The 69,721-nt window shown below is 42.3% G+C and overlaps 2 protein-coding genes and 1 pseudogene across 3 annotated transcripts; 1 reads left to right on the forward strand and 2 right to left on the reverse strand.

The window, feature by feature from the left end:
- Nucleotides 1-24,388: 24,388 nt before the first annotated feature.
- LOC106563325 (intracellular hyaluronan-binding protein 4) lies at nt 24,389-32,235 on the reverse strand. Of its 2 annotated transcripts, none has more exons than XM_014128837.2 (8): nt 31,763-32,235; nt 30,345-30,453; nt 29,881-30,027; nt 29,725-29,796; nt 26,052-26,123; nt 25,620-25,800; nt 24,875-25,066; nt 24,389-24,684 (listed from the first exon to the last, which is right to left on the reverse strand). In XM_014128837.2, exons 1-8 carry the CDS (start codon nt 32,031-32,033, stop codon nt 24,619-24,621), a joined length of 1,110 nt encoding a protein of 369 aa, XP_013984312.1. In that variant the 5' UTR covers nt 32,034-32,235; the 3' UTR covers nt 24,389-24,618. The 2 variants fall into 2 exon arrangements, with proteins under 2 accessions (XP_013984312.1, XP_013984311.1); XM_014128836.2 differs by having other exon boundaries at nt 24,875-25,069; nt 31,763-32,234.
- Nucleotides 32,236-40,122: 7,887 nt separating this feature from the next.
- Nucleotides 40,123-43,752, reverse strand: LOC106563350 (zinc finger protein 273-like; annotated as a pseudogene).
- A 16,723-nt stretch (nt 43,753-60,475) lies between these two features.
- Nucleotides 60,476-63,647, forward strand: LOC106563368 (uncharacterized). Its single transcript, XM_014128869.2, has 3 exons — nt 60,476-61,832; nt 62,050-62,160; nt 62,528-63,647. The coding sequence occupies exons 1-3, from the start codon at nt 61,494-61,496 to the stop codon at nt 62,579-62,581; spliced, it is 504 nt and encodes a 167-aa protein (XP_013984344.2). The 5' UTR covers nt 60,476-61,493; the 3' UTR covers nt 62,582-63,647.
- Nucleotides 63,648-69,721: the final 6,074 nt, after the last annotated feature.

Below are 69,721 nucleotides of genomic sequence, written 5' to 3' on the forward strand. Positions count from 1 at the left end.
ATGGTCAAGGAAACGCTGGAATTATCATTATATCATTCAACAAAATCTTAACATTTTTAACACTTTTCTGTGAATTTAACCTCATTGAAGTGAAAAGGTACTGTTTGTGCAGAAGAAAATATGCCTCAGACTTTTTGTTCTTGGCTATGTTAAATCTCTGGCCAGCCGTAATCAAATACATGACTGTTAACTTTGATAAATCCTACTTTCAATCATAGTGAATGGAATCCAAGTGTGTCGCTTGCCACAGCCAAGGCTTAGGCACAGTAGTGATTTTTCAGTTTACAAATGGAAGTGAGAGAACCACGCTAAGTTGTTCTGTTTCACTGAAACAGGTCCCTGAAAGAGATTTCTCTACATACTAATTAAATTATAAATTCAATATATTTTATCCATTCAAGCTGTTTCTGAGTTATTCCTGAGTACGTGCAGAATCAGTTGGTTTTGGCCGGATATCCAGAGTGAAGCATGCTGGGATAGATGCAGCACAGCTGCGTCTCTGACTGGAGATTGATAAAGAGCTTATAGACCTCCTGGTCCTGACCTCCAACAAAGGTCATGCAGGTCAAATACATATTCTCTACCTTTATATGACATACAGTCACTGTAGCCTACAACAAGTATTGTCGAATCATTCTTCTTTCACATCAAGAATACAACATTCTCTCTCTCTCTCTCTCTCTCTCTCTCTCTGTGTGTGTGTGTGTAGAAAGAATGTTATTGTTGAATGCTCCTGGAAAGCTGGTTACCATGGTTTGATTGAATAGTGGCCAAGGACAAGTAATAAAACCATTTGAATGATCTCTATGGGCCCGATTCCGACTTGAGTTAAGCGTGCATAAATGGAATGGAATTCCTTTTTTATACACTTTTCTCACTGTGTATTCTGAGCTAGAACTTTAGTATGAGAATAGCATGCTATTCACCCGCTATTGGTTTTGGGTGGTGATCAAATAAATGAAGGTATGGCGAAGGTGTGTCTACAGATACTCCATATTCTGACCTTGACTTAATTCCCTAATAATTCCATCCCCTTTATGCGCGAGGAAACGTTTACCTAGCGTTTCTAAGTAGAAAAGGCATCTACTTTAATTTTCAGATAGAAATAACACCATTCTCCATGAGCTGTAATTCACAGATTGATACGAGCTATTGATAAGAGCTAGGTAAATGAGTAATCTGTTTGGATGAGGGGATCCAATTATTAATTATTAAAGTGGCTAGAGATTGAGTCTGTTGGCAGCAGCCACTATATGTTAGTGATGGCTATTTAACAGTCTGATGGCCTTGAGATAAAAGCTGTTTTTCAGTCTCTCGGTCCCAGCTTTGATTCACCTGTACTGACCTCGCCTTCTGGATGATAGCGGGGTGAACAGGCAGTGGCTCGGGTGGTTGTTGTCCTTGATGATCTTTTTGGCCTTCCTGTGACATCGGGTGCTGTAGATGTCCTGGAGGGCAGGTAGTTTGCCCCCGGTGATGCGTTGTGCAGACCTCACTACCCTCTGGAGAGCCTTACAGTTGAGGGCGGAGCAGTTGCCGTACCAGGCGGTGATACAGCCCGACAGGATGCTCTCGGTTGTGCATCTGTAAAGGTTTGTGAGTGTTTTGGGTGACAAGCAACATTTATTCAGCCTCCTCCTGCATATCAACATATCAACTTTCCCAGAGTAAAGTTTCTGAAATGCTGTGCCATTATGCGGAATTTAAATTGTACGTACTTTTAACTTGCAGGGATGGGTACTCTCAAATGTCCAAATTATAGGTTACCCTCGATTTTCTCTGTCTCCTATTTCTATCATGTTAAATATTAGCCACTATAAGTACGGACCGTCAGCAGGCCTAATAACAACACATATTGAACTGCCAATTTACTGTTAGTGCCCTTCAGTTGGTATAGCCTACATTATTATTCCATGTAATTACATTGTTTAGTTTACCTTTACTTGCTTCCTCTGTAAATGCTGTAACTGCCGTGTGGTTGTTGCTGAGGATCATTAGTAACAGTTGATAATATAAAGAAAAACATACATCCAGGCTAATTAAATAATTATGGAGCAGAGCACAGACTAGAAGGTGCACCGTATTCTTTTTGAGTGATGGCTTAAGATAATGGCTTAAGATAAATGCACTAAAAACCCGATTGAATGAAAACTCCACAGGAAAATCTGTTGGCCAGCAAGTGGGAGGGTTTTTAGCAGTTGAATGAAATGTATTCGGAGCGCGTAAGTTAGCCACACCTGCAGAGCGCGTTACGTGGCTGAATAAGCTAAGTCTGGATACCAAATACTGAGAGGTGCGTAAGAAAGGCGGTCCTAAGTCAGAATCGGCCCCCTGAAGCATGTTTGATTTACTCGGACTTCTGGTCCATTATGTTCCAGTACTCTTCGAGCCATCCCTCAGTTACAGTGTATTACCAGTAATCAAAGTGAGGTCTTCATTTCTGCAGCATGCTATACAGTGGGCATATTGCCTCACAATGCATGCATCTACATATGGCCTTGGTACGTCAGTACACAGGAGATGGAAAGCAGCTAAATGAGCCAGATGAGCTGACAAGCACGTTTCAACCTAACAAGTCAATGAATAAGAAAGTGAACTGGCTGTTTTTAGCTGTTAGATTGTATACAGATGTAGGATCTTAATTTGAGCCAGTCTGCCACAGCAGGAAAATAATCCTGCAGCAAAAGGAAATGTGAATTATTATGTGGCTTAGAATACATTGTTGTAGGGGGTGATACATTTTTCAAAGTGAAAGTTACAAACTTAGGAAGCCTTTTTAAACCTGAAATACACTACAAGTTTTACATTTGCTGAACTGCAAGAAAGTTCTTCTGCAACAGGGTGACCAAATTAAGATCCTACACCTGTACGTGATGCTGATTTAGTTCAAGTGCATCTCTGGGTTCTAACCTCCATGGTCCAACCGTCGTCGGAAATGTCATCATAAACCAAACAGTTAAAGCCGCACACGGAAAAAGAGACTGTCATTCATCAAAAGTCCTTCTCATCCATTGTTTAAAAGTCGGATGTGATTGTGTCCTCATTGAAATTCATGAGGTGCCTGTGTGCATGAGAATGCTTTATTGCCACTCGGGGTGAAATCACTCTGTGATGAGGGTGTGTAGCCTGTAGTCATGTTCCTGGAGTAATTTGCCTGAGTGTTATTTCAATGGGATGGAATAGCCTGTTCTCTCCCAATATGATGCTGTACCACTGCGGCGAGACACATCCCACACAGAATTATGATGAGGTGGCCATTTAACACCCAGAATTTCACAGTGCTCAGGCAAGCGCAGCACAGCAGAAGGTGGGCAGATTAGCCAAACTATGCCTGTTTCCTTCCACCCCGCTAACTCATGTGGTAAAGTATCTTGTGCCTGTGTGCTTGTTTTAGCTGTAGTTCTGGTGAAATCACCAGTGACATTTATGCTAATTTAGAGGATTAAATCCAAAGGGTATTCTCAAGGTTAATTATATGATTTGAAACCAATAAATACAGTGAAATCAATTAGTTTCTTTTAAATGGACCAATAATTCATGATCCTATGCCCTCTCTCTACTCTGACACACCACCCTGTTCCATTAAAAGAGAGAGAGAGAGAGAGGAGCATATCTATGCGATGGCAGCATAATTGAGGCGCAAGGATTTTTAATCAATTAGAAAAGGAGGGCTAATTAAAGGCGGCATTGTGTTTACTGATTCAGAGCCACCGGCTAGGAGAAGAGCAGAGGGGGGAATGTAGCCGCACGCAACAGGCAGCAGACAGCCGTCAGGGCCCAACACAACCTGCCATGTGTCGGATTCTATTCACCACTACAGTACAGCCGCATCATTATCTGAGAGGAAAGGAGAGCCCAGCTGACCCACTGTAGCTATAGGGCTGAGACTGACTGGTAATGTCCAAAAGTGTCCACATGGAGTCTGTTACAGTTTTGAGGAGGTCGTATAGGCCTATTATCAAGTGGTGTTAATGAAAGAAAAATGTCAGCAATAAAGTGCTGACCCGATGAAAGCTAGGCAAGAACGTTGTTATGAAATGTAAATGAATGTATTTGCCACATACATAATAAAGGCCATTTTCCTGACAACCTCGAAAAGTGAAGGTAATTTCATTACCCGCACCCAAACTCTACATGCTTGACTGGTCCAGGGAAGAAAAAATCAATAGACACCATTACCATGGTTTTCAGTTAAGATGTCATGGATATGCCTGGTGTGTGTGCGTGTGCGTTCTCGTGCAAGTGCAAACAAACCTCATTTGCCACTGACTAATGAAGATTTAAGAACCTCCTGTTTGTCTTTTAGCAGAGGGTTGTCAGGGGTTGATTACATATTAAAATCAGTATGAGAGCTGAGATGAGATGAGATGAGCTGCAGCGTCTTGTGTTTCATCCTGTGACTGTGTCGAGGCTCAGGCTGAGGAATGGCACCTCACCTGACCTCGCGACCTCCCAGGTTAACCAGTGGGAGGAGGAGGAGAGCTGAAGGAGTCAGACGAGTCACTGGACTGAATCGTGCCCTTGCAGCCAGACTTTTCCATCTGCTATATGCAGTCTGCTGTCTGCTTCATAATTAAAATGAATTACGGATTATTAAGCGCAGGCCGGGCCTTTTCTCTGAACACACACACACATTGTCCAACCACACATGTCTTAACCATGCCCTGAAACCTCTTTCAGTTAGGACACTGGTAAATCAACATTAGGCCTTCCCTCTTTTATTAAACAGATGATTTCCATCTGGAATACATAGAGCTGCTATTGTTTTGACATTGCTGTCCTATTTGGGATTTTCATCCCATTCTCGCTGGGTCAATAGGCTTATCTAGCTCCTGCTAAGGGGCTTCAGATTTGGCTTTCATTTCGCAACGAGGGCACTTTGCATCTCTCATTTCAGGAACACCAGGAGGCAGCTTTTCCCACTCCTCCTGGTGCTGAGAGCCATCGTGTCCCACTGTGATCTATAGATCAGCACAAACCGCCCTGATGGACTGCATAACCAATGGTAAAACCTGTCTAAATCTACAGTACTATCTGGGTCTCTCTCTGCAGCCTCTCAGATCAAATAATAAATACTTGCCAATGTCCCACTGTCCGGTTGAGTTTTGCTAATGAAAGACTTGACTGTATGTGTTCGGTAAAGGCTTACAATGACCAAGGCTGGGAAGTTTGGGGGGTTTTCAGTAGTGCTGTATCTGTTTCTCGGGTAACTAAGTTATGTCAAATGTGTCACTGTGCCATTGAAGCAAATAAATGAGCTTATGTTTACAGTGTGTGTGGTGTTATGCCAGGTTCCAATCAGCCCGAATGGAGATCTCGACATCTCTGATATTTGTTAGTGGTGTTAATATCTTGAAGGCATCTCCTCGTTATGGAAGTCTCTGCAATTACACACTCTAATGCACAGGTGTATACAAACAACAGTTACTGTATATGAGGTATGGTTTAAACATAGATACAGTTGAAGTCGGAAGTTTACATACACTTAGGTTGGAGTCATTAAAACTCGTTTTTCAACCACTCCACAAATTTCTTGGTAACAAACTATAGTTTTGGCAAGTCGGTTAGGACATCTACTTTGTGCACAAGTCATTTTTCTAACAATTGTTTACAGACAGATTATGTCACTTATAATTCACTGTATCACAATTCCAGTGGGTCAGATGTTTACATATACTAAGTTGACTGTGCCTTTAAACAGCTTGGAAAATTCCAGAAAATGATGTCATGGCTTTAGAAGCTTCTGATAGGCTAATTGACATCCTTTAGTCAATTGGAGGTGTACCTGTTTGAAGGCCTACGTTCAAACTCAGTGCCTCTTTGCTTGACATTGTGGGAAAATCAAAAGAAATCAGCCAAGACCTCAGGAAAAGAATTGTAGACCTCCACAAGTCTGGTTCATCCTTGGGAGCAATTTCCAAACGCCTGAAGGTACCACGTTCATCTGTACAAACAATAGTACGCGAGTATAAACACCATGGGACCACGCAGCCGTCACATCACTCAGGAAGGAGACTCATTCTGTCATCTAGAGATGAACATACTTTGGTGCGAAAAGTGCAAATCAATCCCAGAACAACAGCAAAGGACCTTGTGAAGATGCTGGAGGAAACAGATACAAAAGTATCTATATCCACAGTAAAACAAGTCCTATATCGACATAACCTGAAAGGCCGCTCAGCAAGGAAGAAGCCACTGCTCCAAAACCGCCATAAAAAAACAGACTACGGTTTGCAACTGCACATGGGGACAAAGATCGTACTTCTTGGAGAAATGTCCTCTGGTCTGATGAAACAAAAATAGAACTGTTTGGCCATAATTACCATCGTTATGTTTAGAGGAAAAAGCGGGATGTTTGCAAGCCGAAGAACACCATCCCAAACGTGAAGCATGGGGGTGGCAGCATCATGTTGTGGGGGTGCTTTGCTGCAAGAGGGACTGGTGCACTTCACAAAATAGATGGCGTCATGAGGTAGGAAAATTATGTGGATATATTGAAGCAACATCTCAAGACATCAGTCAGGTAGTTAAAGCTTGGTCGCAAATGGGTCTTCCAAATGGACAATGACCCCAAGCATACTTCCAAAGTTGTGGCAAAATGGCTTAAGGACAACAAAGTCAAGGTATTGGAGTGGCCATCACAAAGCCCTCAGTCCCATAGAAAATTGGTGGGCAGAACTGAAAAAGCATGCACGAGCAAGGAGGCCTACAAACTTGACTCAGTTACACCAGCTCAGTCACGAGGAATGGGCCAAAATTCACCCAACTTATTGTGGGAAGCTTGTGGAAGCCTGCCTGAAACGTTTGACCCAAGTTAAACAATTTAAAGCCAATGCTACCAAATACTAATTGAGTGTATGTAAACTTCTGACCCACTGGGAATGTGATGAAAGAAATAAAAGCTGAAAGAAATCATTCTCTCTACTATTATTCTGACATTTCACATTCTTAAAGTAAAGTAGTGATCCAAACTGACCTAAGACAGGGAATTTTTAATAGGATTAAATGTCAGGAATTGTGAAAAACTGAGTTTAAATGTATTTGGCCAAGGTGTTTGTAAACTTCCGACTTCAACTGTATCCATGAATCTACGAATCAAGACCTCTAAAATTCCCTCACACCAAACTATATAATGCCAGTTAAGTAACCCACATTAGCAATATGGTATAAATTCAAGAATCTATGTTCTTTGCCTGTGGGTCTCTCGTCTCCATTGTCTGTTCCTCAGGATTCAAGGCTGCTGACATCATCAACCCACTACTCTAAATCAATACAGCAGGTTATTTGAGGTTCACATACACCTGCAGTGAAGGATAACCTCAAGACACATCCCACAATGGAGAAAAGAAGAACAGCCTGGTCTCATAGACTAGACGTAACATAGTAAATGTAAATCCGGAACTCTCAAATGAGTATAATATGTTACGTTGGGTATGGTTACATAAGACAGACAGTTACTTAAAGCAAAAATGAAAGTAGGGTGGTTGGTCAAGGTAAATGGGTAGGGGTATAATGCGAATGTCTAGCAACCCAAAGGTTGCGAGATCAAATCTCATCCCAGACAACTTTATCATTTTATCTAATTAGCAACTTTTCAACTACTTACTACTTTTAGCTACTTCGCAACTACTTAGCATGCTAGCTAACCCTAACCTTAACCCTTTTAGCTAACCCTTCCCCTAACCTTAAGCTTTTTAGCAAACCCTTCCCTAACTCTAACCTTAACCCTTTAACCTAACTCCTAAACTTAACCCTAACCTCTAGCCTAGATAACGTTAGCAAGATAGCTAATGTTAGCCACCTAGCTAGAATTTTAACATATAATACGTATTGCAAATTCACAACATACACTATGTTTTACAAATTCGTAACATATTGTAAGATTTGCAAATTCGTAACACATAATACGAATTGTAATTCATAACATATCATGGGGACATTATAAATGAATACATACCATACGAAACATAACATATCATACTGAATGGAGTGTCTCGGATTAAAGTACAGAGTAATACAAAATGCTCTGAGGAGGGAGAGAGAGAAATTGAGAAAATGAGAGAGAGAGAGACAATGCCAGAGAGCTAACCAGTGTGACTTCTCTCCAGACAACAAAAGCCTCTTTTAAAAACAGCTTGTAAATTCTGGCCGTGGAGAAGCCTACAGAAACTGATGAACCAGAGGAAAGTATCGTCTAACCCAGGGGCGCAGGAAAACACACACAACTGGTAGCCTCTGCGCGTGAAAAGCAGAAAGCAAAACAAACGCTCAGAAGTGCACATACACAAGGCTAAGCAGGCTAAATGTTCCTTGACATTGTGAGAGTATGTGAGAACATTTGTTCTCTGCTGAATGTAAGGGTGGTGGTGCCACTCCATGAAGAGAGAGACCTAATTGTTTTCTTTGAGACAGGCAGAGTGCTCACGGTTCACAGCTCCATACTCCAAGTTTAACTCACTAATAAAACACCTGACTGCCAGGAAATAGCCCTCTAGGCTGGGATACTCTGTTGGTACTGGATTATCTGATAAAGCCAAACTGTGTTGAATTGGGTCTACAGTTCTTTACTGTCTCTTTACGTACAACTACTCAAAACTGTTTACCTACACCTCCACAAGTCTGGTTTAATTCTGTGGGTAGTTTTTAGGTGTAGTTCTGCCGGTAAATATAAACTAGCCAGTGAAATGAGAGGGCTCTTAAATTAAACGTGCACTGTGCTAAACAGTCATGGGGATTATTTAGCTGACGCTATTAAAGCAAGAGCAAAGTAATATTCTCCCTTCAAAGACTCTCACAGGGGGTATCAAGTCACTATCAAGCAGAAGGCTTTAAGATTTAGCAGGGAACAATAAAACAAGCAGCAGTGAGCTTCAATTTTAACTGAGGCCCTGCCGCTTGCGAAGTCAAACTGACTTCAAAATCAGCAGTACTGGTTATCTTTTATTGGGGAGAACCATTAGCAACGTTACGGTTTGTGGACTTGTTCATTGTTCCATCTTTGTTAACGAAAATAAACATCCCACGTGAGCTCAATCTTGATATTCCTTAGAAGCCTGGGTCTGCTCTTCCTATACTCTGGATCACAGGAGGCTGCTGAGGGGAGGACGGCTCATAATAATATCTGGAACGGAGCAAATGGAATGGCCTTAACCACATGGAAACCATGTTTTTATTCTGGTGGAGGAGATCTTCGTGGGCTATACTCAGCCTTGTCTCAGGGTAGTAAGTTGGTGGTCTGTTGACATCCCTCTAGTGGTGTGGGGGCTGTGCTTTGGCAAAGTGGGTGGGGTTATATCTTGCCTGGTTGGCCTTGTCTGGGGGTATCGTCGGACGGGGCCACAGTGTCCCCCGACCCACCCCTGACTCAGTCTCCGGTATCTATGATGCAATAGTCTATGTGCTGGGGGGCTAGGGTCAGTCTGTTATATCTGGAGTAATTCTCCTGTCTTATCGGTTGTCCTGTGTGAATTTAAGTATGCTCTCTCTAATTCTCTCTCCCTCCCCTCACAGAGGTCCTCAGCCCCAGGATCATGCCTCAGGACTACCTGGCCTGATGACTGAGGACTGGCCACCCCTCAAACCTCCTCTCTAGGTTTCTTCCTAGGTTCCTGCCTTTCTAAGGAGTTTTTCCTAGCCACCGTACTTCTACATCTGCATTTCTTGCCGTTTTGGATTTTAGGCTGGGTTTCTGTATAGCACTTTGTGACATCTGTTGATGTAAAAAGGGCATTACAATATTTTGATTCATTGATTGATTTGATAAGATTCCACCTAATCCGCTCCAGCCATTACCATGAGCCCGTCCTCCTTAATTAAGGTGCCACTAACCTCCTGTGCTCTGTATACCAGCTATGTGGCCATGGCAACATTGCAATTTAGTGGGCCTATTGATTTTACCATTAGAGATCGTATTATTCACAGAGCAAAATGTTGCTCGTCATCTTCTGTCCCAAAGTCCTAGCCTGGTAGGGCAGTAACATGCTCTCCATTATGAGTAGGTATCAGCCTGGCACGTTTTTGCAAAAAGGGCAAATGTCACAGTAGCTGATGTTTTTCTCAATACATTGCAGTCAATGAGAAAGGATGAGTGTCACAGGGTTGATACTTTTCTCAATTTATTGCCATCAATGCGAAAAGATGAGTGTCACAGGGTTGACGTTTATCTCAATACATTGCAGTCAATGGGAAAAGATGAATGTCACATGGTTGACACTTTTCTCATTTATCTCATGTATGTCTCTCTCTCACTCTCTACCTACCTCCTCTTTGTCCCCCCTCATTCTCTTCTCTCCCTCTCCCTTCTTTCACAATCTCCCCCCTCCTCATCTCTCTCTCCCTCCTACTTTGCCTCCCTACCCCTCCTCTCATCTCTCTCTCCCTCCTCTCTCCCTCCTCTCGCCCTGTCCCTCTTTCACCCTCTCCCTCTTTCTCTCCTTCTCCCTCACTCTCCCCCTTCTCTTTCTCCCTCCTCCCTTCTCTTTCCCTCCCTTTTCCTGCCTCCCTTCCTCTCATCTCTCTCTCCCTCTCCTCTCTCCCTCCTCTCTCCCTCCTCTGTCAGTCAGTCAGTCAGTCAGTCAGTCAGTCAGTCAGTCAGTCAGTCAGTCAGTCAGTCAGTCAGTCAGTCAGTCAGTCAGTCAGACAGACAGACAGACAGACAGACAGACAGACAGACAGACAGACAGACAGACAGACAGACAGACAGACAGACAGACAGACAGACAGACAGACAGACAGACAGACAGACAGACAGACAGACAGACAGACAGACAGACAGACAGACAGACAGACAGACAGACAGACAGACAGACGCCACTAACCTCCTGTGCTCTGTATACCAACTATGTGGCCATGGCAACATTTCAATTTAGTGGGCCTATTGATTTTACCATTAGAGATCGTATTATTCACAGTGCAAAATGTTGCTCGTCATCTTCTGTCCCAAAGTCCTAGCCTGGTAGGGCAGTAACATGCTCTCCATTATGAGTAGGTATCAGCCTGGCACGTTTTTGCAAAAAGGGCAAATGTCACAGTAGCTGATGTTTTTCTCAATACATTGCAGTCAATGGGAAAAGATGAGTGTCACAGGGTTGACGTTTATCTCAATACATTGCAGTCAATGGGAAAAGATGAATGTCACAGGGTTGACACTTTTCTCATTTATCTCATGTGTCTCTCTCACTCTCTACCTACCTCCTCTTTGTCCCTCCTCATTCTCTTCTCTCCCTCCCCATTCTTTCACACTCTCCCACCTCTCCATCTCTCTCTCTCTCTCCCTCCCTCACTCTCCCCTTCTCACTCTATCCCTCCTCCCCACCTCATCTCTCTCTCCCTCCTACTTTGCCTCCCCCCCTCCTCTCATCTCTCTCTCCCTCCTCTCTCTCCCTGTCCCTCTTTCACCCTCTCCCTCTTTCTCTCCTTCTCCCTCACTCTCCCCCTTCTCTTTCTCCCTCCTCCCCCTCCATTCTCTTTCCCTCCTTATTTCCTGCCTCGCCTTCCTCTCATCTCTCTTTCCCTCTCCTCTCTTCCACCTCTCTGTCTGTCTGTCTGTCTGTCTGTCTGTCTGTCTGTCTGTCTGTCTGTCTGTCTGTCTGTCTGTCTGTCTGTCTGTCTGTCTGTCTGTCTGTCTGTCTGTCTGTCTGTCTGTCTGTCTGTCTGTCTGTCTGTCTGTCTGTCTGTCTGTCTGTCTGTCTGTGTATTTTGTTTAATTCCAGTGGCAGGCAGGCAGGCAGGCAGGCAGGCAGGCAGGCAGGCAGGCAGACAGGCAGACAGACAGACAGACAGTTTCAAGTTTCTGGGTCAATTGACTTCAAATGTCATATGCCGCGTCATGATGGTCCCCCAGTCACAAATATGTACAATTTGGGAAGATAAAATATTTTTAACCCTAAGAAACCGCTCCTATGACCCCAATTAAGTCACTTCCTGTAATTGCAGGAAGCTCAAATTCAATGTATGGACTCCGGGGGACGCTCTTTAACGATGCCCTTTCATTCTTTACGTTAAGAATTGACTGTTCTACAGAGGATGGATGACAGTGTTTTGTGTAACTGCAGGGAGAGAATGAAGGACCAGGTTTAGAATTAATTAAGACACTTCCTGTTGCCACACAAAGCTGACCCTCAACACAGGGCATTCCTACAAGGTCGCAATTGGTTGTGTGCAAGGACGGTTAGCTAGCTTAATCGCAGTCAACGGGCCATGTGAGGGCTGTAGATAATGCTTTTCTATGGGACCAAGTTTTCACTGTGAAGAGTTCATTTTACATGGTTAGATATAGGCTTGCCTTCATCTTGAGTGTCTGTTGAATGATCTCATATGTCAGGGGTACTCAACTACTATTTGCGAAGGTCCAGTGACACAAATTTCCTCGTGGCAAAGGTCTGGATGGATATCGTCCTTTACCGGCGCTGTGGTACAGCGTAGTAACAAACATAGTCGTCTATGACTTAGGAAACATGTTGTTATATAAAATTTACATTAACCTGTTGGGGATAGGGGGCAGTATTTGCACTGCCGGATAAAAAACGTACCCGATTTAATCTGGTTACTACTCCTGCCCAGTAACTAGAATATGCATATAATTGTTTGATTTGGATAGAAAACACCCTAAAGTTTCTAAAACTGTTTGAATGGTGTCTGTGAGTATAACAGAACTCATTTGGCAGGCCAAAACCTGAGAAGATTCCAAACAGGAAGCGCTCTCTCTGACTATTTCTTGGCCTTCTTGATCATCTCTAACCAAAACAGGGGATCTCTGGCATAACGTGACATTTTCTAACGCTCCCATAGGCTCTCAGAAGGCGCCAGAACGTTGAATGGTGACTTTGCAGGCCATGGCTGAAAAACAGTAGCGCATTTGGATAGTGGTCGATCTGAGAACAATGAGACTGGGGCGCGTGCACGAGCCGACACCATGTTTTTATTTTTTCGTCTTTGAACGAAAACAGGGTTTCCCGGTTGGAATATTATCGCTTTTTTACGAGAAAAATCACCAAAAAAATGATTTTAAACAGCGTTTGACATGCTTCGAAGTACGGTAATGGAATATTTTGAAATTTTTTGTCACGATACGCGTCGGGCGCGTCACCCTTCTTTACCCTTCGGATAGTGTCTTGAACGCACGAACAAAACGCCGCTATTTGGATATAACTATGGATTATTTGGAACGAAACCAACATTTGTTATTGAACTAGAAGTCCTGGGAGTGCATTCTGACGAAGAACAGCAAAGGTAATCCAATTTTTCTAATAGTAATTCTGAGTTTGGTGAGTACCACACTTGGTGGGTGTCAAAATAGCTAGCCTGTGATGGCCGGGCTATCTGCTCAGAATATTGCAAAATGTGCTTTCACCGAAAAGCTATTTTAAAATCGGACATAGCGATTGCATAAAGGAGTTCTGTATCTATAATTCTTAAAATATCTGTTGTGTTTTTTGTGAACGTTTATCGTGAGTAATTTAGTAAATTCACCGGAAGTGTTCGGTGGGAATGCTAGTCACATGCTAGTCACATGCTAATGTAAAAAGTTGGTTTTTGATATAAATATGAACTTGATTGAACAAAACATGCATGTATTGTATAACATAATGTCCTAGGAGTGTCATCTGATGAAGATCATCAAAGGTTAGTGCTGCATTTAGCTGTGGTTTTGGTTTTTGTGACATTATATGCTAGCTTGAAAAATGGGTGTCTGATTATTTCTGGCTGGGTACTCTGCTGACATAATCTAATGTTTTGCTTTCGTTGTAAAGCCTTTTTGAAATCGGACAATGTGGTTAGATTAACGAGAGTCTTGTCTTTAAAATGGTGTAAAATAGTCATATGTTTGAGAAATTGAAGTAATAGCATTTCTAAGGTATTTGAATATCGCGCCACGGGATTCCACTGGCTGTTGAGTAGGTGGGACGATTTCGTCCCGCCTAGCCCAGAGACGTTAAATACATTAAATGAGACTACGAATTTGAATTAATTACAACTTCTTTCAAATGTAAACGTGCAACATTGCATCAACATTGCTGAAGAAAAAAGTGGTTGCATAACTGTCTATGCAAAAAGTGCACTGTAAATCATTGTTCATGGGACTTGAATAAAAAACAACAATACAAAAATCAAATGCATGTTTTCTGGAGAACAAACGAGAGTTGAACAAACATAACAATCTGAATGCACTGTCGTGTCTTTGGGGTACCATTAAACTGAAGACATGTTTATCAATTAACTCCCTGTAATTATTATCACGCGATTAAACTGATTCATCGTTTAACTATAATTAACTAGGAGATCGGGGCACCAAGGAAAATATTCAGATTACAAAGTTATAATTTTCCTAATATAACTTTCCTATATTATAACATTATATATTATATTATAGTATAGGCCGATTATCTTCTAGTTTAAATGGTGTATTTTACCTCGCGTCCAGTCTCATTCCAAACGTCGTAAATTGTTGTATCTGCACGAACCCAGTCTTTACTAAGAGTCATCCATACATCAATTGTCTTAAAATCATTTATTTACTAAACTAAGTAATTCACAGAAAGCATACAAACAGTAATTATCATCACAAAGAATTGGTAAAGTAATGTGCCCTAGTGGGCTAAAACAGGCATGGCTGGTCTGTTAGACAATGGGTCATAAACGGTCAGCTGAGGAGACACACAGAGTTCATTAATATTAACAATTGACATGCTTAGCCTTTGCACATGAACGCTCACTCATTCGGGAACAATTGCAATCAATATATATTTACGCTCAGTGTGTCGTCGGGATCCTTGTTGGAGCGTCGTTCTGTTGGAGAGTTTTGTCCGCGTTCTCTCTCTCTCTCTCTCTCTCTCTCTCTCTCTCGGTTAGAATGAATCTTTCAAAGCGACATTCATTAATGTCGTCATAGAATGGATGTTTCGTTGGTCTTAGCTTTCAATGATATAATTTCTAGCTGCAGACTATTAATTAATATCAAAGACTTGTTCTTATTCTGTCGGTATCAATAGTCTAAAAGTTAACCACGTGGTATGGTTCACTTTCAGTAGATGGGTTGGATGGTCAAACCTATTGGCCAACTCGCAATGGAGTGGAGGCCTGGTCTGAAGAAAGTAAATCAGGGTGGGGTGGTTTTATAGTGAACATAGAACAGGCTTGTGGGGGCGTGCCGATGACTGAGTTAAGCTTGGTACAGAAATACAATTCTATCACATTAACATCAGTACATAGCATCTCAATGTATTACAAATAGCTTTATCCTTATTAATACATTCTATACAACCATTTGGATGCAAGTCCCATCGCTGAGGCTATTATATACTGCTCCAAAAAATAAAGGGAACACTTAAACAACACATCCTAGATCTGAATGAAAGAAATAATCTTATTAAAAACTTTTTTCTTTACATAGTTGAATGTGCTGACAACAAAATCACACAAAAATAATCAATGGAAATCCAATTTATCAACCCATGGAGGTCTGGATTTGGAGTCAAACTCAAAATTAAAGTGGAAAACCACACTACAGGCTGATCCAACTTTGATGTACTGTCCTTAAAACAAGTCAAAATGAGGCTCAGTAGTGTGTGTGGCCTCCACGTGCCTGTATGACCTCCCTACAACGCCTGGGCATGCTCCTGATGAGGTGGCGGATGGTCTCCTGAGGGATCTCCTCCCAGACCTGGACTAAAGCATCCGCCAACTCCTAGACAGTCTGTGGTGCAACGTGGCGTTGGTGGATGGAGCGAGACATGATGTCCCAGATGTGCTCAATTGGATTCAGGTCTGGGGAACGGGCGGGCCAGTCCATAGCATCAATGCCTTCCTCTTGCAGGAACTGCTGACACACTCCAGCCACATGAGGTCTAGCATTGTCTTGCATTAGGAGGAACCCAGGGCCAACCGCACCAGCATATGGTCTCACAAGGGGTCTGAGGATCTCATCTCAGTACCTAATGGCAGTCAGGCTACCTCTGGCGAGCACATGGAGGGCTGTGCGGCCCCCCAAAGAAATGCCACCCCACACCATGACTGACCAACCGCCAAACCGGTCATGCTGGATGTTGCAGGCAGCAGAACGATCTCCACGGCGTCTCCAGACTCTGTCACGTCTGTCACGTGCTCAGTGTGAATCTGCTTTCATCTGTGAAGAGCACAGGGCGCCAGTGGCGAATTTGCCAATCTTGGTGTTCTCTGGCAAATGCCAAACGTCCTGCACGGTGTTGGGCTGTAAGCACAACCCCCACCTGTGGACGTCGGGCCCTCATACCACCCTCATGGAGTCTGTTTCTGACCGTTTGAGCAGACACATGCACATTTGTGGCATGGTGGAGGTCATTTTGCAGGGCTCTGGCAGTGCTCCTCCTGCTCCTCCTTGCACAAAGGCGGAGGTAGCGGTCCTGTTGCTGGGTTGTTGCCCTCCTACAGCCTCCTCCACGTCTCCTGATGTACTGGCCTGTCTCCTGGTAGCGCCTCCATGCTCTGGACACTACGCTGACAGACACAGCAAACCTTCTTGCCACAGCTCGCATTGATGTGCCATCCTGGATGAGCTGCACTACCTGAGTCACTTGTGTGGGTTGTAGACTCCGTCTCATGCTACCACTAGAGTGAAAGCACCGCCAGCATTCAAAAGTGACCAAAACATCAGCCAGGAAGCATAGGAACTGAGAAGTGGTCTGTGGTCCCCACCTGCAGAACCACTCCTTTATTGGGGGTGTCTTGCTAATTGCCTATAATTTCCACCTTTTGTCTTTTCCATTTGCACAACAGCATGTGAAATTTATTGTCAATCAGTGTTGCTTCCTAAGTGGACCGTTTGATTTCACAGAAGTGTGATTGACTTGGAGTTACATTGTGTTGTTTAAGTGTTCCCTTTATTTTTTGGAGCAGTGTATAAACAGTTTTATGGTAATATGGCTATATTGTCTCTTCTGAGTATCACAAAATTGTACCAAGCAGACCAGTTCATAGCTGGATTCTTCACCAGTCTTCCATACCTTCTCCAGAACACAAATGTCGCTTGGCTCCCCAATTCTGTGAGTTGGAAGAATTTCCTGTGTCTCTCTATGGGCCATGTGGCAAGAGATTCTCCTCTTAGAGTTTTACAACCCCTTCACACAGGGCCTGGGTGGGGGGAGGTAGGTTGGGGGATGGTGCAAGGGGGAGGGGGTCAACTGTCCTCCCTGTACTCAAAGAGGCCAACGTCATGACAGCACAGAACGTCACTGTGGGCCGTGCAATATTCATGTATAAGTCACTCTGGGCCTTAAAACCTCTTACATCTAGACGTTCCGCTAGCGGAACGCCTCACCAATATCCAATGGTATAGCGTGGCGCGAATTACAAATACCTCAAAAATGCAAAAACTTACATTTTTCACCATTATTTTACACCATTTTAAAGACAAGACTCTCCTTTATCTAACCACATTGTCCAATTTCAAAAAGGCTTTACAACGAAAGCAAAACATTAGATTATGTCAGGAGAGTACCCAGCCAGAAATAATCAAGCACCCATTTTTCAAGCTAGCATATAAGTCACAAAAACCAAAACCACAGCTAAATGCAGCACTAACCTTTGATGATCTTCATCAGATGACACTCCTAGGACATTATGTTATACAATACATGCATGTTTTGTTCAATCAAGTTCATATTTATATCAAAAACCAGCTTTTTACATTAGCATGTTTTGTTCAGAACTAGCATACCCACCGAAAACTTCCGGTGAATTTACTAAATTACTCACGATAAACGTTCACAAAAAACATAACAATTATTTTAAGAATTATAGATACAGAACTCCTTTATGCAATCGCGGTGTCCGATTTTAAAATAGCTTTTCGGTGAAAGCACATTTTGCAATATTCTGAGTAGATAGCCCGGCCATCACGGCTAGCTATTTTGACACCCACCAAGTTTGGCACTCACCAAACTCAGATTTACTATAAGAAAAATTGGATTACCTTTGCTGTTCTTCGTCAGAATGCACTCCCAGGACTTCTACTTCAACACCCAATGTTGTTTTGGTTCCAAATAATCCATAGATATATCCAAATAGCTCAGTTTTGTTCGTACGTTCAAATCACTATCCGAAGGGTGACGCGCCGGCGTATTTCGTGACAAAAAAATTCTAAATATTCCATTACCGTACTTCGAAGCATGTCAAACGCTGTTTAAAATCAATTTTTATGCGATTTTTCTCATAAAATAGCGAGAATATTCCAACCGGGAGACGTTGTATCCGTTCAAACACTGAAATAAGAAAATGGAGTCTTCACATGCACGCGTGCGCCAGTGTCATTGTTCTCAGAAGGACCACTCTCCAAAACCCCTACTGTTTTTCGCCCAGAGACTGCAGAGTTATCATTCCACGTTCTGGCGCCTTCTGAGAGCCAATGGGAGCCTTAGAAAATGTCACGTTACAGCAGAGATCCTGTATTTTCGATAAAGAGGCTACAGAAGGCCAAGAAATGGTCAGACAGGGCACTTCCCATATAGAATCTTCTCAGGTTTTGGCCTGCCATATGAGTTCTGTTATACTCACAGACACCATTCAAACAGTTTTAGAAACTTTAGGGTGTTTTCTACCCACATCTACTAATTATATGCATATTCTAGTTTCTGGGCAGGAGTAATAACCAGATTAAATCGGGTACGTTTTGTATCCGGCCATGAAAATACTGACCCCTATCCTAAGCAGGTTAATGAGAGAAATTACACTTTCTGTCTCCTGCCAATGCCTTGAACTTTGGCACAAAATGGTATGAGAGCAACTCTGAGACACTGGTGCAGGTGTTCATTGGTGATCCTGGTGCGGTATTTGTTTTTAATAAAGTCAATTGTGGAGAAGGCTGATTCACAGCTGTGTGTGAAGCCAAACATGGTCAGGATGTATAATGTCAGTTTCTTGAGAACAGGGACATCAGCTGCAGGCACCATCTTTCCCCAGAAAGTAACAGAGTCACAATCACCAGCCTGCTCCTTCAAAGCCACCTTTTCTTGCAGCTCAATCAACTCCATCTGCAGTGATGCAACATCTACCCATCTGAAGATCTGTTTTGCTTCGTCTTACAACTTTGTTACATTTGTGACCATGAGGGGGTTCTGGTTGAGCAGCAGCAATTCTCTTCCAACAGTGAAGTCATCAAAGAGAGCCTTGAAGTTATCCATCAGCTTCTGGATGAAATCAACACGGTTGGGAACATTTTGCACCAGAAGATTGGGGAAGTGGACAAGTTCTCCCTGGAGATCATTCTCGAAAAGCTCAAATTTCTACTGGAAAGCCCGGACTGCTGTTATCATATCCCACACTGTGTTGTCCCATCCGTGCAGCTTAACATTCAGTTGATTAAGATGTATTGTCTGGCAAAAATGCAACTGTTTCCATCTTCTCATCATCTTCCAAAAACTCAGAGAACTGAGTTGCCTTGTCACCTCTTTTGCTCTGATTAGAAAGCTTTCATTTCCTCCTGAATGGCCCAAAAGTGTTCCTAAACCCTGCCTTTGCAGAGCCATCTGACATTGTTGTGCAGTGGTAAGTCATCAAAACTGGCATTGGCCTCTGTCAGAATGCCTCGTAGCAGGCGGTGTTGTAGGGATGATGTTGCTCTCAAAAAGTTGCTAACTTTCATCATCGTTGTCATGACCTCAGAATACTCTTTTCCCAGACTGGCACACAGGACAGATTGATGGATGATGCAGTGATATGAAGTCAGGTCAGGGTGGTCCTCTTTCAAACGTGCAACCAGTCCCCTCCCTCTTCCTATCATGGCTGGAGCTCCATCTGTGGTGATGGAGACCCCTGACTTCAGATTTCTCCCCCTTTTGGTCAGCATCCCTTTGATGGCATCATGGATATCCTCTCCACGCTTCTAGATTTGTTAAACCCGACAGCTTAAGAATTCCTTCTTTGTTTCATTCTAAAATCTAACAAACAACAGAAGATGGGCATTGTCAGTGTTATCTGTTGATTCATCCACAGCTAATGAAATGCACGGTGCATTCTGAATGTCCTCATCAAGTTGTGAAGTCAAATCTTCAGCTAATATTTCACTTCTCCTCATTGCTGTGGAATCTGAAAGTGGGATCTGTTTGATCTTTCCCTGAGCTCATCTTTTTGTTTACCTTCAAGCAAGACGTCAGCAACTTCACACATGCATTCTTGTACCATCTCAGCATCTGAAAATGTTTTTTTTGTGGTTTCCCAAAACCGAAGCTAGCCTCAGTGAACACTCCATTGAATGTTGCTGGGCTGTCAGGGAATTGACAAGGACTTTGGTGGACCTCTCATATTGGGATTTGAGTTGGTTAATCTTGTTTGTTCTCACCTCCGTGTTCAGGAGATGTCTGATCCAATTTGCTATGCCTGGTGTCATAATGGCACTTAACATTGGCATTTTTCACGAGAGCTACGGACTCACTGCATATCAGGTACATTGGTTTTGTGCTAGTTGCGGGGAGAATTAATAAATACTGTTCCGTCCACTCGTCTTTGAATATACGGTTTTCAGAGTCCTTTTTTAAATAATTTTTTTACAAGCCATATTAACAAAGATACTGGTAACTAAGTTTTCTATCTGTGATATTTACAGTTGAACCGCGGTCAAATATTTCTGTTTCTTTCTGCCTACTTATCGGAAGGTTCCACAGAGGATATTTGGATTCACGTGATTGGGTAAAACGCAGCCTCTTGTAATCACGCGATTGTATAAGACGGGGCACTAGTAGAGGTGGCCATTGCTTCAAGGGAAGAGAGTGAGAAAGAGAGTTTGCTGAGTTAAAGAGGCCACTGCGCCCGGTTGATTTCTTAAAGCTGTCTAAAAAGAATGTATTGACTTTTATATAACAAAATGCAATGTTGTCCGGTCCGGATTGACCCTTATCTGGGTCCGGTCCCGGAACACAGTCCGCCAGTTAAGTTTGGCTGCCATATCTGAATTTTGTTTCTAACCTCAAACGTTCTGCCAATGTCACTCAAAAGCCCATTATGTCTGGATCAAGTTTCAAGTGAGGCCTACCTTTCTGCCATGTAGTGGGGGAGGGGCAAATTAATTCATTGTTCATTGGACATCCCAGCTCAACCCTAACCCCAAGAGACAAGATGTGGAGGGCTATGGTTAGGGTTGAGCCGGGATATGGATATGAAGCTACAGTAAGGGTTAAGGTTGAGTTTAGAGTTTGTCTGCTTGCCTGCCTGCCTGCCTGCGTGTTTATGTCTGTCTGCCTGTCTGTCTTTAACCAATTTACCCATTGCAGCTCTGTCACCAACGTTTTTGCCTTGAATGCAATGTATTGACTTATATGCCAATATCCTTTATGCATATCTATGCGTCAATATCCTCTCTGTGGAGGGGGGAAGTGGAGAGAGATGGAGGTGGGAGATAGAGGGAGCGAGAGAAATAGTATAGAGGGGGGAATGAAGGAAGGAGACAGAATGGCAGGGGCGATAGAGAGAGAGCAAGCGAGAAAATAGAAGAGAGTAGGGTGTCATGTATGTGATGCCTTTCTCTATGTGTCCATATTGTGATGCTATTCTTCCCCCATTGACTGCAATTTATTGACATACGCTTCAACCCTGTGACACATCTTTTCCTATTAACTGCATTTATTGACATAAGATTAAATTGGTTGAAGTTTGTCTTTTCCCATTGACTGCTATGTATTGACAAAACCCTGTGACATATTTTCCCATTGACTGCAATGTATTGGCATAAATGTCAACCCTGTGGCACTCATCTTTTCCCATTGACTGCAATGTACTGAGAAAAATGTCACCTAAGGTGACACATCTTTTCCCATTGACTGCAATGTCCTCAGAAAATCAGCTGCTGTGACATTTTAGTTTTTAGCAAAACAAACGTGCCAGGATGACGTTTTCAGGCTAATAATGGGCGGTTCAGCCTATTTGGGCCCAATAAAAATGATATGACATTTAGCAGACACTTTTATCCAGATTGACTGAGTCTTAGTGGCACCATTAGAGTAGAGGCAGCGTGTACGCCGTATACCCACTTCCTTTTCAGTGGGCATTGCATATGCTCACTTCTTAAACCCCACGATGTGTATCAAAGTAGTGTAAGGGAGGTACATGCCGTATCAATTAATAAAGCTGATGGAACAGATCAGAATGTTTAGATTCAAAAGTTAAACTATTATTTCTTCACATCATAGGCGCAGCAATGTGCACACGGTGATAAGCCTACGCAAATTAAAAAAAATGTGATATCAATGTACTAGGACAGAGCCAAGAAAAAACACAATACTGTCTGGTCTTTGTGCACTTTAACCAGCCTAGATAGGGTCATAAAATAATGAGATGCTACAGATATGATTAAGTATTGTTTCTTAATGTTCATTCCCCACCCCTACTTTAAAAAAAATAATTTAAACATGTTCATCTCAGCGATATGTATTATGATTTTGGCTTATGTGATATTTACTCGGGCATTTACAAATTCCTTAGAAATAACCAGACTGAGGCATTGACAGATGAACAGCAGACTACACCACTCTCTCTCCTCTTCTGTGAGAAAAATCCATCACTTCCCTCACATCCTTTTCAACAACAGGGCCTTATGGGGTGCCACTAAGAGCCTTGTTTTAATTTCCTCAGATGAACTACAGGTAACTGCCAAAATAAAGGAAACACCAACATAAGGTGACTTAATAGGGTGTTGGGCAACCATGAGCCAGAACAACTTCAGTGCACCTTGAGATAGACTCTACAAGTGTCTGGAACTATTTTGAGGGATTCAACACCATTCTTCCACAATAAATTCCATCATTTTGTGGTGGTGGAAAACACTGTCTCAGTCATCGCTCCGGAATCTCCCATAAGTGTTCAATTGGGTTGAGATTTGGTGACTGAGATGGCCATGGCATATGGTTTATATTTTTCCTTGCTCATCAAACCAGTCAGGGACCACTCGTACCCTGTAGATGGGGGCATTGTCATCCTATGGGGGAATAGCCAAGGAAGCCAAAATAATGGTCTGCCCAGCATTGTTATACATGACCCTTAGCATAATTGCTTAATTAACTCAGGAACCACACCAGTGTGGAAGCGCATGCTTTCAATATACTTTGTATAGCTCATTAACATAAGTATTTCCATTATTACCTATATCAACCCCCCACTGACCTTACCTGCCAATCAATATAATGAGCACTCCTTTCAGAGAACCCAAGGAAGAAAGATGTCTGCACATTGGTTCAAAACCCATTGATTGTCAACGTCACCAGTTTATATTTTCCGGTAAGCCTACATACAAATCACCTTCAGCTGTGCTGCTAGATTTTGTTTTTACTTAAGTCAACTTGCTGTTTAAACACACCTCTGCGAGTTGATTGACGAGTCCAGATGTAAGACAGCGCTCTACAGAGTGTAATTAATGGTGTATAGCCAAGGTCAGTGTGGATGGCTGATTGATCAACATGCTGATCAGATGACACAATGATTTAGAGCTCAGCTCCTCTACGAGAGGCTCTGGCCATCCATCTACCCATTAGCCAATATCTCTTGCATGGGGATTGGTTCTCCCGCTCCCATCGTCACATTGGGCCTCAGTATGACCACCAAGAAGCATACCTCATGTAGCCCGTCTCTTTAATAAAAAAAGATTTCCATAAGAAAATCAGACAGGTCAAAGACTATTTTCAGTGAATAGCTTAACTGATGAGCAGACCAATGAGTGTTGCTCCCCGACCAACTGATTCTAATTGTTAAGAAGCCCAGTAAGACCAAATGAAAGTAGGAACTTAGAACTGACCATCCTCACTAGGGGACAAAGTGTGAACACACCAAATTCTTGAGCATCAACAAACGGTTGAACAAAATTCATTAAAGTGGCATTAAAAGTGAGCGACCAGCTTAGTTGCACAGGAGAAAAAGGTGAAGCTGGCTGGGGCACTGGCGCTATGAAAGGCCTTTAATGACAGGAAGCTCCATGGATTGAAGTTCATTACTAGTGAACAGCAGGGGGAGAGCTCAGTTACTGACACTACTTTTACAGAATGGAAACGTACGCAGATAATGTTTACATGTCCTGCAAAGCATTTCTATAGCCTATAACACATTCTACAATAAAGGTGAATACACCAAACAATTTACTCTAATGGGCCAAGTATCACATGCAGTTTTACATTTGTTTCTTATTTGGATGAGCGGTTGTTCGATGGCGTGAGGATAATTTGAGATGGTTTGTGAGGACTGAAATGGTCTCGACTCCCCCTTGTGGCTGATAAAGGCACGCTGCAGGTCTAGGCATGAGCACAAATGGCCATCAACTACAGTAATTCATGTGCTCAAATTAAATTGATACATTTTCACTGGAGCAAACAATAAGGGGTCCATCACCATGTCAATATACACAAGGTTGTACAAACTGTATCCTATACCAGACGTGTCAATGTCAACAGTGCATTTATTATTATAAACAGGTCAAGTATTCATATTTCCCATTACAATAAAAAGGCCATTCATCTGAACTCTAATTTATATACAGTTCTTTGGGATGTATACACGCAAACCAGTTTTCTTTGCTTCTCTTTGGAAGTGCAGCTCATTCCACTAAGGCACAGTACAGGTGAAGGGCCACCAATGGACTGGGCTCTGGTCTAATGCTGGTCCCTTCCTTTAGGCCAGGGCAGGGAAGTCCTCTGGGTCATCAGGGTTTGGTGCCTGTCCCTGCTGGATCCGAGCCTGGGGAGAATCAGAGTCAACTTAGTGGGATGCCTGCATCAAGATGTGGGTAAAGAACAAAGCCCAGCAGGCAATTTTAGTGCAATTCACAAATGCATGAGGCACCATGGATTGAAGACACTTTGCTGCCCTCTACTGTGGTTTGAAACCCTTCATGTACAGCCAACAGGACCCAGTCAACCAGACATACCTTTTCAGGAAGCTTCTGAGGAGAAACGGTCTCTGGCCGTGCGGCTGGGCCACCTCGTCCACGCCCCCCTCTTCCTCTGGTCCCCCGTGAGGGTCGTCCCAGGCTGCCAAAGTCAATCTTCAGCTTGGCTGTGATGTCATTGGCGGGGCGACGGAGAGATGCATCGTCATCCTCCTCCTCCTCAACCTGCTCCTGCTGATTCCCAGAACCCAGGCAACGCAGACAAAAACACTTAGCGAAATCAGTACCCTGTGATTAGGGTTGTAAAACTACTAGTAATTTAACAAAGTTACTGGAATTTTGATAATTAAATAGGTAATCTATGGTAACTTGTCATTTATACTTAAAATTTGTATCCTATTAAAAAATATATACCCGTGTCCATAAGTTCCTAGTGGATTCATTTTCAATGAAGTCTTCCAAGTATTTACTGCCATCAGTTGGCACCAAAACATTTACAGCAAGGACATTGAAAAATAAATAAGTGTAAAAAATATCCTTCAATATTGCATGCCAAAACCCTCATATTATACAAACAGTATTCACTTAATTGGTTATATTTAGGATAATGTTATACAGCATTGTCATTCTATTTAAAAAATATATTCAAGTTCCCAAAATACTGGTAGTATTTACCGGTAATACACTCCCTTTTGCAACCTTAGCTGTGATTCAATGAGAGGTACCAAACATGAAAGAGTGACTAAGCAGCCCGTATTTGCAGCATTTTACCAGGATTGCTCACCTCAACCTGTTTCTTGGACTTGTGGATGACCACTGAGTCAGAGGGCACAATGGTATCAGCCTTGCGCAGGTTGAACTCCTTCTTGGGCCGGTTCTGTTCTTGCAGAGCTTTCCACTCATCCAGAGACATCTCCACAGCAACCCCCACCACTGATTCCCCCTCGCCTTCATTCTCAGGGGCGCTGCAGAGAATCAACAGGTTACTATGGCATAGGAAAATTCAACACTCAAACTCATTCTATAACTAGAGTGAATTGTGAGTATTTAAAAATGGTAATGTCAGAGCATGTATAGTCTAGTCTTTAAAAAAAAAAAATAATAATAATAATTCTGGTGAGTATTGCAGAAAGAATTAAGCTATACATGTATACTGTTTGCATGGTCACAGTCTGATTAAATCGTGGTGCTGTGCTGGTAACCATCTGTCACTCACAGATTTGCACCAGTCTCTGCCACCTCATCTCCGTCACCTCCCTCCTCAGTCGCAGCCCCATCAGCCGCCGCACTAAAAAAAAAGGATCAGTATAACTACGGTAACAATCATGCTAGACAATTCTCAGACGAACACTTTACACATTGATTGTTACACCACTCAATGAGGGCTTTTTAAATTCAGATTAAAAAGGAATACGTCGGCTTTAATTTATATTTTTTCTAGATAGAAGTCACAACATTGCTCCATCCTTCCAAATCTCATCTTGTTGGCTACTATTGGAAGTGTGGGAAACTTCAGTATCTGATTAGGTGTTCGGATGGGAGTACTGGCTGCTAACGGTTGCATTTGATTGGGTCCGAGTCAAAATCATGTTCCCTCTCAGGAGGGGCATTTTCTTATTTTATCCTTCTTCCTCGATATGTCCGCCAGGGGCGGAAATACCGGGGGGGGGGGGACACGACCCCCCCATCCTGGGAAAAATATGATTTGTCCCCCCCAATATATCACTGAAACATAACTATGTAATTTAAATATTAATAATACGCAATGAAAGCAATTGTGCCGATTATAGACAATAGCGCGTTTTTAAGTTTCAAAAGATTGCGACCCCCCCACCCTTTGCCTCACAATGGTTTGATCCACTGCCAGTTCCTTAGCTTGCTAGGTAACAGAGAGGTCGTATCTACTGTCTGAAAGGCACTCAATGCACGTAACTGACGTGAGGTTAATACAGTCAATCGCGCACACACACTAGCTGAATATGCAGAGCTAGCGCGCAAATATTAACTATTAAGCTAGCTAGTACCTATTCCATTTATGTGGCGTCGTCAAAGATGGAATCTTTGCTATCGTCAATTTATTCCAAGATCAGCATGCAGATGATGTAAGTTAGTGCTTCAAAGTCCCTGTGATAAGGTTACCGATAAACTGAAATCCAAACTGAACAGAACTACTCTCTTCTACCATTGTCTTAAATATATTTAATGGTCTCGTTGCAAAAGCTAAATTGTGGCAAGGGAACTTTTATTCATTTATTTTATTTCACCTTTATTTAACCCGGGTAGCAAAGATTATAGCAAACACCACTGAAACAGAATTGGTGCTCGCTAGCTTTGCAAATTCAGCTATTGTTGGAAGCCAGCCAATATGAAACAAACTATTAAAATTACAAAAGGTTGCAGCATATGTTGTGTAAATGGTGAACTCATACAGCTGTCAACTCGTGTCATTTTAATCCGTTTCACATTTGCTAGCTACCTTTTAGATCGAAGCCCAAATAGAATGATTGATGATAGAAGCCCATCTCCTACTGTAGCCAGCCAGCCAGGTAGAAAAATGGCAGAAAAATAAGAGACGGACATCAGAGTATTTTTTCAATACACCAAAACGCATAGTAAGAACCCTAGTAGCCTAATATCTCAAAGACTAGTTGATAAAAATGTTCATAAGAAAGAAATGAAATTCTAATGGAAATGTTTCACAATGATGTCATTAGGCAGAGCAGGCAACAGATGGCACACAGACAGCAGCGTTGGGGACAGATATGCAGGGACAGACTGGCAGAGACAGGGAGTCTCAGGTAAGTTTGTTGAGTCTTTGTTTGGCAACATTATGAAAGGTTCTCAATTTTTTTGACTTGTAAAATAAGAACATAATTGGAAAATGCCATGGATAGCCCCACTCTCAACTTAAACTGGTGACTGAACTAAGATTTGTTAAAGGCAATGGTATTGCTGTTGTGATTAGTTGTGTAGTTTTGGGTACCGGTAGTTAGGAGTACGGCAAACACCTTATTTCTTTGGTTCCTCAATATACATTTACCATATTACAATGTAGGCTATGTGTTACAGCACTACTTTTGGTGTCCCCCTCAGGAATTGCTCAAGAAAATTTCATGTAATTGTCCCCTCCAAAGTTGATATTAGATTTTCGCCCTCTATTTCGACCAAATTGGACAACATTTAAGTAGCCTGTGGCGTTAATTTGGCAACTTATGCTAGCTAGCTTGTTGCAAGTCAGAAATGTTTTTCTGAAAACCTCTGGACCGTCAGCCACGGGGAAATATTTGATTGGTTTTATAAGTGGCAACAAGTCACTAGCATCCTCCTAGACCAGGAGTTCCCAAACTTTCTCACTCAGGCCCCCCTTCCAACCTTGTGCATTCTACTATTACAACTGTCAAAAGTAAGTTGAAAGCCGGACTGACTTTTGGGGGGGACCCCACAACCCCCCATAGGGGGCGTGCCCCAGTCTGGGAACCACTGCCCTAGATTAGTGATGCACCAATGACATCTTTGGCAATACTGATATTTTCCTTCACAAAAAATAAATAAAGGGATGCAAGAACCAATATTTAATTTTTGCGGTCTTAAGCATTCAAGTAGTTAAATAGTTAGACCACTGCGTCCATGTGTGTTTTAAGGCACTGCATCTCAATGCAAGAGGCGTCACTACAGTCCGTGGTTCGAATCCAGTTTGTATCACATCCGGCCGTGATTGGGAGTCCCATAGGGCAGCGCACAATTGGCCCAGCATCATCCGGGCTGTTATTGTAAATAAGAATGTTCTGAACTGACTTGCCTAGTTAAATAAAGGTTACACACCACACTGACCAAAAAGTTATTTTGTTGGCATTTACGCATGTCCCCATTACCAGTAAAACAATCAAAACTCATTTCTTTCACTTACCTGCCGTGCTATTTTGTTGTTCAGCCGTTTCATTCTCAACCAGGATTTCTATGGAATGCCGTTTGGGTCTTTGCGTGTCAAAAAAGATGCGTCAAATAACACTAATCATAATCTGTTTAAGTAGCTAGCTAACTATATAGCTAGGTTTCATTTAAAATAACCCTAATTTACAAGACAGTTCTTATTGGATTTCACCTTGGAGTTGTCTCGCTGAAATTTTCTTACACTTTCAAATGACTGCTCGACTTGTTGACTGCTCGTGCCACACAGCAAACATTGTGTGGGCTAGGTTAGGAATGCTGTTGCACATGTAGTGCACAATTTTACGTGGCGTTATTACATCATGTACCTACGTTATACAAGTACACACGGTAGCTTTGACATCGGTTTTTAACATTGGCGTTAAACTAGACATCTACCGATACCAATATTGCCATTTTTAGCTAATAATCGGCCGATTCCGATATGTTTACCAATATGTCGTGCATCCCTACCCTACTGTAATCCACCCCTTTTTATATAGTCTTCCTGAGGAGAACTTCCCCAGGCTTTCGAACAGAATGTGAAATGCCTGGGCTTCAGAGGCTACTCCCCCAATTATAGCAGAGCTCTCCTATAGCTAGTTAACACTGCACTGAGCAAAAGCAAGGCGCTACAGAGGGTAGTGTGTACGGCCTACACCAGGCTGTGTCAAAGGCCCTAAAAATTGTCAGACTCCAGCCTCCCAAGTCAGACTGTTACCGCACGACATGCAGTACCGATGCAAGTTTGGAACCAACAGGGCCCTGAACAGCTTCTACCCCCAAACCATAAGACTGCCAAATAGTTAGTCCAACTAGCTTTGTTACCTGCATTGACCCTTTTTGCAGTAACTCTACACTCTACTGTTTATTATCTTTCCTGTTGCCTAGTCACTTTATCCCTATTGTTCGTCTACACCTGTAGTTTACAAAGCACCAACAGTCCTAGTGTGCATACTCACCTTATGTGATCCCTCATAGATCCCCAGTTACGTGGACCACTGCCCCCTCGCTTCTCCTCTGACCGCACACCACTGCAACAGGCAAATGCTCTAACGTCACCAACCTCTACTTCACGGCAGAATTGATAAGGGTTACGTGAGGAGTATTGTTCTTACGTTCTATCACTACCACTGTGGCGCTCAAACTCCCTCTTGCCTCTCTGGTCAAAGCCATCTGTGGATCTTATGTTGCCCCCGCCACGCATTCCTCTTCCACGGCCTCCACCTCGGCCCCTTCCAGGACGCTCACCCTGATCCACAGGCCTGTTGGGGTAGCGTGAGTAGTTATTACAGTCCTTGTGGCCAAGTGAAAACACATACTCTAGAACAACGATAAGCCTTTGTTCTATCCTAGCTGATTTGAGAAGACTAGAATGGGGTAAAGAGCATGACTGCTCCACCAAGGGTGCTGTTGGGCCAGGTGGAGTTTGAACTTGCATACAAGTACCCAGTTCTCAGATCTGCAAAGCAGTGTCAGCATAGAAAATAAACTGAAGGAAATTACACATGGGAATCATTGAATAGCCAGTGTCCCGTTTAATATGTGAAACCAGAAAAATGCCCAGCTCGTGTATAACTACCTTTCAATAGAGTATCCTAGGGGTGCTTCACTGTCGTTCTGCCTTCGATCCCGGAAGCCAACTCGTCGCTCCTCTACATGGCCAGGTGCACCTTGAGGATATTTCGGACCTGCACATAAATTAAAAGCTTAATGTAGATGACAAATTATGCAACCAGCACCCCACACACACACACACACACACAAAACCAGTAGAACAGCCAACTAATCCAGAGAGGATCCAATTACCTACAATGTAACCAAGAGCTAGCTAGCTTATAACTATACCTCTTAGGTATTATCACAAGGCCACAACTTGCTTGTTTCTACTGTTTAATGGGTAGCTATACTGAAGAAGAAAAAACCATTTCAAAAGGTTTTACTAAGCTACAGTTCATACACGGAAACCAGTCATGTTAAACAAATTCATTAGGCCCTATTCTATGGATTTCACATGACTGGGCAGGGGTGCAGCTATGGGTGGTGGGCAGAGGCCAAACCACTTGGTAGCCCAGCCAACCAGAATGAGTTTCTCCCACAAAAAGGGCTTTATTACACCACAGAAATACACACCGACCCCACAATCCTGCTGGTGAAGAAGCTGGATGTGGAGTTCTTGAACTAGTGTGGTTACAGTCCATGGTTGTGAGGCCGGATGGACGTACTGCCAAATTCTCTAAAATGATGTGGGGGCAGCTTATGATAGAGAAATTAACTTTAAATTATCTGGAAACAGTTCTGGTCGACATTCCTGCAGTCAGCATGCCAATTGTACTCTCCCTCAACTTGGAGACATCTGTGTCATGACAAAACTTCACATTATGAAAACAGTTTTGTCCCCAGCACAAGATGCACCTGTGTAATGATCATGCTGTTTAATCAGTTTCTTGACATGCCACCTGTCAAGTGGATGGATTATTTTGGCAAAAGAGAAATTCTCACTAAAAGGGATAAACAAAAAGTTACGCACAAAATGGGCTCTGGTCTAACTTTTGTCGTATGGAAAAGGTAAGTACATTTTTATTTCAGGTCATGTTATTTCAACACTTTACATGTTGCGTACATTTTTGTTCAGTGTAAATAACCCAAATCCAGGTGTAAGCCTTCGTTAGCTAGCTGACTACCGTGGCAGGTCTACTAGTTAGCTAGATACCTTCAAAGGCCTGTTCTGTAACGACAACTAGCTTGCATGTGATCGATTTAGCAGCAGCCTAGTTGATTGATAACTAAATTGCTAGCAATTCCACGACAGAAGCACTGATTCAAGTAAAAATAACTAGCTAGAGCAAACCCATGTTGCACCGAACTTGGCTGCCATCTACAGTAGTTAACGTTACATTCTTGGCTAGCTACAGTAGTGAACTAACCAAAACATCTAAAACCCAAAGTCCACAATCCCACAGAGTTCCTTCCGTAAACACGTTACATGGACAAACTTACCCTGTAAAGTTTTAACGTGTGCATTGTCGCATTCCCCAGCACTCAATGGAGTTCTCCTGTCCTTTTGAGAGTCCTTCTTCACAAGTTTATCTGCAGTGGCAGTTTTTTTAGGCTCATCTTTCTTCTTTTTCTTCTGCTTCTCCGCCTGAGCCTCGCGAATGATGTCGAACGGGTCGGCCTCGTCGTCTAAAAGCTGACCAAAGCGGTTTGTCACGGCGCACCCAAAACCAGCACTTTCGGTGTCGATGGGCTCTTCAACAATTCCCTTCATGTTGAGAATGTAATTTTCAAAAAAAATCTACTGGAATACAATCTGGACTACACCTCTAAATCTATTGACCTTTTTTACGAGCCGAAGAACTCAAGAACAAACATATTGACCCGTGATTAAATCACGACTATTCCCCCTGGCTAAAATTCGGACAAACTCACATGCATAGTTGGGCATGCGGTTCGTCCAAAATGGCGGATAATTTATATTCAACCCATAATATTACAATATTATTCATGAGGTTAAGGACACACCCCTTTTAACATCATCATCATCATCATCATCACAGCCATACAATATTTATTGGGCGCGTTCGAACGGATCACTTTTGTCAAGTTGGTGACTATCGCTGGTCACCACCTTGCGAAGTGTGTCGCATTCTGTGGATAAAAACGGTCCGACTTGCGACTACATGAACTTTACAACAACCGTGTCATCAAAGTTTCAACTGCATTTTTCCGCAGTTGCTCCTCACCAGCTTCAATTTACAGCCATCACCTGCATTGTGGAAGGCACTATTGTTAACCAATCATTAAGTGCTTTTGTTTGACCCACGCGAATATGACCAAAGATGTGACTGAAAGAGAAAGCAACTTTGCCACGATTCATATGTATACAGTGGATACAGAAATGAATGTGATATTTGAGGCTCTCCCCAATTGATAGTACAATGTTCACACATATTTACAGTTTGTGAGACATGCTTAGTTCGAAATTACAAAGAAAAACGTATATAAACAATGGCAACACTGCCATGTTGCACTGTGCCTTGCAGTTGTTAAACCAATCTGACTTTTTGGCTGTCACAGATTTTTTTATTATTTCATTTCACCTTTATTTAACCAGGTAGGCTAGTTGAGAACAAGTTCTCATTTGCAACTGCGACCTGGCCAAGATAAAGCATAGCAATTCGACACATACAACAACACAGAGTTACACATGGAATAAACAAAACATACAGTCAATAATACAGTAGAACAAAAGAAAACAAAAAGTCTATATACAGTGAGTACAAATGAGGTAAGTTAAGGCAATAAATAGGCCATGGTGGCGAAGTAATTACAATATAGCAATTAAACACTGGAATGGTAGATGTGCAGAAGATGAATGTGCAAGTAGAGATACTGGGGTGCAAAGGAGCAAGATAAATAAATAAATACAGTATGGGGATGAGGTAGGTAGATGGGCTGTTTACAGATGGCTATGATCTGTGAGCTGCTCTGACAGCTGGTGCTTAAAGCTAGTGAGGGAGATATGAGTCTCCAGCTTCAGAGATTTTTGCAGTTCCTTCCAGTCATTGGCAGCAGAGAACTGGAAGGAAAGACGACCTGAGAAGGAATTGGCTTTGGGGGTGACCAGTGAGATATACCTGCTGGAGTGCGTGCTACGAATGGGTGCTGCTATGGTGACCAGTGAGCTGAGATAAGGCAAGTCTACCTGGCAGAGACTTGTAGATAACCTGTAGCCAGTGGGTTTGGCGACGAGTATGAAGCGAGGGCCAACCAACAAGAGCGTACAGGTAGCAAGGGTGGGTAGTGTATGGGGCTTTGGTGACAAAACGGATGGCACTGTGATAGACTGCATCCAGTTTGTTGAGTAGAATGTTGGTGGCTGTTTTATAGATGACATCACCGAAGTCGAGGATCGGTAGGATGGTCAGTTTTACGAGGGTATGTTTGGCAACATGAGTGAAGGATGCTTTGTTGCGATATAGGAAGCCGATTCTAGAGTGAATTTTGGATTGGAGATGCTTAATGTGAGTCTGGAAGGAGAGTTTACAGTCTAACCAGACACCCAGGTATTTGTAGTTGTCCACGTATTCAGAGCCGTCCAGAGTAGTGATGCTGGACGGGCGAGCAGGTGCGGGCAGTGATCGATTGAATAGCATGCATTTAATTTCACTTGCGTTTAACAGCAGTTGGAGGCCATGGAAGGAGAGTTGTACGGCATTGAAGCTCGTCTGGAGGTTAGTTAACACAGTGTCCAAAGAGGGGCCAGAAGTATACAGAATGGTGTCGTCTGCGTAGAGGTGGATCAGAGAATCACCAGCAGCAAGAGCAACATCATTGATGTATACAGAGAAGACATTCGGCCCGAGAATTGAACCCTGTGACACACCCATAGAGACTGCCAGAGGTCCGGACAACAGGCCCTCCGATTTGACACACTGAACTCTATCTGAGAAGTAGTTGGTAAACCAGGCGAGGCAAACATTTGAGAAACCAAGGCTGTCGAGTCTGCCAATAAGAATGTGGTGATTGACAGAGTCGAAAGCCTTGGCCAGGTCGATGAATACGGCTGCACAGTAATGTCTCTTATCGATGGCGGTTATGATGACGTTTAGGACCTTGAACGTGGCTGAGGTGCACCCATGACCAGCTCTGAAACCAGATTGCATAGCGGAGAAGGTATGGTGGGATTCAAAATGGTCGGTAATCTGTTTGTTAACTTGGCTTTCGAAGACCTTAGAAAGACAGGGTAGGATAGATATAGGTCTGTAGCAGTTTGGGTCTAGATTGTCACCCCCTTTGAAGAGGGGGATGACCGCGGCAGATTTCCAATCTTTGGGAATCTCAGACGATACGAAAGAGAGGTTGAACAGGCTAGTAATAGGGGTTGCAACAATTTCGTCAGATACGTTTAGAAAGAGAGGGTCCAGATTGTCTAGCCCAGCTGATTTGTATGGGTCCAGATTTTGCAGCTCTTTCAGAACATCAGCTATCTGGATTTGGGTGAAGGAGAAATGGTGGGGGCTTTGGCGGGTTGCTGTGGAGGGTGCCGGGCAGTTGACCGGGGTAGGGGTAGCCAGGTGGAAAGCATGGCCAGCCGTAGAGAAATGCTTATTGAAATTCTCAATTATAGTGGATTTATCGGTGGTAACAGTGTTTCCTAGCCTCAGAGCAGTGGGCAGCTGGGAGGAGGTGCTCTTATTCTCCATGGACTTTACTGTGTCCCAGAACTTTTTATATCCACATAATTTTCCTGCCTCATGATGCCATCTATTTTGTGAAGTGCACCAGTTCCTCCTGCAGCAAGCACCCCCACAACATGATGCTACCACCCTCGTGCTTCACGTTTGGGATGGTGTTCTTCAGCTTGCAAGCATCCCCCTTTTCTCAACATAACCAGTATTATGGCCAACAGTTCTATTTTTGTTTCATCAGACCAGAGGACATTTCTCCAAAAAGTACGATCTTTGTCCCCATGCGCAGTTGCAAACCGTAGTCTGTTTTTGGAGCAGTGGCTTCTTACTTGCTGTATGGCCTTTCAGGTTATGTCGATATAGGACTCATTTTACTGTGGATATAGATACTTTTGTACCCTTTTCCTCCAGCATCTTCACAAGGTCCTTTGCTGTTGTTCTGGGATTGATTTGCACTTTTCGCACCAAAGTACGTTCATCTCTAGGAGACAGAGCGTATCTCCTTCCTGAGCGGTATGTCGGATGCGTGGTCCCATGGTGTTTATACTTGCGTACTATTGTTTGTACAGATGAACATGGTACCTTCAGGCGTTTGGAAATTGCTCCCAAGGATGAACCAGACGTGTGGAGGTCTACAATTTTTCTGAGGTCTTGGCTGATTTCCCCATGCTGTCAAGCAAAGAGGCACTGAATTTGAAGGTAGGCCTTGAAAATACATCCACAGGTACACCTCCCATTGCCTTTTAGAAGCTTCTAAACCCAGAACATCATTTTCTGGAATTTTCCAAGCGGTTTAAAAGGCACAGTCAACTTAGTGTAAGTAAACTTCTGACCCACTGGAATTGTAAAACAGTGAATAAGTGAAATAATCTGTCTGTAAACAATTGTTGGAAAAATGACTTGTGTCATACACAAAGTAGATGTCCTAACCAACTTATCAAAAATATATTTTAACAAGACATTTGTGGAGTGGTTGAAAAACAAGTTTTAATGACTCCAACCTAAGTCTATGTAAACTTCCCACTTAAACTGTACGTAGCGACTTCTGCATATTGTACCTTTTAATAATAATAAAAAATTGCTCTGTGAAATAATCAGACTATTTGAGTATTTTTGTGGGCCGCTCTAGTGTAATTGGTGTTCCTATTGTCTTGTAATTGCCAGCTGAAAAGTACCCAGGGCCTTGCCTTGGCTCCAACTTAGAGCAGATCTGCCGGAGCCATGGCCCAGTGAGACACGGATGCCAGCCCGTGTAGATGGAAACAGACAAGTCTGAGCCTTTTGGGTGAAACACTGGGGTAAATCCTTGAAATGCAGCATAACTTGGAGCTAAGGCAAGGCCCTGGTTACTTTTCAGCTTGCATTTACATATGGCTATCTGTGAACTTTACAAACACCTCACAAAGCAACTGTCTTGAATGATAGAGGTTGTTGATTCTGCTTGCCACAAGTCTTTAGTGTCACACAGAGCCTAAATTAACATAAAACACAGGCAGCCCACTAGTGTGGGGGTAAGTCTCACTGGAAAAGCAATGGTAGTGTGTTCAGATTTCTATCACATGAAGCGTGCGCACACAACGTGAATACATTCACGAGACGCATCATGCATACTCACCAAGCTCACATTCACATGGTTTTGAGCATGCTTCAGTTAATAGAAATCTGAACACACAACCAGCACTTTGAAACGTTGGTTTAATAATACTTTCCGGTGGATATATTGTCAAATTTCTGCCCACATAAGGACCAACCAGGCAGGTAACTGGTAGAGTAGGTTCAAATGTAATTTTAGTCAACATTCCAGCTTGTAGAGGACCATTTCCTGAATGAAACAAAGATATTCCAGACATTAGTGGATTTAGAAATTCAAGCATCTGGTCCCCGGGCAAATCACTCTGACCTTCATATTTCATTCCAGTCTTTAGTCCGGTCATGGCCAGTTCTGAAATTACTTGCCTATTAAATCAATTTATGCTTTATCTAGCAATATGATCCAGCGGCTCTGTAAGGAGGGTGTGGGACAATTGAGGTGCCTCTGGAGGTTTGCAGAGGTCAAATCGAGCTCCGTACTGCATCGCCAAGCGCCTCGCAAATTATGTAACAATGCGGAGGGCTCCATATAGCTCCGCATTGACATGATTTGTTGACGGTAAGTTGGGGCGTGAGGTCCTGTACAAACAAACTCACTTCCATGACATCTTCCTTCACAACAGCTCTGCGAAGAAGAATGAATGCCTTGACTTCTCAGAGGCCGAATCACAAGTAAATGCTGTGCGGCCACTGCAGAAGTCGGATTGACCACGCAGAAACTTCAAGGCAGGGCGGTAAAAGTCATTCCATGGAGGGCCTAGTGTCTGCTGGATTTGGACTTTTCCTTTCAATTAAGACCTATAAAACCAGGTGAGTTCCTTACTAATTAGTGAACTTAATTCAACAACCAAGTACGAGGAGCGAAAACGCGCAGACACTCGGCCCTCAGTGGAATGAGTTTGACACGTGCTTCAAGGGATATGAATAAGAAGTGTTTTGTAACATTAGGCCCTAAAGCAAGTGTTGATGTGTGAAGAGATGGTCTCTGTAGTAATGTAAAGGGGATTTAATTTTTATGTTTTTTATTTATTCCATCACCACAGCACTGTGTTGGCAACGCAACTAGATACGTGTTAGTATTTACTTCCTATCCTCACGAGGCTAGACCTTTATTGCTGGCAGTGTTGAATTATAACCACCACAGATCAGCCAGGCAAAACTCAAAAAGTCTCCCTCGTCTATTGGGTGTAATATTAATTAATTGAATGCAATCAGAACACCACACAACAAAACTATTGCTCACTCAAGGCAAAATTCCAATTAAAACTTGTTAGGAGTATCGACTTTTCCCGTTGATTCAATAAACTTTTACCAGATATCTTATCTATCCATTGAAGACAAAACAACTTCATCTTCACTGAACAAAAATTGGGTTGGTCCCATGTTTCAAAAGCTTATTTCTCTCAAATTTTGTGCACAAATCTGTTTACATCCGTTAGTGTAGATTTCTTTGCCAAGAAAATCCATCCACCTGACAGCTATGGCATATCAAGAAGCTGAATGAACAGAATGATCATTACACATGTGCACCTTGTGCTGGGGACAATAAAAGGCCACTCGGATGTGCAGTTTTGTCACAACACAATGCCACAGACGTCTCAAGTTGAGGGAGCGTGCAATTGGCATGCTGACTGCAGGAATGTCCACTGAAGCTGTTGCCAGATAAATTAACATTACATTTTCTATCATATGCTGCTTTCAACGTTGTTTTTTGCCTCACAACCGCAGACCATGTGTATGGTGTCGTGTATGCGAGCAGTTTGCTGATGTCAACGTTGTGAACAGAGTGCCCCATGGTGGCGGTGGGGTTATGGTATGGGCAGGCATAAGCTACGGACAACGAACACAATTGCATTTTATCGATGGCAATTTGCCGTGACGAGATCCTGAGGCCCATTTTTTTTTAAAGGTATTTGTGACCAACAGATGCATATCTATATTCCCAGTCATGTGAAATCCATAAATTAGGGCCCAATGAATTTATTTCAATTGACTGCTTTTCTTATATGAACTCGAACTCAGTAAAATCTTTGAAATTGTTGCATGTTGCGTTTTATATTTTTTTTCAGTATACATCCAAACAGTAGAGTAGAATAGTCTATTGTGCCTTTAAAAGTATACTGCTCAAAAAAATAAAGGGAACACTTAAACAACACATCCTAGATCTGAATGAAATAATCTTATTAAATACTTTTTTCTTTACATAGTTGAATGTGCTGACAACAAAATCACACAAAAATAATCAATGGAAATCCAATTTATCAACCCATGGAGGTCTGGATTTGGAGTCACACTCAAAATTAAAGTGGAAAACCACACTACAGGCTGATCCAACTTTGATGTAATGTCCTTAAAACAAGTCAAAATGAGGCTCATTAGTGTGTGTGGCCTCCACGTGCCTGTATGACCTCCCTACAACGCCTGGGCATGCTCCTGATGAGGTGGCGGATGGTCTCCTGAGGGATCTCCTCCCAGACCTGGACTAAAGCATCCGCCAACTCCTGGACAGTCTGTGGTGCAACGTGGCGTTGGTGGATGGAGCGAGACATGATGTCCCAGATGTGCTCAATTGGATTCAGGTCTGGGGAACGGGCGGGCCAGTCCATTGCATCAATGCCTTACTCTTGCAGGAACTGCTGACACACTCCAGCCACATGAGGTCTAGCATTGTCTTGCATTAGGAGGAACCCAGGGCCAACCGCACCAGCAAATGGTCTCACAAGGGGTCTGAGGATCTCATCTCGGTACCTAATGGCAGTCAGGCTACCTCTAGCGAGCCCCCCAAAAAATACCACCCCACACCATGACTGTCCCACCGCCAAACCGGTCATGCTGGAGGATGTTGCAGGCAGCAGAACGTTCTCCACGGCGTCTCCAGACTCTGTCACTTCTGTCACGTGCTCAGTGTGAACCTGCTTTCATCTGTGAAGAGCACAGGGCGCCAGTGGCGAATTTGCCAATCTTGGTGTTCTCTGGCAAATGCCAAACGTCCTGCACGGTGTTGGGCTGTAAGCACAACCCCCACCTGTGGACGTCGGGCCCTCATACCACCCTCATGGAGTCTGTTTCTGACCGTTTGAGCAGACACATGCACATTTGTGGCCTGCTGGAGGTCATTTTGCAGGGCTCTGGCAGTGCTCCTCCTTGCACAAAGGCGCAGGTAGCGGTCCTGCTGCTGGGTTGTTGCCCTCCTACGACCTCCTTCACGTCTCCTGATGTACTGGCCTGTCTCCTGGTAGCGCCTCCATGCTCTGGACACTACGCTGACAGACACAGCAAACCTTCTTGCCACAGCTCGCATTGATGTGCCATCCTGGATGAGCTGCACTACCTGAGCCACTTGTGTGGGTTGTAGACTCCGTCTCATGCTACCACTAGAGTGAAAGCACTGCCAGCATTCAAAAGTGACCAAAACATCAGCCAGGAAGCATAGGAACTGAGAAGTGGTCTGTGGTCCCCACCTGCAGAACCACTCCTTTATTGGGGGTGTCTTGCTAATTGCCTATAATTTCCACCTGTTGTCTATTCCATTTGCACAACAGCATGTGAAATGTATTGTCAATCAGTGTTGCTTCCTAAGTGGACAGTTTGATTTCACAGAACTGTGATTGACTTGGAGTTACATTGTGTTGTTTAAGTGTTCCCTTTATTTTTTTGAGCAGTGTATAATCTCTCCATCAAATGAAACTGAACATCTATGAAGTAAGCCCATCCCATTATACAGAGTGATCATGTGAGTGGTTTTCTTCAGAGTGATCCTGTACATTCTTTCCAATAACTGTTTTCTAGTTGAACTTGCACCTATGAAGTTTCGGGCACGTGCATAGCCATTCCCACATTTGTTGCACACAAACACTTTTGACTTGAGAAACTAAATGACTTGTCTGGGAGAATCTCTTGCCACTTCACAAGCATATGGTCTATCCCGTGTGAGTGCTCATGTGGTTTACAAGAGTACACTTTACCGTGAAACCTTTCCCACAAATACAACAGTTGAATGGTCTCTCGCCTGTGTGACTGAGGCATGTGGATATAAAATGTAGCCTTCATCATGAAACTTTTACCACAAATATGACAGTTTAATGTTTTTTTCTCCTATGTGTATGTGCTGATACAGCGCAGATTTGTAATAGCAGCCTTTACCACAGTGGCTGCAGACGTGACTTTGAAGTTAAGGGGGCAAGTGAATCATCTTGTGTTTCTTGACGTAGGCACGCGATGATGCGAGGTAAAGCCTTCCCCACATATATTACATGCGTAAGGCTTTTCACTAGTGTGACTGCGCTGACGTATCTTAAGGATTGTTAATTGGGTGAAACCTTTACCACCAGTAGTACAAACGTACAATTTCTGCCCTGTGTGAGAAAGCTTGTGTCTTGAGATTGCCTGGGTTACAGAACTTTTTACCACATATTACAGGCAAAAGATTGTTCACCAATATGTACGATCGTGCCATTTGAGCCTGGTTGCATCAGAGAGATGTTTGCCACAAACATCACAGACATACTGGTAGTCTCTTTTTCTGGTATGGATAGAGGCCATATATCATTTGAGAGCACTTGCACCCCTGAAGCATGCCACATGAATTACAGACAGGTTCTTGTCCAGTGTGCATGGTTTTGTCTTTCAAAAGTGTGCGAGATGAAAACACTTACCGCATATGTCACAACGGTTTCTCTCTGGTATGGGCAAACGTGCTTTAAGCTGGCTTGCACAACAGTAACTCTTGCCCATAAACCACAGACAAAAGGTTTCTGTCCAGTTTGTAAAGTCATATGGTCTTTGAAACTGGTTGAAAGACGGAAACCTTTGCCACATACATCAGTGATAAGCCCTTGCTTTAGGAGTTTCACTCTGACTGGATAAGGATGAAAGGAAAAGCTTGCCACAGGTTTCACAGCAATACTTCTCCTTCGAGTGCTCTGCTTTATGACGATCCCATTGATACCATGACTGAAAGGTCTTAGACAGCAGCTGTATGCCCTTTCCGGGTGATCACTGAAGTTGTGCCTTTTTAGCGCACGTTCCCCACAGAATATTTTTTCACATGTTGTGCAGGTGTTCCGAGTTGGGTTAAGCTCCCTGTGTTTGACCTAACTACTTCATAAACGCAAACATCTTCCCACAATCTGCGCATTTGAAGGTCTTCTCTTTAGAAAGCACCACCAAGAGGTGATTACTACACCCTGTCTTTGTACTAAAACCTTTCCCACACTGCGGACAACTAAAGGGTTTGATGTGAGAATAAAGGTGGGCTTAAGCATACATCACCAATTGAAACACTTTCCACAAAAGTCGCAAACGAAGGGCTTCTTCACTGCTCCGGTGGCAGCGCTTCTATCCAAACTTTGGCCTGTATTTAAAGAATCACCATTCTAGACATTATCTCCAATCCTGCCTGGGTTTGGTTCTGTGTTTGAGGGATGGACATCTTGTTTCTCTGGGTCTGATGCAGGTGAGATCTGGGGATTAAGGTGAACTTCCTCTTGATGATCAAATTCAGAGAGCAATACCACATCTGCAACAGAGAGGGACATTGTGGTTGCTGAGGCATAAATGTAAAACAAACTACTGCATTACATATATGAATGAGATTGTGGATATGAATGACCATTTCTCCTAAATAACTTTAACAGCAATGTACCCACACTAAAAAAGTATTCCTTAATGGTCTAATGGTGGCATTTACCCCAATAAATGCATAAAAACACTCATTTTAAATGGTGTTTTGAATGATTGTCCTGAGTATCCTTAATCATAAAAAGTCACTCAAAAGTTGGCTAAATGGTAGTAGTACCACGATGCCATTAGCTGACTGATTCAAGTAATATGTTTCATAAAATTGCACCATACAATACGGCTAATGGACTTGACCGTGTCCACCCGTATTCAGTGTAGTCTTGTCGACGTCTCCAGTAGCTTCCCTTCCACACTGGGCATCTTCTCCATTCCTGCCTGAGTTTGGCTCAGTGTTTCTCTGGTCATCTTGTGTCTGAGTCAGCCCCAGGGGAGGTCTGGGAGTAAAAATCCTCTTCCTCTTGATGAACCTCCTCAGAGAGAGGGTCAGAGCAATAGTTGTAGAAATGAATACCGTCTCGTAAAAAAATCAGTATGTGTATAAAATAAGACATGCAAAAACACCACAAAAATATTCCACATTATAAATCAGCTAGCTAAGAATGTAACTCCAGTGTTTGATACATGTAAAATGTGTTCTTTTTGGACATAGATATGGCTAGAAATCAGCCTAGTATTGATATCATACAATGCACATGTGCACTGTTCATTTTTATATAATTACCTGTTCAGGTAGCTAGCTAAGTGGGTTATTAAGTAAGGAGTACAAATTTAACTAGTCTAGAACACTTGCTGATTTTGGCTGACAACTAGTTATACAGTTCCACACAATTTGCATACTTCAGTTTACACACACACCTTTAATGACCAATGATCAATCTAGGCGGACGCTTTTATTCTCTGATATAGCCTATGGGTGTGTACCTTTTGGTGCGCCTTCCACCTCCGTCCCTTTTTCCCGACTGACACTCGTGGCTGTGGAAGTCTTCTCCCGTTTGACCATGATCACGTTCATTAACATCGCCCTTTTTTCCCCCAACATCTTAATGAATATTGTATCTGAACGATTAAAATATTTAGTTAGAGGGACCTAGCAGGTTCCAATTGATGTTCAGGTTGCAAACTAGGTAGGTGGGCCAACGACAGTAGTCACAGATGAGGTGGAGTATCTGGTTCAGTAACAGTTAACGCGTTAGCAAGGTAACGTTAGCTGGTAAAAGTTTGAAGCTATCTAGTTTGCTAGCCAGCCACGTTTTCACTAGCAAACTCGTTTTTCCGACCAAATGTGTAGTCACTGTCTTGGTTTTGTTCACACGAAGTTTGTTCTTCAGCAAACTAATTTCCTTATTCTGCTGAACCAACATCAGACTCATAACGGCAGCGGATGAGTCTTCTCATCTGCGCAACTGCAACTAATACCTAGACAATGGTGGATAATTGTGTCTGAAAAGTCTCGTTACTCAACATTGCTGCAAGCGAAAACAATTATATTCATGATTTATTAAAATCATGCTTCTCAAAAAGTATTGAATATAATTATAATTTCGATTATTGTTAAGTATCGATGCGAGGAAATCATCTTTGAATTTCCCCTGGAAATTACGTTTACTCGTTGTTGCACCTCAAAGCTTCCACTGTTCTGGCATGATGTCCCAGGTCAATGGTTCCAGTTGATGGCTAGTTTACACATTTTTCCAACTTCAGCATGTCTAGTTTTAACATTTTTATTTGAAATTCAGTTTGTTCGTTTTTATTTTAAGTTTTATAAAAAATTACTTGAATCTTACCTTTTTATATTATTTCGTTTCAGTCGTAGTTTTAGTGTTAGGGACAGAAAGTGACCTATGCGTCCATTTCTGTGTTGTATAGTTTTTTGGGATGTCACTTCTTGCCACAGTGAGGCAGTAATACATAAACTGATGGGTTAAGGTCATAGGTTAGGTTTAAAGGTAGGCTCAGCGAGATGACGTAGATGCACAAAGTAAATAGTAGTAGGGTCAATTCCCGCAACAACCAGGAGCGTTGAAGCATGAGGCTAAACTTCTCAGCTATTTTGGTCCCAGTAGCTACCACAGTTGTGAAGCTCACCCGTGCACATACTCTGCACTGTAAAAAAAAAGACAATGTTGACAATGTTGTACAATTGTAAGGCATCCAGCTGCAATAGGATTGAGTTGGCTCAACCAACATATGTTCTCAAGTTTTTCTTTCATCTTTATTTAACTAGGCAAGTCAGTTAAGAACCAATTCTTATTTTACAATGACGGCCTACCCCGACCAAACCCTCCCCTAAACCGGACAACGCTGTGCCAATTGTGCACAACCCTATAGGACTCCCAATCACAGCCAGTTGTGATACAGTCCGGGATCGAACCAGGGTCTGTAGTGACGCTTCTAGCACTGAGATGCAGATCCTTAGAACGCTGAGCCACTCGGGGGCCTTATAACTATTTGGTGAACTGTATGTTTACTCAACTTACAATTTTAGGTTGAGTGAACATATAATTAAATAAAAAAATGTATTCTACCATATTTGCATATTTTCCAGTGTAGAATGTAACATATCATAAAGCCTTCTTTGAGGGCAAAGTTACACCTTAACACAGTGGTCTGAAACTCCTGGTTTACAGGCCACATCAAGCCTGTAAGTCACATTATGCTGGCTTGCAAAGTGATGTGTTATTCCTATTGGAATCCAGCCAGAGTGAGTTAATCACCCACAACCTGCATTGAGAATAATTGCCAGGGTAGGCGATATTGATTTTTGAGACTACCTAAAGCACAAAAACTGATGCTATTTACTTTTGTGTAGCATAAGATTAATCGACCAAGCAATGTACATGCAAAAACACAGGTATTGAAAGAAATAATTCTGAAAATCAACCTGCAATAGAGCATGCTGGGAAATATGATAATGATGGATGTGGTTTTGAGCAGACATACATTTGTAATTCTACTCAACTAGTGTGTTCAAATTCAGCTCACTTCAAGCAGTTTGTTGATTTAATGTACAATTGTATGGCAACCAGCTGCAATAGAATTGGGAGTTTGCTCAACATTTGGGTAGATAGCTGAACCAACATACAGTGTTGCCTTCCAAAGGCAACCTTTGTAATTCTGACTTTTTATAAATTCAGCTCACTGTGAGCATATGATGCGGTTAGCTGATACGTAAAATACCTATCGAGACGTTGTAAGATCTGGCATGCGTCAGCAACGTCTGAGTAGAGGAACAAAACCGACATGTTATAGCAATCTGGTGCCCGACTGCACAGTCAATCACATGGCAGGCAACCATTGGTTGACGCATGTAACGTTTGAGCATGGTAACGTGACCAATATCTGTGGTGCTGCTTGTGGCAACGTCATCCAGCTGAGTCTACTTTTAAATTAATGTAAATCTCAATGTGACCCTCCACATACAGAAGCTTGAAAACCTCATTAGAAAAAAAGCATGAAAAACCCCATTCGTTTTTTGGCCAAGATTTAGATGAGAAAAAAACTAAAACTGAACATAATTCTTGATTGTTTTTATTTTAGTTAGAGTCAAAGATAATATTTTCAGTATAGTTTTAGTTTTTCAAATTGGTTTGTTAATTATGTTATTTTGGTTTACTAAATCGTTTTTTCACGATTTGTTTTTGATTTAGTTCAGTTTTCGTTCACTATAATAACCCTGGTGCAGTAGCGACACATCATTCAGGGCAGGTGGGGCAGAGCCCACCCCACCTGTTTAGCTAAAAAAAATGTTTTTATATATTTATGTTGTTGCCTGTTTTGAATGGTATTTTGAAATTAATACGTGTCACATATCAGTTTGCAAACAATGTAAAAGTAAAAAATAATTGAGCTAATAAAGCCGCAAACAAACATGGTCTCTTTTTTGCTTTCTTGAGTAAGGCAGCTTCAAAATGCAGGTGTTTCAGCCTAGCTCAGTGCTTTCTGTGACGGTGGGGCAGTCAGCGGAAAATACAGAGCGTAGGGGTTGGTCATGTAATCTAGTTGCGCCGTGATTGGCTCAGTTTTCTGTCACTCATGGGGACATAACGTCACTGCAAAATCAAAAAAAAATAATCAAGCCCCTTGGGTGCTGCCATAGAGTTACACTAGAAGTGGCCATCCAAGAAGGCTCAAGGTCATTGGCCACAGATACAATTATATTAAATCACATTATATCTACAGTAGCTTTGACATCATCATACTTTCAAAATCTTAGGTAGCAAGCAGTCATCATCATGAAACAAGTCGACAATCTACTGGCAACTCCTTTTCAATCCTTGTCATATGAAAGGAAGTAATGAAGTGAACTTATAGATAAAATGTTACGGTGCTCATCGGCCATTGGACATGAACATTACCAGTGGTGGAAAAAGTACCCAATTGTCATACTTAAGTATAGATATCTTAATGGAAAGTTACTCAAGTAAAAGCAAAAGTCAGCCAGTAAAATCCTACTTGAGTAAAAGTCAAAGTATTTTGTTCTAAATATACCTAAGTATCAAAAGTAAATGTAATTGCTAAAATGTACTTAAGTATCAAAAGTAAAAGTATAAATCATTTCAAATTCCTTCTATTAAGCAAAGAAGGCACCACCATTTTCTTGTTTTTAATACTCAGACATCATTTACAAAAAATGCATTTGTGTTTAGTGAGTCTGCCAGATCAGAGGCAAAAGGGATGACCATGTGTTGTCTTGATAAGTGAGCGAATTTGACCATGTTCCTGTCCTGCTAAGCATTCAAAATGTAACAAGTACTTTTGGGTGTCAGGTAAAATGTATAGAGTAAAAAGTACATTATTGTCTTTAGAAATTAAGTGAAGTAAAAGTAGTCCAAAAAAATAAATAGTAAAGTACAGATACCCCAAAAACTACTTATGTAAAAATACTTTAAAGTACTACTTAAGTAGTTTTCACCACTGAACATTACACAACAAGTTGGAAATCGAAAATTCAACAATGAGTGGTTTGGAAGGAATCAGTGGCTAACTGCAAGCACTGAAAATCAATCACTAGCCTGCTATTCAGTGGAATGGGTGTGTGGTCCCAAGTCTGGGTTTAAGGGTCTCTTTTCCAAGCTTAAAAGGATAAATATTCAACATTGGCCATGCTGTCAATCCAGCATCACTTCTACCACGTTCAAAACAACTCGGAACTGGGAAATCTCAGACTTCAGTGAGCACCGACTGGGAAAATACCTTTTGAACGGTCATCCAACTCAGAATTGCAAGTCGGGAACTTGGGTCTCTAGCTAAGAGCTCTGACCTGAAGATCACTGACGTCATCATGATTCAACCTTGTCTTGAAAGCACCATAAATCCAGAGAATGACAGATTTTTATGACAAAGTTTGATGACAGAATTTGCCCATGAAGGACCGCAGCGCCACCTTCCTGTTCAAGTGAGCACAGCACAACAAGGTGAGTCCAAAGATGTATTGTATGCTGCTGCATAAATTATGTAGTATGCCAAGGAGATATGAATACTGTAGTTAAGAAAGCAATACTAAGTGTATGTTGTGAACTAAGCTGTTAGTAGCCCATGTGCCTCACCCAAGTAATTTGGTCCCTTTTGCCTTCATAATTTCACCTAATGTTCTGACTTAGTGGTGCACATGTAGCCTATTGTCTGTTTTAGATAAATGTAATCATTGTACAGTTGAAGTCAGAAGTTTACATACACCTTAACCAACTACATTTAAACTCAGTTTTTCACAATTCCTGACATTTAATCCTAGTAAAAATGCCCTGTCTTTGGTCAGTTAGGATCACCATTTTATTTTAAGAATGTGAAATGTCAGAATAATAGTAGAGAGTTATTTATTTCAGCTTTTATTTCTTTCATCACATTCCCAGTGGGTCAGAAGTTTACATACACTCAATTAGTATTTGGTAGCATTGCCTTTAAATTGTTTAACTTGGGTCAAACGTTTCGGGTAGCCTTCCATAAGCTTCCCACAATAAGTTGGGTGAATTTTGGCCCATTCCTCCTGACAGAGCTGGTGTAACCGAGTCAGGTTTATAGGCCTCCTTGCTCGCACAAGCTTTTTCAGTTCTGCCCACAAATGTTCTATAGGATTGAGGTCAGGGCTTTGTGATGGCCACTCCAATACCTTGACTTTGTTGCCTTTAAGCCATTTTGGAGATATGAGTCTCCAGCTTCAGAGATTTTTGCAGTTCGTTCCAGTCATTGGCAGCAGAGAACGGGAAGGAAAGACGACCTGAGAAGGAATTGGCTTTGGGGGTGACCAGTGAGATATACCTGCTGGAGCGCGTGCTACGAGTGGGTGCTGCTATGGTGACCAGTGAGCTGAGATAAGGCAAGTCTACCTGGCAGAGACTTGTAGATAACCTGTAGCCAGTGGGTTTGGCAACGAGTATGAAGTGAGGGCCAACCAACAAGAGCGTACAGGTAGCAAGGGTGGGTAGTGTATGGGGCTTTGGTGACAAAACGGATGGCACTGTGATAGACTGCATCCAGTTTGTTGAGTAGAGTGTTGGTGGCTATTTTATAGATGACATCACCGAAGTCGGGGTTCGGTAGGATGGTCAGTTTTACGAGGGTATGTTTGGCAGCATGAGTGAAGGATGCTTTGTTGCGATATAGGAAGCCGATTCTAGAGTGAATTTTGGATTGGAGATGCTTAATGTGAGTCTGGAAGGAGAGTTTACAGTTGAACCAGACACCCAGGTATTTGTAGTTGTCCACGTATTCTAAGTCAGGGCCGTCCAGAGTAGTGATGCTGGACAGGCGAGCAGGTGCGGGCAGTGATCGATTGAATAGCATGCATTTAATTTTACTTGCGTTTAACAGCAGTTGGAGGCCATGGAAGGAGAGTTGTATGGCATTGAAGCTCGTCTGGAGGTTAGTTAACACAGTGTCCAAAAAGGGGCCAGAAGTATACAGAATGGTGTCATCTGCGTAGAGGTGGATCAGAGAATCACCAGCAGCAAGAGCAACATCATTGATGTATACAGAAAAGAGATTCGGCCCGAGAATTGAACCCTGTGACACACCCATAGAGACTGCCAGAGGTCCAGACAACAGGCCCTCCGATTTGACACACTGAACTCTATCTGAGAAGTAGTTGGTAAACCAGGCGAAGCAAACATTTGAGAAATCAAGGCTGTCGAGTCTGCCAATACGAATGTGGTGATTGACAGAGTCGAAAGCCTTGGCCAGGTCGATGAATACGGCTGCACAGTAATGTCTCTTATCGATGGCGGTTATGATGACGTTTAGGACCTTGAACATGGCTGAGGTGCACCCATGACCAGCTCTGAAACCAGATTGCATAGCGGAGAAGGTACGGTGGGATTCAAAATGGTCGGTAATCTGTTTGTTAACTTGGCTTTCGAAGACCTTTGAAAGACAGGGTAGGATAGATATAGGTCTGTAGCAGTTTGGGTCTAGAGTGTCACCCCCTTTGAAGAGGGGGATGACCGCGGCAGATTTCCAATCTTTGGGAATCTCAGACGATACGAAAGAGAGGTTGAACAGGCTAGCAATAGGGGTTGCAACAATTTCGTCAGATAAGTTTAGAAAGAGAGGGTCCAGATTGTCTAGCCCAGCTGATTTGTATGGGTCCAGATTTTGCAGCTCTTTCAGAACATCAGCTATCTGGATTTGGGTGAAGGAGAAATGGTGGGGGCTTTGGCGGCTTGCTGTGGAGGGTGCCGGGCAGTTGACCGGGGTAGGGGTAGCCAGGTGGAAAGCATGGCCAGCCGTAGAGAAATGCTTATTGAAATTCTCAATTATAGTGGATTTATCGGTGGTAACAGTGCTTCCTAGCCTCAGAGCAGTGGGCAGCTGGGAGGAGGTGCTCTTATTCTCCATGGACTTTACTGTGTCCCAGAACTTTTTATATCCACATAATTTTCCTGCCTCATGATGCCATCTATTTTGTGAAGTGCACCAGTTCCTCCTGCAGCAAGCACCCCCACAACATGATGCTACCACCCTCGTGCTTCACGTTTGGGATGGTGTTCTTCAGCTTGCAAGCATCCCCCTTTTTCCTCCAAACATAACCAGGGTCATTGTGGCCAAACCGTTCTATTTTTGTTTCATCAGACCAGAGGACATTTCTCCAAAAAGTACAATCTTTGTCCCCATGTGCAGTTGCAAAACGTAGTCTGGCTTTTTTATGGCGGTTTTGGAGCAGTGGCTTCTTCCTTGCTGAGCGGCCTTTCAAGTTATGTCGATATAGGACTCATTTTACTGTGGATATAGATACTTTTGTACCTGTTTCCTCCAGCATCTTCACAAGGTCCTTTGCTGTTGTTCTGGGATTGATTTGCACTTTTCGCACCAAAGTACGTTCATCTCTAGGAGACAGAACGCGTCTCCTTCCTGAGTGGTATGGCGGCTGCGTGGTCCCATGGTGTTTATACTTGCATACTATTGTTTGTACAAATTAATGTGGTACCTTCAGGTGTTTGGAAATTGCTCCCAAGGATGAACCAGACTTGTGGAGGTCTACAGTTTTTTCCTGAGGTCTTGGCTGATTTATTTTGATTTTCCCATAATGTCAAGCAAAGAGGCAGTGAGTTCAAAGGTAGGCCTTGAAATACATCCACAGGTACACCTCCAATTGACTCAAATTATGTCAATTAGCCTATCAGAAGCTTCTAAAGCCATGACATTTTCTGGAATTTTCCAAGCTGTTTATTAAAGGCACAGTCAACTTAGTGTATGTTAACATCTGACCCACTGGAATTGTGATACAGTGAATAAGTGAAATTATTTGTCTGTAAAAAATTGTTGGAAAATTACTTGTGTCATTCACAAAGTAGATATCCTAACAGACTTGCCAAAACTATAGTTTGTTTACAAAAAATTTGTGGAGTGGTTGAAAAACGAGTTTTAATGACTCCAACCTAAGTGTATGTAAACTTCCGACTTCAACTGTATATTGTAAGAGCTTTCATTGTATTTTTATATGTCCCCTTTATTTATCATACAGTTCTAACTTGGTGTACAGGGAGAATACTGTAAGAATGGCCCATGTTCAGAATTCTGTCGTGGTACATTTCAAAAGTGCTGAACAAATAGTTATATTGACTACGTCCGTTCTAGCTTGCTCATTAATGTCTTAAATTGAATTTACGGATAGCCTTATCTCCACTCATCGTTCCCTTATGCCATAGTTTGTACATCTCAATTCTCGGTAGAAACCACGTATGTTTAACCAAGTCAGCCACATTTGTTAAAGCAAGTCAGCCTTATCAGCTATGTTTTTTTAAAAGCCGTAAATGAGGCTGAATGAACTGTTTCGCTGCAAGAAAAGGCTCCACTGATAGCGAGGTGTAGCAGTGTTAATGATTCACTCCATGGTGCTGAAAAGAAAGCTCTACTTTTGGGACAGCTTTATGTAGGCCTTAACACTTTGTTGGCACTGTTTGTCACCGTTATAGTGCAATTAATGTATTGTTTAGTGTTGTGGCTTTACTGGCATGCATCTGCAACATTTCTATTTTTTGCCCCACCACGATTTACATGCTAAAATCGCAACTGCCTTGGTGTAATATTTCCATTGTAGAGGGAACTGTAAAATCCCTTGTACATCCACCACATGGATTTGCACTGAACAAAAATATAAATGCAACATGTAGATTGTTGGTCCCATGAAATAAAAGATTACAGAAATGTTCCATATGCACAAAAAGCTTATTTCTCTCAAATGTTGTGCACAAATTTGTTTACTTCACTGTTAGTGAGCATTTCTCCTTTGCCAAGATAATCGATCCACCTGACATGTGTGACATATGAAGAAGCTGATTAAACAGTATGATCATTACACAGGTGCACCTTGTGCTGGGGACAATAAAAGACCACTCTAAAATGTGCAGTTTTGCCACACAGATGTTTCAAGTTTTGAGGGAGCGTGCAATTGGCATGCCAACTGCAGGAACGTCCACCAGAGCTCTTGCCAGATAATTGAATGTTCATTTCTCTACCATAAGCCACCTCCAACGTCGATTTAGAGAATTTGGCAGTATGTCCAACCATCCTCACAACCGCAGACTATGTGAATCGCGTCGCGTGGACGGGCGGTTTGCTGATGTCAAAAGTTGTGAACAGGGTGCCCCATTGTGGTGGTGGGGTTATGGTATGGGCAGGCATAAACTATGGACAACGAACACAATTGCATTCTATCGATGGTAATTTGAATGCACAGAAATATGGTGATGAGATCTTGAGGCCCATTTTTTTTAAGGTATCTGTGACCAACAGATGGATATCTGTATTCCCAGTCATGTGAAATCCATAGATCAGGGCCTAATGAAATACTTCAATTGACTGATTTCCTCATATGAACTGTAACTCAGTCAAATCTATGAAATTGTTGTATGCTGTGTTTATATTTTTGTTCAACCTGACAGAGCTTGAGAGAATCTGCAGAAAAGAATGGGAGAAACTCCCAAAATACAGGTTTGCTAAGCTTGTAGCATAATTTTTATATATAATTATTTAATTTAACCTTTATTTAACTAGGCAAGTCAGTTAAGAACAAATTCTTATTTACAATGACTACGTACCCCAGCAAAACACCCTATCCAAGACGATGCTGGGCCAATTGTGCGCTGCCCTATGGGACTCCAATTCATGGCCGGTTGTGATACAGCCTGGAATCAAACCAGGGTCTGTAGTGATGCCTCTAGCACTGAGATGCAGTGTACTTAGACTACTGCGCCACTCGGGAGCCCCCGAGACTCGAGACTCGAGGCTGTAATCGTTACCGAAGGTGCTTCAACATAGTACTGAGTAAAGGGTCTGAATACTTACGTAAATAAGATATTTCTGTTTATTTTTTATATATTTTTTTGCCAACATTTCTAAAACCTGTTTTCACTTTGTTATTATGGGGTACTGTGTGTAGATTGATGAGGGGGAAAAAATGATTTGATCCATTTTGGAATAAGGATGTAATGTAACAAAATTTGTAAAAAGTCAAGGGGTCTGAATACTTTCTGAATGCACTGTAAGTAGCCTGCAGAAGACATACAAAACACTCAGACACATTAAATAAGGCAAGTAAGTACTGTGTGGTAGGCAAAATATAGACCTTGGAGGAACCCTATGATCGCTGGGACAGACTCCTGTTCCTGCTGAACTGAGCCAGTTTTGAAGTAGAACTGTTACATCAATTCAGAAGGCACGGGAGGTCCTGGACATCTGGACATCACACTAAAGAGACATCAAAGTCAAAAACAGCCAGCCATGCACAGGGTCAATTAAGGACAAAGCATCAATGCAATAATCTGTTCAACTGCATGCTACCATGTTATTGTCATGTTGTGTTGCTACCATAATGTGTTATCATGTGTTGCTGCTATGTTGTTGTCTTAGGTCTCTCTTTGTGTAGTGTTGTGGTGTCTCTCGTCGTGATGTGTATTTTGTCCTTTATATATATTTTTCATTTTTAATCTCAGCCCCCGTCCCCGCAGGCCTTTTGCCTTGCATCATTGTAAATAAGAATTTGTTCTTAACTGACTTGCCTAGTTAAATAAAAAAATACACAGTTTCAGAAACATTAGGAACACCTTCCTAATATTGAGTTCCCTCAGAACAGCCTCAATTCGTTGGGGAGTTGACTGGGTGTCGAAAGCGTTTGACAGGGATGCTGGCAAATGTTGACTCCAAGGCTTCCCACAGTTGCGTCAAGTTGTCTGGATGTCCTTTGAGTGATGGACCAATCTTGATACACACAGAAAACTAATGAGTGTTAAAAATCAAGCAGCGTTGTACTTATTGACATACTCAAACCAGTACGCCTGGCACCTACTACCATACCCTGTTCAAAGGCACTTAAATATTTTGTTTTGCCCATTCATCCTCTGAATGGCACACATACAATCAATCAATAACATTTATTTATAAAACCCTTCTTACATCAGCTGATGTCACAAAGTGCTCTACAGAAACCCAGCCTAAAACCCCAAACAGCAAGCAATGCAGGTGTAGAATACACAATCCATGTCTCAATTGACTAAAGGCTTAAAAATCCTTTAACCTGTCTCCTCCCCTTCATCTACATTTATTGAAATAGATTTAACAGGTGACATCAATAAGGGATCATAGCTTTCACCTGGATTCACCTGGTCAGTCTATGTCATGGAAAGAGCATGACTTATTTGCTCTATGATAAGAGATATATATTTTTTTTTTACAATGACAGTTTGTAATATTCCTCTCATTCAGAATGGACCTGTTTTTACTCCGCATCAGTTATCATATTTAGCACAATCCAACAAAGAAGACACACTATTTTGATCTCCAGCATTCTGACTTTCTATGTGATTCGTCAGTCAGCTAGGTTAGGCCAGCTCTGTTATTTTACCCAGTCTCTGTTCAGGTGAAGAACTTGCCCCCCCCACACACACACACACACACACACACACACAAACACACACACACACACACAAACACACACACAGCTCGGAGGTTTCTTGCGTCAGATGAGTCTCCTCCAGCTACTGTCACAGACGCCAAGGCCATGGCAGTGTGGTATCCCTGGCAATGTGATTTTCCCAAATTAGTCACAAATCAGCATGCCAGAGACACACACAGCCACAACAAAGGAGAACTCCACACTGCTTTAGTATCAGAAAAACCTGCGACCCTCCTCTTTTGCTTCTGTCCTCCCTCTCCATCTCCTTCCTCTCTCACGTTCCTTTCCCCCTCCCTCCCGCCACTCTCCCATGCTCTGTTTAACGTTGGGTATTCCCTCATTAACTGCTACGCCTATATCAGGAACTCTCAAGAGCTCTGTGGAAGTTTTGGTCAGAAATAAAAAGATTGCATGCTACTGATAGCTGTTGTTAATGATTAGCCTGTGATTTGATGTCAAAGACCCCATAATCTCACAGCAGGTGTGAGGGGAATCAGCTGCAAGTTATAAAAGTGTTGAATAGTCAAAGAAAAAGCTCAGAACACACACAGTCCCACACATACCAGTCCAGGTACACTGTTGTTCAAAACATCCCCACGTACCAGCAATATCTCAAGTGTCGTATCCAGCCAAACACCTTGTGCCTGTCTCGCTCTCTCTGGCATTCCCATGTGAGCAGAGAAGCTGTGTGACCTGTCAGAGCAGCCCCAGGCAGAGACCTTGGCTCTCCCCTTGTATTTTTATTGGTCCTGACGGAGGACTGTGCATGTGAGCGCCACCTCCAGAATTTAATGAGAAGCACAAACCCCTCGTGGGAACACATGTTCCCAGCAGCAGGTCATAGGGCTGCTCGTTAGAGAGAGACGGGAAGAGGAAGGTAAGAGCAATAAAGGCAGGGTTGACCGTGGGAATAAATAAAGGGAATAAATAGACTTATATTTCCTTAGACTATGTACTGTATGCCGACACTGATGACATGGGTGATAGAATAGTACACTCAAGCGCAAATACCGGTAAAGTCAAAATGTCACACATGAGCACATGCACACACACACACTTTCATAGAATGGGTCTTCTGGTGAGAACAGTACATACGGCATGTGGGGACTTGACCCTGTGGGATAGGTCTGATAGAACGGACGCACTTATGTCATGATCTGTCAGGGCCTCAAACTGATTAGGGATACATTTCAAACACTGCTTTTGTGCTAGTGTCTGGATAATTATATGCTGGAAACACAGTCGTGTCTCTGTAAGGGAGGTCATAGTCATGTCAACACTTTACTCACAAGACCAGTTGCAAGTCGCTCACTGTCTGCATAATGCTTACATGTTACATTTGGATATTGAACTGTCTCGTCTTTCAGATGGGATTTTAAATGGGTGTCCTGACTCTCTGTGGTCACTAAAGATCCCACGGAACTTATGGTAAGAGTAGGGGTGTTAACCCTGGTGTCCTGGCTAAATTCCCAATCTGGCCCTCGTACCATCATGGCCACCTCATCATCCCCAGCTTCCAATTGGATCATTCATCCCCCTCCCTCTTCATGTAACTATTCCCCAGGTCGTTGCTGTAAATGAGAATGTGTTCTCAGTCAATTTATTTGGTAAAATAAGGGTTAAATAAAATAAATAAAAAGCTCTCTCACTTGTATAATACATCTGAAAATGATTCATATTTAGAGTTGTATAAATGTAATTATTGTTGTTCCTCTATGAACAACAACTATCACTGGTGCCAACAGTGAATAAATAAACTCGTCAGACAATCTGTGATGATTTATGTTCTGTGACAGCACACTCCACAGCTGCCTAGCAAACCGGTCACTCATCCCAGCTGCTCATGGCACGTAAATAATATGGCTCATAAATTCACAGCTCTCACTCCCTCAGTCTAATTGAGCAATAACTGAACTATAGGGGGTTTGTACAAGCTTTAAGGTAACTTGTTGGGACTCCTGTTCAGAACTGCAATCCTCTGCTAGCTGTGCTATCGGTATGTGAGTTTTGGAGCTTGTTTAATGTGAATCATACTACAATAACGCCTAGATACTCCCATGCCTGAGATCTTTCCTTACATTTTCAGCTCCGGGAGACGTCGCCCTGCTCGACATGCCTGTCGTGATCTCGGCATGTGATCCTTTGTTTCACGCCCGTTTTTCCTCCTCCAGCTTCTCAGAAACCCCTTTCCCGTAGATTGACGTTTATTGTCATGAATCTTGCACTGGAGGCAGAACGGAGTGATGTTCGCTAGATGGGACAGCTGCAAAGTCAAATTGGCTATAGGCTTATTGTAAAAATGTATGAAAACAAAAATGAACTTTTTTGTCTTAATTTAAGGTTAGGCATTAGGGTTAGCAGTGTGGTTAAGGTTAGGTTTCAAATCCGATTTGAATACTTTGTGGCTGTGCCAGCTAGTAGAGCTGCCTTCAGGGCAAGATTGATGACAATAAATGCCGACCTGCCCCCTTCCCTGCTAGAGGGTCCGGTCAGGGCAGCCCTGGGGGCGGGAGTCAGTGACTGCCCATGAATGGAGGGAGATTGAGTGACCAAGGCAACGTGAGGGGGAGTGTGATCAGGGAGATTACAGTAATACCACCCCTCTTTCTCTCTCTCTCACACAGGTTCCTCATCTATCCATCCAACTATACATAATCAAGTACTTCCACTTCTCTCCTTCCAAATCTACATGATTTTGTTCCCCTGATTCACTTCCTGCGTGTCTGACTCACTGAATTAATCTATTTCCTGTGTTTTTCACTGACTCCATGGAATCTGACATTCCCTACCCCCACCTAAAGAGAGTCAGGATGGAGAAGTTTTTAACAGCACCAAAAGACATCACTGAAGTCGATGATGATTTACTCTAAAAGTTAATAATAAGGGTCAAGTTCTTACGTATTGGGGTGATTTTGTCCCTAATAGCTTTTCTGAACTGTCTTTTTCTGAAATATAATCAAACTAGTCACCTTCAGAATCACATCCATAATACTGGCACATAGAGATGGAGAGTGAGAGTAAACCTTATTGTAATCTAATGCAGTCTCCAGAGGTGCAGCCAAGTCAATCCAGTTCACGGTTTAACTCCAAGCAATGATCAGATCTTGTCCCACTCCCCAAATACAATATATTATAGTAGGTTTGTCCCATCTGATCTTTCTCCCAGTATAAGTTTGTCTCGTCTAATAGTCCACTATGGTCCGCTCAGAGTCCGATCCTATTCTTTAGTGTAGCATGTAGCGTGACCTGATTTGGTCTCTCTCCATGTGGAGGGTGGTCCTAGTATTCTTCTCTCACACGGGTCTGCCCTGTCTAAGCCTCTCTGAAGAGAGTAGTGGTGTGAGGACATATAGCCCAAGGAGCTCTTAAGTCTGATCACACATGTAATACGAGCACGTTAAACATCTGAGAATGTTCTCCCAGCAGCTCCATTCACACACTCTGATCCCTGCCTTCTGACTCCTGGGATCCTGGAGGTCCTCCAATAAACACGTAATCACATTAACTTACCAAAACTATTGGTGTCCTTCCTGATCTATGTCACCACATGCGGCAGCGGACAAAAGACATTGTTGCATTGTTATATTCTGGAAAATGTATAGGTATAAGAACAAGAATTCTAGACTCACGATGATTTGCCTATTAGCGCGTTGTCTTCTGGTGATAGAATGATTCCCTTGTAAATGAAAGTTCTGGATTGCATGTACACAATTTCCCTCTTTGGAGCTGAATGCGACAGGAGGAAGGGGTGGGCAGAGACTGACGCCTTTCACTCCTCTATAAATCAGGCTTTATGAGTTGACATTGTGCCATTTGTTGTTACTCCACAACAATTCAAAGAGAGGTTTGTTGGTCTGTCCCCCAGTTACACAAGCAGCTCTTTCAGCATTGCTCTGTGTGTGGGAAGCCATGTTCTCTCTCTCTCTCTCTCTCTCTCTCTTTTCTTTCTCTCTCTCTCTCTCTCTCTTTTCTTTCTCTCTCTTCTTTCTCTCTCTCTTTCTTCTTTCTCTCTCTCTCTTTCTTCTTTCTCTCTCTCTCTTTCTTCTTTCTCTCTCTCTCGCTCTCTCTCAGGTGGATTCAACACATGGATTCTTTGGACCTGTGTTCCCCAACTGGTTTTATTTGCCCCCCAGGTATGCTGAGCAAAAAAATTCTAATAATATATCATTTGTATTTTTTTATTGTTGGACATAAAAAGACAACAAAAAAAACACCAGGAAATCAGCTCCAAGTGATTTTAATTTTGGAAATCTGTTCTGAAGTATTCCCACACATAATAGAGAGACCATATGTGATGGTATACAAATAATAATAATAAATAATAATTGGATAGATTTATATAGCACTTTTCTACCAACTGAGGTTCTCAAAGTGCTTTACATAGTAGGGGGAAACTCACCTCATCCACCATCAATGTGTTGCACCCACCTCAATGATACACGGCGACCATTTTTGTGCCAGAACGCTCACCACACATCAGCTATCAGGTGCAGAGGTGAGGTGTAATATATGCCAATTAGGAATGAGGGGGATGATTAGGTGGCCATGATGGAATGTGGTCAGGTTGGGAATTTAGCCATGACTGGGGTGAACACCCCTATTCTACGCTGGGCAATGTCCTCCAATTTAATCAAGGTTTGAAATTATTATGTTTTAGTCAAATATTAAATCTGTTTAGGCTTCTTGTGGTCAATTTGAAATCTAAAAATATGTGTTTTATTGCGTTCCAGCCCCGACCATCTGCTCAAGAAAAAATAGCCTGCAGCTGAATCTAGTCGATGATCCCTGCTGTAGACATTCAGAATGGTGAAAGAAATGCATGCTGAGGGCAAATAAACAGCCACTACATATTATCACTAATTCAAACAGGTCTATAATAGATAAAAATACCAAATATGTTACAACTTCCCCTGGTTTCCCCTTACTAATAGTGAGCACACAACTTTAAAATAATTTCCCTCATTCTTCCCTACCAGCAAATCAAGGACATTCTGATAAGCGAAAGAATGTTTGAGGATATTTTCAAAGAAAGTAATGGACAGTAATGTTAGGAGTAAAGTAGGAAGCGCAGGTCTCAATAGGCGGAAATATATTAATGTGTCATAAAAGGAGTGTGGCCTGGCAAAGCGTTTTTATCCGCTGACTGAATGGGTGCTGATATTCTGAGGTTTTTTTACTACATCGGTCTCGGGAAGAAATGATGAGTTCTCATTAACCAGGTTCCATCCAATCTTTATATGCAAGTAAAGTATGTTGGATAAACATTTTTACTACAGGCCTGATGGAAACAGCTAATTTGTCGGTAAACTTTCCAAACCAAATACGCTAGACAAGGTGGGATATTTGTGTGTTAGTAGCTAGGATATGAAAAATTCCGCATAAAGTAAATATGAATATTTTCACCAAACGGACTTGTTGTGGATAAAAATCTGTGTGTAGAGACGTAGTGCACACAACATTTATTTTTCAATGTGTTTCTATAGTTATATCACAAACATTCTTTGGCGTTATTAAATAGTGAATGTGCCTACTCAGGTTTTTGAACGTGCGTTCTAGCCAACAGCTCGCAGAAACTAGGCTATGAGGGTAGACCCACATGATGCGATTATTGTGAATATTTGTGTTTGTCAAACGGCAGTCAAGCATCGATCATCATATCACTAGAATCAGACCTTCGATATTTACTGGAAAGCAGCATCAAGATCACGTGCACTTTCAACACCCTGTGAAGTTTATTTATTTATTTAATCTGTAGCCTAATAAATGTAATGCTTTCGCTCTCTTGTCCATAATAGGAATATCATTGTGTATGCAGCCTACCTGCATCTACTGTATCGGCGAGCTGTCGGCGAGAGCGCACGTGCAAAGACGCAAGTGGGGACATTCGCTATAACCCAACATGTTTTGTCACAAAACGATCAGTAGATTTGAAAATGCGATGGAAACCAATTTCATTGTATTTTTTATTCGGTACATGGTAATTTAACCGCAAAATTATTTTTTCTGTGCATTACGTCATCACGGACATTTATTTTAATCCGCAAAAAGTAAATGTAATGCAAACAACTCTGGTGGGAAAATGGAGCATATTGTTTGTATGCAGATTTGGATGGAAACCAAGCCATTGACATACTTGTTAGATTACACAGGCTTTGCCAGGAGTCCACACCACACACACGAATAATGGTAACACCTTCAGCATTCTGCATGTGCCTGCAACACCACAGACGGCCAGCAGATATAACCCTTGCTTGACTTCCATCAATAAAACTAAGGCCAAGAAAGAATTTGTAATTTCTCAAATGTTTCCCAAATTGCACCTAAGGTTTTGATTATTAGAGTCTGTAAATGTCAGATTCAAATTTAATAAGTAGCCACATTTTTTAAATGTAAATTCAAAGCAGATGTATTTAACAGTTTGTCACTCCTCTGAAGGGAGGGACTGTATGACTGATCTTTAGTAGTGGCAATGGTTATTAATGGAACTGATTATTCCAGTGAATTCTAAACAATTTGAGTCAATGGGTCTGTTTGGCTGCAAGGCTGGTGTCAGTCTGGGAACACCCACTGTCTCTTTCCAGCTCCCCTCCCTCTCCTCATCTCTCTATCCAACATCAGTCTGAGCTCCACACCTCCTCAGGACAGACCTGCAGTACACCCAGAATTCTGTGAGGTCTCATCAGATCTGGATTTTCCTCATTGCCATCTGATCAAGATCCAACAGGTTCTGGGTATAAAGGCTCATCACATCAGTTTACTGGATCCACAAGCACATCTACCTACAATTTGATACTTTCTCATTCTAAACTGAGTTGAAGGGGATCTCTCCATACCAGGCCATGCGGGTGAGCCGGGTGTTACAGCTGTCCGTCTGCCTGGTGGGCCTCAGCCTGGCATGGCACTCCCCATCACCAGGTAAACCCTCCATAGAGGCCAGGTTCCTGTGGCCCAGATACAGGTGCTTTCTGTGGGGCTGCTCCAAATGCTCCAGGGGGTGCAGGAGAGTGCCTGGAGGATGGAGAGGCAGGGTGACCAAGTGTCAGAGGAGCTGGTGGGAGACACCCAGGCTGTGGAGAGGTTACGAGAGCAAGGTGTGCAGGTAGGAAGGACCCAAAGGCAGGTGACGAAGAACCTCCAGATGATGACCGCACAGAGCGACAGGCTGGAGAATGCAGCCCAGGATGTGCAGCTGGGACTGGAGACTTTATTGGCCGAGCAAGGTGCCTTGGAGCTCAGGATGTGCCGTGTCCTGGAGAGGGTGCAGAGCATAACCAAGCCAGTTCTAAGGATGGAAAAACAGCTTAATATGAACCTGATGAAGGTGAGCTATTACACATTTCTAACTATATAACCTGCTCCTTCTCTCTCCTCCCTAGTCACCTTATCTCTGTTTTTTTCAGCTAATGAGTCTAAAATAAGAACATTTGAGTATTATGGCTTTCAATTGATAATCACCTCCAGGTGTTTCATGCCTGTATTTCCGCTGTTCTGTATTTGGTCCGAACTTACATCTGTCTATCAATACGTGTGTGCTTTAGGTGATAGTGGACACTCAGTCCAGACGTCTGGCTGACCTAGCCTTGGAGGTTATGACCCGGGACAGATTTATTGATAAGCATCTGCAGCACATTGTTGACCTGGAGGAACAGGTATAGTGCAATGGCGCCCAGGTTGTACACCTACAAAATACAAATTGAGACATAACTAGATAGAAACCCTTGTTCTCATAAAACTAATGTACATGACCAAAGAAATACCAAAGAACATATAAAGACCAGCACAAACTGTACATAAAACATCCTGTCTTACAGTCAGAGACAGCAATGGGTATGGAAAGTATAGGCTACACGTTTGATTAAGTCTTTAGAGAGCAACTATTTGGGGTGATATCCATGTTTTTTCCCTGCTCTGTGTGCTACTGATGTAGTGTGTTTTTCTCTGTGAAGCACCATATGTTTTAGGAGTGTAAAAGAATGGAACGTTGCTGTTCCTTCTCTGTGTTTGTGTGTGTTCCAGGCGTCTCGTATCAGAGGGGAGAGGCCTCCCACCAGCGCTGAGGGCCGATTCTGATGATGGCTCTGGCCCTTGTCTGGGCAACAACCACAGCTGCATCAACATAAACACTCCATTCAAAACAACAAGAAAACAACATAGTTATAGTCGAAATCTGAGAAAGAAAGAAACATAGCATTATTCATACAATATTCAAGCTTAATTTCTTCATCCAGATACTATGAGATGATCTGATTGGGATTTTAAAAGGTAGACATCCTTGTTGGGTAATCTCCAAAGTGTTGTGGCTCTGTGTTAATGTTTAAGGTTGATATTTGGAAGCCTTGTATTGCAATCCCTTGTCAGCTGGTGCCTCTAGGGCAATTCAGGCAGATGTTAGAGGGACCTTTTACTGAAGAATGTGTTTGTTTCATACAATTGTGTTTTGCTTTTGTTGTTTTGTTTTCATGCATTGTGTAATTGATGTGTATAGATATCCATAGTGTAATGGTTGTTTATTGAAGTGTTCATGCAGGGCTCATCTACAAAAGAGACCTTGGTCTCAGCATGACTCAATGCTTAAAACTGCAATATGTAACTTTTTGGGAAACCCCACCAAATTGACATAGACATATGTGTTATAGATCTGTCATTTGCATTGAAAGCAAGTCTAAGAAGCCGTAGATCTTTTCTATGAGCACTATTTCTATGCTACCTGTGCTTAAGTTTTGTTTTTGCGTCTTTTACTTTTGCTTTTGTACACCAGCTTCAAATAGCTGAAAATACAATATTTTGGGCTATGGAAAAATATATTTTACACTGATTTAGATGGTACAGTGATTCTCTACACTATATTGCTTGTTTTGCCACATAAACTGAAATTAGGCAAACTAATAGAATTTTAGCAACCAGTACATTTCTGCATAGTGCATCTTTAAATAAAGGCAAACCTTTTTTAAATAAATGCAACCACAACCAAATAAACAGACTCAAGGTAATGGACTGGATCAGACTGGCTGGAAAAAGAATATTCCTGACAACTTTGGCTGATTGGATAATTTATTTATTTATTTCACCTTTATTCAACCAGGTAGGCTAGTTGAGAACAAGTTGTCATTTACAACTGCGACCTGGCCAAGATAAAGCAAAGCAGTGCGACACAAACAACAGCCCAGAGTTACACATGGAATAAACAAACATACAGTCAATAATACAATAGGGAAAGTCTATATACAGTGTGTGCAAATGAGGTAGGATAAGGGGGGTGAGGCAATAAATAGGCCATAGTGGCAAAATTACTACGGTATGGCAAATTAAACACTGGGGTGATAGATGTGCAGAAGATAAGTGTGCAAGTAGCGGTACTGGGGTGCAAAGGAGCAAAATAAATAACATAAATAACAATATGGTGATGAGGTAGTTGGATAGGCTATTTACAGATTGGCTATGTACAGGTGCAGTGATCTGTGAGCTGCTCTGACAGCTGGTGCTTAAAGCTAGTGAGGGAGATATGAGTCTCCAGCTTCAGAGATTTTTACAGTTCATTCCAGTCATTGGCAGCAGAGAACTGGAAGGAAAGGCGGCTGAAGGAGGAATTGGCTTTGGGGGTGACCAGTGAACTATACCTGCTGGAGCGCGTACTGTGGGTGGGTGCTTCTATGGTGACCAGTGAGCTGAGATAAGGTGGGGCTTTACCTGGCAACGACTTATAGATGACCTGGAGCCAGTGGGTTTGGCGACGGATATGAAGCGAGGGCCAGCCAACGAAAGCATACAGGTCGCAGTGGTGGGTAGTATATGGGGCTTTGGTGATAAAACAGATGGCACTGTGATAGACTGCATCCAATTTGCTGAGTAGAATGTTGGAGGCTATTTTGTAAATGACATCACCAAAGTCAAGGATCGGTAGGATAGTCAGTTTTACGAGGGTGTGTTTGGCAGCATGAGTGAAGGATGCTTTGTTGCGAAATAGGAAGCCGATTATAGATTTGATTTTGGATTGGAGATGCTTAATGTGAGTCTGGAAGGAGAGTTTACAGTCTAACCAGACACCCAGGTATTTGTAGTTGTCCACATATTCTAAGTCAGAACCATCCAGAGTAGTGATGCTGGACGGGTGGGTAGGTATGGGCAGCGATCGGTTGAAGAGCATGCATTTAGTTTTGCTTGCCTTTAAGAGCAGTTGGAGGCCACGGAAGGAGAGTTGTATGGCATTGAAGCTCGTCTGGAGGTTAGTTAACACAGTGTCCAAAGAAGGGCCAGAAGTATACAGAATGGTGTCGTCTGCGTAGAGGTGGATCAGAGAATCACCAGCAGCAAGAGCGACATCATTGATGTATACAGAGAAAAGAGTCGGCCCGAGGATTGAACCCTGTGGCAACCCCATAGAGACCGCCAGAGGTCCGGACAACAGGCCCTCCGATTTGACACACTGAACTCTGTCTGAGAAGTAGTTGGTGAACCAGGCGAGGCAGTCATTTGAGAAACCAAGGCTGTTGAGTCTGCCGATAAGAATGTGGTGATTGAAAGAGTCAAAATCCTTGGCCAGGTCTATGAATACAGCTGCACAGTATTGTCTCTTATCGATGGTGGTTATGATATCATTTAGGACCTTGAGCGTGGCTGAGGTGCACCCGTGACCAGCTCTGAATAGCGGAGAAGATACGGTGGGATTCGAAATGGTCGGTGATCTGTTTATTAACTTGGCTTTCGAAAACCTTAGAAAGGCAGGGTTCGATAGATAATTCTCCTTGAACCTACAAAAAAAGGCTCTGTGGCTGTATTCTAGAGGTACAGGAGTCGTCCTCCCGCCCAAAACAGGAGATTCACATCTTCTCAGCTGTCCGACAACCAAAGGTTGTGTGTGAAAGCTTTGAGGACTGAGGTCCTATCTGATGGCCTCAAGTCTGTGAGATCTAAATGCAGGATTGCTGTCTGACTGGTGTTCCCAAACAAACCCAGCCAGAGCAACAAACTCTGACCCAACATGACAAAGAGAATATACAGTAATGTTCCTGTAAATCTATTTGATACATTTTATCGATTTAGCAGACGCTCTTATCCAGAGCGACCTACAGGAGCAATTAGGGTTAGGTACTTTGCTCAAGGCCGCATCGACTGATTTGTTTCACCTAGTTGGCTTGGGGATTCGAAGCAACGACTTTTCGGCCCAACACTCTTACCCGCTAGCTACCAGGCGCCCCACTGACATAATCCAACAGGTCTTTACTCTTTAATTCATATACATTTCATTTCAGTCAACCTATGTTACCAGACATGTCTATTGAAGATGGAAGACCAAAGCATATTGAGTGTACAATTTCATTGTCACACACAATATGTTCAGTTTTAGGTATGATCTTTGTCGTGTTGTGTAGAGTATGATGATGAGCTTCAGAGTACAGTAGGTCTAGGCTATCATGATTCTGAACTACACTGAACAAAATATAAATGCAACATGTAACGTGTATGTTTCAACATGCAACATGTATGTTTCATGAACTGAAATAAAAGATCCCTGAATTTTTCTGTATGCACAAAAAGCTTATTTCTCTCAAATGTTGTGCACAAAGTTGTTTACATCCCTGTTAGTGAGCATTTCTCCTTTACCAAGATAATCCATTAACCTGACAGGTGTGGCATATCAAGAAGCTGATGAAACAGCATGATCATTACACAGGTGCACCTTGTACTGGGGGCAATAAAAGTCCACTCTAAAATAAGCAGTCTTGTCATACAACACAATGCCACAGATGTCTCAAGTTTTGAGGGAGCGTGCAATTGGCATGCTGACTGCAGGAATGTCCACCAGAGCTGTTGCCAGATAATTTAATGTGCATTTCTCTACCATAAGCCACCTCCAACATCGTTATAGAGAATAAGGCAGTACGTCCAACTGGCCTCACAACTGCAGGCCATGTGTAACCAAGCCAGCCCAGGACCTCCACATCCGTCTTCTTCACCTACGGGATCATCTGAGACCAGCCACCCGGACAGCTGCTGAAACTGTCACACCAGATACTGACTGGTTTTCTGATCTACGTCCCTACTTTTTTTTCAAAGGTATCTGTGACCAACAGATGCATATCTGTATTCCCAGTCGTGTGACATCCTTATATGAACTGTAACTCAATAAAATCTGGGGTACCCCCACGAGCTTTGGGGCCCCACCAGAGTTCGGCCCCCCAAAGATTGCGGAAGAACACGTCATAAACCACAATTATGATTTTTTTATTACAGGAAATTAGCCATAAAACTGAAAGAATACTCAGCCTCGTGGCAAAATGTGTAGAATAGCAGGAAATTAGCTCTAAAACCACAACATTTTCTCTCAGCCTCATGGCAAATTGTGTAAAATGCCATGGATTATATAAAATTGCAAATGTTTCTCTTCCCCATGTCAAAAAATACAATGCAGTGGCTCCCGCGAAACTGCGCTAAAGCCCTGCATTTACTCAAATGTGACCCCCTTATAACAGGTGTATGGGTTTGCAGACTATTTGACTTCAATTCAATAGGAGTACTGGAATGCATTTAACTATAGAGACTGTTTTTCAATGTATCGTATAATTTAAGTAGCCAGCCCATAGTAGCCCACAACAGCTTTGTGCGAATATGCCGACACCATACCTCAGGGTTTTACACGAAGGTGCGTGACATGACAGTAGGCGGAGGATGGCTCGAAGTACCGAGGATGCTTGCGCGTCACTGACATCATTACCAAAAGCCTTCAGAGGAGTCAGTAGCGATGACACCTGTTTGGAAAAGTTACTCTTCTTCGTTTTTTCATTTTACAACGACGATAATATTTAAGGTAAGGACGCACATATATTTTACATACGAAAAATAATATGTTGTCTTCTTGTCACCAATTGTTTGCAAACTTGACACCGCCTGAATATGTCGGTCATTGTTGATGCCACCTGTCGACGTTTTGGTTACCACTTTTTTGTTTCATAACATAATTAACTGTTCTGTTATTGACATAGTCAAAGTGCTCACTGCAAATCACTTTTTTTTACTGTTCTTAACATATTCAATTCAAGCAATTTGGTACGATTGCATTTGATCATTACAATGAAGGCTATTGATGATGATACGAAGTTGATTTGCTTAACCACAGGAGGAAATACTGGCATCCAACTAATATAAGGATTACATCAAATTAAATCACAATTTTAAATAAAGTTTGATTAGATTTAGTCCTATTCTTTAATTAACATATTTTTGGTTGAGATGGAGAGGTGAATCCAACATATCAATTATTAATTTGTAGATAAACTGGAATTAAAGCCAGACTAAGTCAGTGGCACAGATGGAACTATCCAAATGTTGATATTTGGTTGCGTTGACAACTAAACACAATTCAATATCTCTAAATATCATTACATTTGAAATAAACCAGGTCTTGAAACCCTATTGTATTGTCTATTTTTAGTTGAATTCTGTGTTGAATTGAAACAATAGCTGTTGATCACTTTGCAAATGTATATAGGCCTAAATAGCACCATTAAAGATATGAGTGATACAGTATGGTCACATTTCATTTGCTCTGTTAAACCCTTTGGAATTATTTAGATAGCGGCAGTGAATCTATTTCGTTTTTAAGTGGAGATCTCTCAACAATCATTCTCAGGATAGCAGGGCTTGGTTAAAACCCTGGACGGGAGACCAAAGTGTAGCTGTAGATAGATCACTTCTCCAGTAGGAGGTGCTGCCAAGCCTATAGTAAAATAATTATAGTTGCTGTAACGTTGTTTTAAAGGTACAAATTCAACATATTTAAACAAGGATAGGTTATGTTGAAATTTGGTTACCATGATGACATAATGTTGGCATTGAAATTTCACCCTCATAACAACAGTTGATTACTTTTTTCAAATCCAATGTATTTTCCATGTAGATTCCACGTCACAATACGTAGATAGATTATGTTGATTCAACCAGTTTGTGCCCAGTGGGTTGTCACTTCCCCAAAACCTGACAGAGTAAGAACTTCACTTTGTAAAATAATGTAGGCTACCCATTATTGTTTATATGCATAATTATGGAATCTATGAATATGATTGGCCTGTGATAAAAGTATACACAATTCAGTAAACTAGTAAGTGGAGTTGTTGACCTGCATATGAAATGATGTAGGAACAGGATGTTATGCTTACACTATTTTGGCTCTCTGACTGTATTCAGGCATCAGATATTTATACGAACTTCTACTAGAATAGTCCCTATGGACAGACCGTAATAGGATTGCATTCAGGGATTTGGTTATTCCAGGTGAATCTGCTCTTCTACCACCAATCCCATAATTCATTGTTTGTTTAGGTGATCTCTGGCCTTATTTGTGTAATTTTTTTCTTTCCTTTCACCCTCTCCACACCAAATGTAAACATCAACCTCTCTCCTCTCCTTTTTATTGCATCCCCTATCTTATGAAACAGTATGTGTATGTGGGTGGGTGGGTGTGGACCATATTTGACTATGGCTGGTCAATAAATCTTCAGCTCAGATTTCACAGTTCCCCAGTATGATAGCATCACACATCAACCCTTCTTGATGTTAAGGTTAAGTGAATGGTATTCAATCTAATGTCTGACCAAGCACAACTTTTCTTTGCATCATTGTTTTTGATGGGGAGAGCCTTTCACGACTGGCAATCTCTTAACACTCTTCAATTACTCTAAGTAGAATAGCAGTGACTGCTCAGAAGTTCCATGTTTTTACTCACGTTGTGCTGTACGTAATATTATGTAATCCAGTGATTGGGTCATCAGTGATTGACATTAAGGGTTTCCCATAGTGGCATCAGTTCAGATAAACCAAGGGTATGGCAAAGTGGGGCATTTCTACACAATTTAAAAACTCTAAAATGCTCAGTGGAGAACAGCAAAAACAAGCAAAAATGACTCCAGCCATTCATTATCACCGCAATGTTAGGTTTACAGGTGAACGGCATATACAATGTCAACCACTACTCAACCTCATCATAAATGTACTAATTTACTTGTGGAACTGCGCATACAGTGCAACGTGATAATTTAAGCTAATAATATGACTCAATCACTGTTAACAAGACCAGCAGTTATGAACAATGCAAACCTGTGAGTGTAGTGACAGTAGGCCTAATCAGAGACATTTCTTCTCCTTTCTTTGCACTGGAAAAATGTAGCCTTTAATAAACACATGTCAAGCAATTCTACTACACCTTAAATGACTGGA

The sequence above is a fragment of the Salmo salar genome, chromosome ssa11 (assembly GCF_905237065.1).
Source record: "Salmo salar chromosome ssa11, Ssal_v3.1, whole genome shotgun sequence".
NCBI lineage: Eukaryota > Metazoa > Chordata > Actinopteri > Salmoniformes > Salmonidae > Salmo > Salmo salar.

Coding starts and splice junctions, on each gene's coding strand:
- LOC106563325 (XM_014128836.2), bottom strand. CDS start 32,033: ATGAAGGGAATTGTTGAAGAGCCCATCGACACCGAAAGTGCTGGTTTT. Junction 30,454..31,762: donor ACACGTTAAAACTTTACAGG/GTAAGTTTGTCC, acceptor ATTTATGTGCAG/GTCCGAAATATCCTCAAGGT. Junction 24,685..24,874: donor CTCAGAAGCTTCCTGAAAAG/GTATGTCTGGTT, acceptor GATTCTCCCCAG/GCTCGGATCCAGCAGGGACA.
- LOC106563368 (XM_014128869.2), top strand. CDS start 61,494: ATGCTCCAGGGGGTGCAGGAGAGTGCCTGGAGGATGGAGAGGCAGGGT. Junction 61,833..62,049: donor TTAATATGAACCTGATGAAG/GTGAGCTATTAC, acceptor TGTGTGCTTTAG/GTGATAGTGGACACTCAGTC. Junction 62,161..62,527: donor TTGTTGACCTGGAGGAACAG/GTATAGTGCAAT, acceptor TGTGTGTTCCAG/GCGTCTCGTATCAGAGGGGA.